This window comes from Apteryx rowi, unplaced genomic scaffold, assembly GCF_003343035.1.
Source record: "Apteryx rowi isolate R43461 unplaced genomic scaffold, aptRow1 scaffold_160, whole genome shotgun sequence".
NCBI lineage: Eukaryota > Metazoa > Chordata > Aves > Apterygiformes > Apterygidae > Apteryx > Apteryx rowi.
Window position 1 is genome coordinate 1,258,998 of NW_020447864.1, and position 72,089 is coordinate 1,331,086.

General features: G+C 36.9%; 1 protein-coding gene across 1 annotated transcript; it reads right to left on the bottom strand.

Annotated features, from left to right (window-relative positions):
- Positions 1 to 3,604: 3,604 nt before the first annotated feature.
- ZFAND3 (zinc finger AN1-type containing 3) lies at positions 3,605 to 53,711 on the bottom strand. The gene is made up of 4 exons (XM_026059834.1): positions 53,504 to 53,711; positions 42,115 to 42,180; positions 27,436 to 27,606; positions 3,605 to 6,262 (listed from the first exon to the last, which is right to left on the bottom strand). Exons 1-4 carry the CDS (start codon positions 53,709 to 53,711, stop codon positions 6,108 to 6,110), a joined length of 600 nt encoding a protein of 199 aa, XP_025915619.1. The 3' UTR covers positions 3,605 to 6,107.
- Between the last annotated feature and the right edge of the window lie 18,378 nt (positions 53,712 to 72,089).

Genomic DNA, 72,089 nt, shown 5'->3' on the forward strand with positions numbered 1-72,089 from the left:
AAGTGCTGATCATGCAGGCCTTCCTTTCAAAAGATGATACAATGCTTTCTTTTTTTAAAAAAAAGGATTGCCACTTTTACTTCAAAGAGAGCCTGAACAACTTAAGAGGAGAAAAAAAGCAACATTCTCAAGTGTTCTGAGAACCTGGATGAGCTCTCCTTGTGGTGTTGCAGCTCAGTTACAGAGGATGACTTCACTTCAGCACTTTGCTTTCAGCAATGTCAACTGCCTTTTAAAAATCTGGAAGTGTTCAGAACTTTACTAGAATGTGGCCTCCCATCTTCCCGAGCATACTTGCTATGGGGTAGGAAAGAGTCCTGCGTAACTCAGGAAAGAATTAAAGGGACTAAACCCCAGGAAATAATGGGTGCCATTTTTTGTCCTTTCGAGTGACGGGAAAGCCGACAGACATATGTAGGTCTCTAACTTTATTCTTAATACTTACAGTCACTGCACTGTGATAAATGCTATTAGCTCACAGCATCTCACTGCGTGTTACTAGCTTTGCACAAACCTAGCAGAAAGGAACCTTCTGCTTATGGTTAAATCATTACCTTCAACACTTGCTACTATCTGAAGAAAAAAAGCTTGCATTAGAGGATGCAGTTATCATCTTAAAAGCTACATATAATTTCAGTAATCTTTCCCTAATGCTTCAGTTGCATGTATTGAATTTGAAATTGTTAGAGCTAGTCATATAAAGTTCTGCTTATTTTTCTTCCAAAGAATATAGCAGTATATGCCAAAATAGAAAGGTCCTGTAGCAAAATATGTAGTTATTAAATAATCCATCAAAAATGTTTTCTAATTAAGATGGCAATCTTATTTATTTCTTTGCATATAATGTGTTGCAGAATTGACTCAGACAAACTCTATAAGTGTATGCACAAAGATAAGGCAAAACAGTTTTCTGTAGTACCAAGTCAAGAAAGTTGGCGTTGTTTGGCAAGTAATCATTTGCCTCTTTCTTTACCTTTTCATGACCTGAGCTGACTTGAAGAAGGTGCATGTGAGCAGTATACTTGTCAATTTGCATCCTCTGTCTTTTGCTTTTACCTCTTCTCTCCTCCTGACTCAACTTCAGATTGGAAGATGAGGTATGTAGGGTTTATGGCAAGGCGTATGTGAGCAATCTCAAAGAAAAACCCATAGCCTAACATCTAGAACAAATAAATCAGGTCTCCATTAGGTTTCAGTTACTTGAAAAAATAGCCCATCACTGTAGAAAAATACACAAGGAGGTTATCACTTTTACAGACCAACATCTATATTTCAACTTGCTCGAACTACTGTGCAGAGGCTTGCAAAGGGAGGAAAGTTGATTTTTTTTCTGTGATGAGTACTGAAGAACCACAAAGAATAACGGTTAAGCAAAACTGCTTTCAGATGCCCAGCTCCACACGCTGACCACTTCAACAAAAAGGAACAAAGAATAAAGAGCAGAAAAAGACAGAAAAATATATCTTTGCAAGTGATGTATGTGTCTTTCTAAAATTGCTCTTTCAAGACTTTTATCCCATACAGGCCAGACACAGACACACAGTCTTACCAGTGGTCTGTGCTTCAAGTTTGTTGAAGAGATCTCTTCAGGCTGCATCTTGGAAGAAGAGAACTGGTATTGAAGAGGGTTTTTTTCCAGTAGCATTAAATTAAGGTTTGTTTTCCTGGAAAAGCAGTTAGTGAGCGAGATGCTAATTTAAAGCCCATTGTTCCATAAGTTCACCATGCAAAACCCACACTATGAATATTTTTAATCAGTTTAGTCTTATGCACTGTTTTTTCCATATTGGTTCTTTCAACACCAAGTGCATACAGACACACTGTCCGCTAAGCACAAGTTTAAGAACCGGCTTATCTAGAACTGTATTCTTAAACAGCAACTCCTGCCACTTCAGCTTTTGGGTTGAACAACAACTTATTTTTTTGTTACATTATTTTTGTTTTGTAAGCAGATTTATGATCATRTATTTGAGAGACAAAATAAACATTTGGTGCCAGTAAAATAATAATAGTAATAATAATCAATTTAAGTAGTGTTTTCTTAAATGTTTCTGTTTGTTTTCTAGATGTAAAACTGCCAAGGTACATACAAAATTGTTTCCATCGCCCATTGTTTGCAATCTCATTGTGACATTAAGGAAATACTACAGTTAGACCCTCTCTCTGCTGTTCTGCTGATTGACAATTTCAGTATCTACACTATGACAAGAGAATGTTAATTCATTTGTCTCAGCACTTAACTGTGTATCCATCAGCATGAGCACTGGCGTTGTCAATTATTCCATTGATGCATTTCTTAGAATCCATTATAAAAAAACCCCTATTTTTATGACACCATTAGTACAGTTTCCTTCCTTAGGGAGTCTTTGTACTGAAATAATCATTGTAAGATTTTAAAAAAAAAAGTGCTTTTATCCCTTAGAGATTTATACATAAATTGTAGCATAGTCACAGAAGGAACTGCAATGATTTGTAGCATGAACTGAATGACACAGTGGGAACAAAGTCAAATATAAACAGGACATTATATTCAAGAGGCCAGGGGATTACAATTTGTCCAAAAAAAAGAAAGTTCAAGTTTTGAACCTATTTAACACCTTCCATGGAGTAGATAAAAGCAGTTAATACTACTTTTGGACTGCTACAATTGCACCAGGATTCCTTCAGGGGATTGATTGCCTGTGCACTACTGATGAGTAGCTGCTGTTCTCAGGTACCTTGTTTCACAGTTATAATCCTTCTCATTCAACACACTAAACTTCTTTGAAACAGAAAACAAGTACAATTTAGAAAAGGCTCTGGGATGCCAACCTTGATGGGCAATTCTTATTTTTCCTAGAAGTCTTGGCTCACTCCTAGTTATACATTCAAAACTTGACAAAAAGGCAGTGCTGTTTTATGTGACTTACCTTCGCTACAACACAGCCATGTTGTTCAAGAATCACACACACAGTCTTAATGATTGAAAGTACCATATTCATTTGGGGGGAGGGGGGGAAATGGGGGTACATGTCCCATGAATCGGACTCAATTTCAATTCCAAACTGAATTTTAAGAATTGATTTAGAGAATTGTCTTGATATTCTTGCTCTGTTTTAATCCATTCCATAGTTTTTTAATTAGTTGTGTGTTTCTAGCATCTAAACGATTAAGAAACAAAATAGTTATTCCTTTAATTATCCATTACAAATACAGCCCATTATGATTTGGAACAGAGCTACTGTAGGTGTAGCAGTTGTCAAAAAGCATGAAAGAACATTTAGGACATTTTAAAACTTACTTTCATGCCAGTGATATAGTCCACAGTATGCATTTGACTTAAGAGCAAGAACAACTTGTTCATTTGATTGCTGTATCTGACCTCAAAATTATCAGTATTCAGACAACAGCAGATTTAGCTAGATGTGCTTAGAAAAGAAATCACTAAACTGAAACACAGCAGAAATACTATCTTCCCCTTCCAAAGTCACAGAGAATACTTTCCACCTTCCACCAATTGTAAATTCAGCTTGAAGTTACTGGCCTAACATAGGTATTTTCCCCATTCATATTTCTGATATGAACTTGCAGCAGAAATGGTGCAAAATAGCAAAACCTGTTGGAATAGGCAGAAAGGAATTCAAACTTTAATCTGATTGTTTTAATTTCTTTTTTAGCAGGAGGAAAAAGAATAAAGTTACAAGATTCTTTTAATATTTTCACAATGTTAAACTAAAACTGAGCTCTAGGCTACATGTGTAAGTAAATCTAGAACACAAAAGGGTTAAATAAGATTTTCTTTAAAGATACAAGAACTTAAGCTTTCTTTACGTTTAACAAACTTCACAGAACAGATACTGCAAAGGAACAACCCCCTCCCCAACTTTTTTTTTTTTGTTTAAAGTGAACATTGTCCATAATTCACATGAACTTTAAGTAGTGTTCTCTCAAGAGCCGCCTTGAAACCATCTGTGCACTTGTAACCAGATTAAAGGGCATATTAAGGAGGAACAAAATAGCATCTTCAGTATTAATGCGGAAAAGTCTTGTGTATTAATCAGAATGCCCATCAAATGCTATGATAGGATTTTGGAGGAAAAAAAAGTGCGTATCACAGCAGCAGTTGAAATCCATATTTTTAAAAACGTTTTATAGCAAATGTAAATAATATCTTTGGACAGTTCCTCTCACCAGGACCATTTCCTGAAAATGCAGTACATACATTGCAGAAGATTTTGCTGCTGATTTCATAGTCTTGAATAATAATGATAAAAAAAAACAGCTTGCCTTTTAAATAGCTTGCATTTTATAATGATGGGACATTTCTGATTTTCTTCATGGTTAATTTATGCTAATACAGTCAGATGGTGAGTGTGTGTGTGTATGTGTGTGTGTGTGTATATATATATATATATATTTTTAATTAGTTGTCTCCTTGTTAAATGCTTCTAGCTGGCTACCAAAGTAACAATATAGTTTGGCCTATAAGGAATTATTTACCTGTAACAAATAGAATGGAGGATGACTCATACAAGCTTACTCCCAAACAGTAGGGTTTCCTCAAGTGACACAATACTGCACCCCTCTGATGTTTTATATCTGCCCAATATCTGAAGATGAGATTAAATCTTTCCCTCTCTCAGATTTCCTACTAGTTTACCTGATTGTTAATCCCTTACTAATGGGCTGAAAAGCTAAATTCACTCAGGACTGTGCTGGGCCATTTCTGTATAAATTGTCCTGACTTGCATAAACCCTGTGCGCAGCAGGAGACATGCCAATTATTACTTTTGCTTGTTTGTTTATAAACTGACAAGATCAGTGCGATTCAGTTCAGTTCAGCTCAGCATGACATACCGTAATACAGAACCATAGGTCTAAACAGATCCAAAACATTCCACTCCATGTAATGCTTTTCACATTCACTTGCTGTACTTGCTTTGCAATAGATGTGGGCAGAGATTTTCGTGAGAGCGTTCAGCTGCATAGAAACAGGGCTGATATAGCCCATTTGATTATCTCATTGACACTCTGGAAGTGAGGAATACAAACTCAATCTGATAAAGGGTGTTTTCCTGGTTGTTCCCCGATACTGTTACTGAATTCTGTTTGCTACAAAATGTCCTTTTTTTCCCCAATATATAAGTCTAGCTACAGAAAGTCAGTCTGTAGAATCCAGCCATGGCTACTGTGCTGTGAATTAGCCTTATTTGATCAATTATCAGATACCTGCACTTAGCAAAAGGCAAACAAGAGCCAATCAGGTTTCGGCTGGTGGGAATGGCTGCACTGGTCAGTGTATACAATGTATGTGGAGTCTGTTCACACAACTCATAGGAACTCTATGGATGCCATGTAAAAAGTACGCACCACTAACTGCTCTGGGATGAAGTTGGCTTTAAAGTGAGATCATAATTTAACTGAAAAAAAACCCAGATAGGTTCTTTATAGCAAGATAGATATAAAAATTTTTCATAAGAATCTCTGTCCCCCTTTCTTTTTGGCTTCCTGGGGAGAACCAGAAAGATGTTCCTACCCCAACAGAATCCCTGATGCTGGTGACACTGCCTAACCTCAAAAGCCACACGCGATGAAGGCACGAGTGACCAGTCAGGTCTTCTGGGCTTAAGCAGCTGCAGTTGCTGCTCTTAGTAGTGTTTCACCTCCTCAGGATTAACTAGAGGTGAAGAGGTGAAAGGCTGCACATTAAACAGTTTGTCTGAAAGCCATGTGCATAGCAAACTTTTACACCAGCTTCTATACAACTATTTGTTTTAACTCTGCAGCTGGAATGTTTCCAGCGTAAGGCTTTTAGAGTGACTCCAGCAATAACAGAAGCCTTTGGATTTTTCTTGTTTTGTTTAAATCCACTAGCCATGCTCAAAAATAATATTTCTTCATGTTTTAATTTCATACAGTGGCTAGCAGGCACCTTAGTAACCAGCCAGAAATCAATTTCAACCACCATCAATCCCTAAACTACAGTACCAGGACGGTTGGCTAAAGAAAGGAAACTGATTGGCTGTAGTCTGAAACTTGCCTAGTACAAGGTGTCTGGCTGACTTTGTCCTAAATAAGGCTAACATTAGTGAACTAAGAGAACAGCATTTGGTTGCAGAGTCTTGCACTCAGGAACATCCTTCGCCAATGCGCTGGCAAGATCTCCCTACTTTCCGATCCAGTTTCACCATTTTCATAATGGCTTCCTCACGCCCACGTCCCATGTGGTCAAACGTGCAGTCATGTTGTTCAGGCAGGCGATGTAACATACAGAACACATAACCTACCATGGAGAGGGAGAAAAAAAAGCAATTGTAAGGACTCAATTCAAATGGCAGAATCTTACCTGACTCAGAAGTGGAGTATCACTTACTGAGGCATTACTCAGGTTTCAGTAATCAATGCCAGCTTTAAGTTTTTACTTATTTTCCATATGTGGTATTAATATTTTACTGCATTTTCTTGAATACTTGGCAGCACAATATCAAAGCTCAAGTCATACTAGTAATTTTTTTTTGCCATCCTCTCATTTTACAAGGGAGGGCCAGCCTTTTCCAAAATAGCCTATATATTAGGCATGCCCAGATGGTAACATCAAAGCTAATTTTTTAAAAAAGCACTGGCCACCTTTACTGAACCCCCTTCAACTTTACGTGCATTCAGTTGTCATTGCTGAAATTCATGCTTCATACCCCAGGTTTAGCTCCTAAACAGGCATTTGAGTCAGAACGATTAAATTTAAGTGCTTTGCTTTCTCCTTACTACCAACATCCGAAGTTGGCTGTGACTGAGGGAGAGCTCACTGCTTCGCTACTATTCCAGTTTTCAGAAGCTTGTTTTTATGGACTGCTTAGACACTTTGAGCATGGGGGATGAACAGGCATTTGACGCAGGGACATGTCATGTCATGTCATCTTGCTCTCTGGCTGAAGAGATAGAGGTCATCATCTCTTTGTCTAAAGCTAGTTATGTTACTCAGTTACCTTCAGGGAACAAGTGATTCAGAAATACAGGGCAATACTTTTTTCTACAGGTGAGGAGGGCTTCTTCAGTAGCCACCTCTTTACATTGTATAAAGAAAAACAGCTTTTTGACATATTTGGCTCTGACACTTTGTAACAATAAAGAAATTGCCTCAAATTTCCTGCCTCGAAAATGTGTTATATAGTGCTATTAGGATGATATAATAAGGAAAAGAGTTGCCCAGTGTTCATGTAGTACACCATATTTGAAAAGGAGTATGATACTGCCTATGCTGCAATAGCTTTCCTCTGTGAAGGTGCAAAGAACATCACTCTGCCCCCTCCACTGAACTTTATTATTGCTGCTCCTTGAATGCTCAAGAGACTACAACCACAAAGTGATGACATTTGAGAAATAGTAAAGGATAAAAGTGAGCGTGTGTGTGTGTGTGTGTGTGTGTGTGTGTATAAAGTATTTTCAGCTCCTGAAATAGAAAACATCAATTGTAGGAGAGAACAACAGGCTACCTTTATATTACTGCAATTGTTAAGAAAACAGAGAGGTAAAAAATATCACATGAAGAATTATGTAAAAAATAATTTGAAGAAAAAAATTGATATATCCTTACTCTTCATTTCAAAGGCATCTGCTATGAACATACATGTCCCTGTATGAGTGCCTGGCTTCATAACCCAATTCTAAGAATAAGGCAAAAAAGACAAGCTTTTCTTTATTGATATATGTGATTCAAAAAAATGGATGGAATGATCCAAATTGAACTGAGATATAAAACCTCTCCCCTTGTGATCATTGCTTCCACTTCAATCTCAGTCTTGGTCGTACTACACTCAAATGTGAAAAATACCTTAAGTTGCCAAAAACATTTAAGGTCACATTGTTAAAATAAAATCCTCCTTCAGTTCACTTGAGAGCATCCATTTTCATATAGGATAAGCAGTACTGTTTATTGTATTCATTCTAGATGAAACATTGTATTTATTTTTTCTATTCTCGAATTATTTTCTGGAACAGAATTTCACTGGACTGTTCACAAAGAATGGCAAGTACATTTTCATTGTCAGTCCTGTAAATTTAGAGTCTATGGGAAAAGTATTTCCAATTTCAGGGGTTAAATGATCTAATTTTTTTATTCATACATCTATTTAAATACAAACTGCTAACTAGAACTGATAATACCTAATAAATGAAAGAATACCTAAGCACATTTTGAACATTACTCAAGATAGGTTTCTGTATAGTAGCTGTTCTTATACATGTATTATTTTTTAAATTGGCAATGGGGATCCAGATAGTATCTTCAGAAGTCTCATTTCCAAAACAGACTTCAGATCTTCAGTACCATTGTTCTCAAATTCCTAAGTCAATTTTAAGAGTGGAGCTTGTATTTTTGGAAGTTTTATTCAGAATTTAAAGAACTTGGATATCTTTATAATGTTAGCTAGTTGAGTAACTCTTTTCTGAACAGTTTTTAATTATTTTAGACTGAGTTTATTCAGTTAAGTTATTACTGCCATATTCACTCCTTGCTTCAATAGTCCGGAAATCAGAGTGGGCACTCTATGGTCTGCATGGGAGCAGGTGCCTGATCTAGTCTCAGGGCCATCAGCTTTTACAACAATTACATTATTAACTTATATACTCTGGGACTGATGGCCAATATATTTACTTCCATTTTGATCCTTAAAACTAATCCAGATTTAGAGATGAAACTTTGTCTCCTGAGAATTCTGCTTTCATGGTTATAAAGCAGAGTTAGATTAAAAAGCACTTGTCATGTATTATTGTTAAGCTCATGACAGGAAGATTTCTAATACAGGTTGCTTCTCCTAAAGGATTTTACTCCAGAAATGTTTCTTTTAGCACACTATAACTAAAAGGCAAAATAAATAACTTTCTGCTGGGGGAAGAGAATCCATCTTTCAACTAAAGTTAGTTCACCATAGTCATCAAACAAAAATAAGCAAAGGCGAGAATTCCACTCCATGCATAGAAGATTTCAGTCTAGTAAATGGAATAATACATCTCACAGCATTGCAATTGTCATTTTCTGATGTTAGAAGTAATCTACAAACCACCTACTTCTCAGGCCTCTAATGCAAGCATCTTGGAAAAATATACTGTAGTGCATCAAAACCTTTGAGCTCCTCTAAGCACCCCAGAAACTATTTTGCAATTATCAAAAATTCACTTCCATTTCATCACCAGAGCACAAATGGCTAAAACCATGAGCAGTGTACCATCTCTGCCTTACTGGTACTCTTCTAGGTGAACCTTTACATGCAAAAAACCTTTCATCCAACAGAAATCTAAGACCACACACAAGCAACTACGAAATTGCTCTTTCCCTTTCATTAATCCTGAGGAATCTGCTGGGAAAAGGGAATTTGAGAGGAAAGACAACAAAATAATCTTACATATCCAAGACCAGAGCGTACAGCAGATTTGCAGCTTACTGTGTGAAAGTGATAATAGAAAATAACTGCATCTTACTCATTGCTATACTCAAGAGCATTGACTAGATGGGAATATGGAATCCTCGATAAGCAAATATTTACACTAAAACCTACGCTTAATTCTTAACATTCTGTCTTCAAGTTCTGAAAACAGTAAACTGCTAAAAAACAGCAAAATGATACGTTAAGTATCAGAAACAATTCAACTAAATGGCATAATAATACACAACACAAAAGCCAAATTGAAATTTTGGAGGGTCCCCAATTTTGTTTAATTCCTTTTCTCTTTTTAATAACTGAATGGAAAGTAGTCACATCCTGGAACAGGACAAAAATGCCCATTAAGTGGATTACTGCGAACCATCAATAGAAAAGTACAGCACACTCATGGGACAACTCTCCTGCACGTACCTTACCAGGCAAGGAGTCTCTGACTCTTCTAATTTACAGCTGGAGAACTTCAGACTGTTCCATAAGATGTATATAATGATCTCTGTCACTCAAATAGCACCTTAGTAGAAAGAAAACTCCTTTCTCCCCTCCCCCTCAAGATTCTGGTCCCAAAAACGAGGCATTCAAAAGCTGTAAAAGGAAGACAGCTTTTTGGGGTTGTGAGCATGTTTTGAAAAGTGATAGAAGTGGAAAACAAAATTATTAAATATTTATGCAGCTTTATACATTTATAAAGTGGCTTAAAAACATCTAACAGTTCCCCTGTTTCAAAGATCTTGATGTATAGTACCTAAAAAGTAACTGCATACTGCCACAATTATACTTTAATAACTCCTGATATTCAGTATATTAATGCTTTATTTGGTAAGAACTGAGAGCATATTTGAACTCTACAATACAGCAAATATACCATATGGTTAATATGATAGATTCATCTAAAGAAAACTGAGCTCCACTTATGTAGAGATACATTTTTGCCTTTCTAAAGCTTTGAAGCCATATAACTACAAAAATTTCATTGCTGGCATGAAAGGACAAAATACCTGATTACAAAGTGCTATCAAGTTAAAGCTCACTCTTCTTAATTTTTCAAGCTAGACATATATGTTTTGATTGCATCCAGTAATTGCTCTGAAAGTCTACCCTTACGTTACACTGACTTCTGCATCTGTTAAAGCAGCTCCCCTTTATTCCTGAGTCAAAAGGTAAAAGTTCAAAACTGCCAGAATCTGCATCTCGTGCCATTTCCAAATTTTATTTAATAAACAGTTTGCATCTGTAGAGATCCCCTATACAAAGCCTCTTCAAAAGCAGCCTTAATAAATGCACAGTCTTATTCCTGTGCAGAATTGTGTGCTGTATGCTTTGGCTTCTTCACCCGTTTTGCAAGAAATGTTACCTTTCTTACTGATTTGAAATTCTAATTGACAGAGGTCCAGAGAAGACTTAAAAATATCTTGTGGCCTTAAGAGATGAAGGTGCTGCAAAAATTGTCTACCAACAGTGTATTATTTAACAAGGCATATTTGAGTGTTTATGCAGATTTCTACATAAAGTCTGTGTACCACACAAAACGCAAGAACAGATTTTAATATATCTTCAAAAGGTAAATGTATTTGTCCTTCAGAGCGTAAAGCTACACTTCTGCTTATGCATACAGACAGTGAATCTAAAGATATGCAACTTATAAGGATGAATTCTTGTGGGGTTTTTCCTACTTCTTACCAGAAGAAAATTGATGACATATAAAGTGGCCTTCCCCTTCTCCCCCTAAACCATTTCTCTCCTAAGGAATTTTCTCTTGTCCACACCCAATGTCAAATATCCCTCTCCTGACCTCCTTTTATCACCCTCACTCCCTCTTGCCTTCCTCCCCTCTGACTCCTGCTTCTCAGTAAAGCACATTAGTCTCATCTCAGAAACAAAACACTCAACCTTACATAGCSTTACAAGCTTTTCAAACTACCACTCTTCCCTTTGCATTTCTAAAATTTGCAAGCACTAAGTACTCCACCAGCAGCCTAGTATCCTTCCCTTGCGCTTCCCTAGAACTGATCTTAGCGGTGACAGCCAACATTCACAGCAGTAGAAACCAAGGGCTGAGCGTCAGCACCTTGTTCAGACAGCACAGCCCATGAATTCCTGCCTTCCCACCTTGCTCTCATGTGAAGACTGAAGGACATGAGAGTTAACAAGGATCTCTGCAGTGGCTCACACGTAGGGCTCTAAGTATTCTTCTGGAGGAGTGGCTGGAGCCATAAATATAAGCGAATGTGTCCAAGCCCACAGACAGGATTCATTTGCTAGAAACCCAGTCCAAATGGATCATCTAAGCTTGCATTCTCTCCTCTACATTGAGCCACTGAGGACTCATAAGGCAACACAGACTGAAATTATACCTATAATGTTTATGCATCTCCCCAACCCTTCCAACTGGAATGATGACTTATTTTGCTTTAAATGACACTAACAATAAAGCTATTTAAAAAGTGTGGGAGAGAAATCTTTTTTTTTTCTTTTTTTTCCAAGACATGGCATAGGTAAGAGTAGAACAACTAGATACTGAGAAAAAAAGTCAAGATCCTAGAGATTTGCGCAAAGAGTGCCTGAGAAACTCTTGCTCTCTGAATTCCACTGTAGTCCAGCTTGTTGTGCTAGTACTTTGCAGGCTGTTCTAAAAGAGCATCCAGCAACAACAGGAAACAAAATTGTGTTATAGTCCAGGCTGGCAAAGCTTCCAATGCAGTTTGTGCGCACTGTATAATAATATTCTAGTCTGCTGATATCTTTTATTGTCCTTGTGGACAGCTACATCCTTGCATATACTATAGTCGTCTCTTTTCTCTCTTCTGTGGGGAAATGCTCTGCATTTGCAATGTCAGCTTTCATCACATAACTCAAGGAACATTCAGTTTTAGTGTCATTTTATACAAAACCAAACCAAACCAACTCCCAACAAGCTAAACCACAGGCTTCTGGAAATAAGTGAGCTGAATTATTCTCCTGTTTCCCCCAACTTGGAAAAATGTCATGGACTTTGATTAAGTGCTAAGTAGTTTAGAATAACTTGGCTAGGAATCTTGTCATTCCTTCCCAAGTGAGAAGGGGAGTAAGTCACATTATGGTGAAACTTTTTAACCAAATAGATGCATTTATTAAAACTCTCAAAAAAGAAGCTTGAGGTAGTCCTTTCTATCATTTCCACTTCAAGAGCTGATGGAGAATGTTAACCCCTTAGTGCTCAATGACAGACATCTCCAAATACTAATGCAAAGTATCTTAAATTGCCCTCTCAAGGCATTTCAGTTCACATTCCTTCACAAAAAGCACACCTGCAAAAGATCCAGAAAACACAGAGCCAAAAAGTATACACAATTTTTCTGATGAACTTGCTTTTCTAACCATCTCCTATGGTCACTGCAACTTGCTTTTCAGCATTTTCTTGTATAGATGGTATGAACTTATGACTACCAAAATGATCATGACTTAAKCAAAAACAGGAAAAGAAAAGAGGTGGTATAAGCTGCCTTAGAATGTTTCTTTCCACCTGCCAGTCTGGCTTTAGGACTGGAACAGCGCTATACTGCAGTCAGGTCAGTCATAATCTCAAGTTTCATGCATCAAGCACACTGCTCCATGACATCTATGATGCAACATTAAAGATTATGTGTGAGACTCAGGATGCTTAGGAGATGCTTCAGATTCATTTTGTATTTCTAATACTGGAATAAAAATACACTGAGCTTATGCTTAGGAGAAAAGAGGGGAACGGAAAGATTTTGTTCTTGCTTGCTTCATTTTGCTGTCTACCACAAATAGGATAAACCAACATGTACAAGCATACATAAAAGACAAAAAAGCCATTAGTGGCAGAAACTGCTGCTGTCATCTTAATCCTACAACAGCCACTGGACAGGTTGGTTAAAGATTCTGCAAGAATTCTTTAGACTCCAAGGCAAAAACTTTGCATTTCCAAGTTCAGTCACATGTAACCTGTATTTCAAAGTGTCTTCTATTTTCTTGAAGATTGTAAGCCTAGGAAGCAGCTTTAGAGAGCATGCAAGAGAGACAGATTTGCACTGCAGAGATTCTGCAAACTACTTTTTATCCCAATTTGTGCTAATTTCAAGTTCACTTTCCTATTTATCTTACTACTTTACTTCCACAGAAAGCTGCCAAACTATTTTTTCCTACATTAAATGTGACACAGATTTTGAACAGAAATATATCACTTGAGGACAGAGACATGCTGTTTTTTTTAGGTTTTTTTTTTTTTGGATTAACAATTCTTAAAGACGTTCTTTTTAAGATTCCATTCTACTCCTTGACTTTAGAACTAAGAAGAGGATCTCAAATAGACAGTCTCCTCCTGCTTTTTTGAAGACAGTGTATTTAGAGGGGAAAAAAATTAAGATACAGTGCTCTCCTACATTCCAATGCTGTTTTTGCACTAGTAGACACCAGCTCCACAGAACTAGGAAGCATCTTCAGAAACAGCACTGAGGTTTTCAGAAAATGATTTCTGAATTTCAAAGAATCCTCAACTAATGAACTAAAGCGATAAATTAAGTGTACCTGCTTTGTAATAGTAAACTGCAATTAATAGATTTTGCTGTAAGTCAAGGCTTATTAAATACTGAAGATCTTAGTCAGGATCATATCTCCATTCCACTACATACCAGGTTGTGGTGGCTAAACTTTTTGTTTTAGACCAGTTACATTTCTCTTGCTGCACAGAGCACATGCACCTAACAGGAATTATGTCAACATCACAACAGCTTCACCCCTCTATGGCTCTGTGAAAATTAAAGCCAACATCTACCAGAGCCAGACTAACTGAGAATACACCCTGGGCATCTTATATCACTGGGAATAATCACATACCTAGCACACAGCACTCATATTTCTGAACTGCTTTATATCTCAATAGTCACTGACCTATACATTTCATCTTTAGGCCCTCCTCTAACCTTATTCTCTATCCTCATTTTTTTTGCCCAAAGTCAACCTCTATTGTAATCCACAGCGGTCAGGCACAAGCAGTAGCTATGACCCCACTAGGTGGTTTACCAGCTAGCACAAATGGCAGGTTACTACAGCTGTAAAACATCTGTAAGAATTGGGAATACAGAATCTCAGCTCATCTGATGATGATAGATACAGCTGGATAAAATTACGCATTTTGTTACACATTTTTTCGATATAACAAAAAGAAACATTTTTCTCCAAGTGATTTAGCAACTGTTGAATCATATAGGCTAAAAACTGCTTAAAATTTATTTTAAAATTCTCTTGTTAAATTAAAAGCATCGACATTTTGCTCTCAACAGCTCCCAGCATCAACAGCAGTACCAGGCAATTAATCAACACCAGTACACATTTAACTTAATGGAGGGGAGAAGCTATGTTCAAAATTAAAAGGTCAGACCTTATGTATGCGAAAAAAGTTTGCCTCTTTGAGTAATCATGTGATCTTGCACTGATACATTCAGGACAACTCAGCATCATCCCTGTACTGGTAAAAGGAATAGTCACTGCTGTGTTTACAGGCCCAGACCATGTTGAAACAACACTGTGCACCTCCTACCTCATTCCTAACTTCACAGAGTTATATCCTGTAGGATGTGGGAGAATCAATCCAAAGAAAGGGATAGTGGTTGGGGAATGTGCAGTACAAAGGCAGAATTGTGCAAAAAAAGATATCTTTGTTTTCAAGAGTAGACACTTAATAAAGTTGGGGTAAACCTTAAAAACAGGTAACCCTATTGCAAATGGTAGTACTCTTATAAACTAATATTTTTTCATGGGCTGTACCAGCATATAGAGAAGTATCTATTATATATCCAGAACACAGATTTGAGAGTACTCTGAAGTCTTTACAACTCTCTCTTGAGGAAGGGCAGGTGGATGATACAGCTATGCTAGTATCAATACAAGGCCTTATGCGTACAGTGTTTGACACTTTCAAAAGAGCTAGATTTAGTATTAGTACTTCGAAAAGTCTCTGTACACCACCAAGTCAACCAGAGCTAATACAGTCCTCCCAGAAGCTAAGGATTTAATTAAAAGCCAAAGTGTATCCAGTAATTTAATTAGAACAGCAAGCAACACTAGAGTGATTTAATAATGTGTGAGTATATTTTTTCTTTTCAGCCGAATGAAAATGCACATAAGATAATGCTACTAATAAAGAACTAGAATAAATAATGACAAGTTTCTATACTAAGGTATTGCATATGTTGCATTAATTCCAACATGTTGTCCTGGATCCTTCATGTATTTTGACTGCAAATCTTCACATTCCGAACATGATTCCAGTGCTTTAACTTTCAGTACACTTGTTCAAGTATATTATTTATGTCTTGGGTTTAAATAGCTTTCCAGAGGTTGCACTGTATTGATCCACAATCTGACAACAGCCAGACCTGCTGGACAAATCACTGGAGAGAAGCAGCTCTATTTCGTTTAAACCTAAATTAAATCTATTTTATGTTTTTATCCCCTACTTACACCCCATATCTCCCAGTGTCTCTTAGATTACACCTTCTGCTACATTAAAAACCTTCTATTCCTGTACCCTCTTGCAATCTATATTGAGAGTAAATCTTCTTCTAACCAGAGGGGAAATAGAGCTCCATTCAGAAGACCTATTTATACCATAAAGGAAACCAAGGGCTTAGAGTGATGCACGCTTCTACCCTTATTTTTTGGGGGGTGTGGGGGTGAGCTTTATACAAAACACACTGTTCCTGCTTATTCAGAATATGGCAGAACCCCCTGTCCCCCCACTTATTCACATATTTGGACAATTCTTCAGCAAGTCAGGAACATTTTTACTTTTAGTTCAACACCTTCAAAGGTGAACATTTTCATTCCTCCAAGGCCAGGAATATTTAATATCAAAGGACCTGACACAGACTTTTATTGTTCTTTTTACTCTTGAGAAAACTGATATGCAAAATCTTTACATCATTTCCTTAGAAGTCTCACAACAACCTCACTGAAAACTCTAGCAGAGAACCAGAGAGTCTCAAGTCCCAGTACCTTTGCACAGTATCTGCAAAAAAACCTTTACACTTTCTTACACATCAGAAATGAAATTTAAGTGGTATTTTCCCTTAGGTAATATTTTTTTTTTAGTTTGTAGGGACAAAAATGCGCTAGTTCCTGGAAAGAATCCTATTTTTCAAGGCAAATTTTGACAACTGCTTCCGCTCCCTCTTTTCTCCTCCTAGTTATAATGCAGGAACTGGTGGGATGCTTTTGCCCCACTGCTTTCTATGAAGAATTCAGAATTTCACCAATAAAAACCCACCGGGCATCATTCCTCTCTACCTAAGCCTTACTTCATGGTCAGTTAAATTAACTGGTAATGTTGCTCCAGAATTTGTCAAATGATTACAGTATATTCTTGGGCCTGCTGTATTTACTTTAAATATCAATCACATCAGTAAAATCAGTACTTAAACATGCACTTATCGTTAGCATACAGAAAGAGCACATTTGATCCACTTTGCAGAAGACGCTTTCTGGGCAGTATTTGTTCTTTTGAGAACAGGCTGCTGCAGGCTTCTGTGCAGCTAACAGGTTTCTCAGTGCCCGGCCCTGGCAAAGCTGTAACATGTGCCTGTGAGACTCTGGATAACTGAAACACTGTAAAGAAGGAATTTTGATTAGAAAAGGTAGGTTAGAGTGCTTTAACCTTCAAAAATGCTTCCTTTAACATCTGTCAGGTAGGTGGCTATTCATCTTTCTGATAAAAAAAATGACTCGACTGAGTGAATTACTTGCCTAAAGCTATGGAAGGAGACAGAATTAGAAATAAAGTAGTCTCAGCTAGATTTCTGGGTTCAAGTCCGCTAGGCCATGCATCTCTTGTATATAAAAGACAATTAAAATGCATCATCTTTTACTTTATGCATATACTTTTTTTTTTTTTTTTGGTAGCCACAGTACAGGCACCGACAGAAGAAGAGACTTAATGCCACATCAACAAAATACTTATTTTTTCTTTTTTGTATTGTAGTATCCACACAAAAACTGCCTAAGGGTTACATACTGAAGGACTTACTATATCAGCAATGTTAAAAAAACAAAAACAAAACAAAAAAAACCCCTTTCTTATTTTTTTTAAAGGAGCATGCTGTTTTATTTAAAAAGGACATAAGAGATCAACTGACTCATTTCAATTACATTTACTGATTGGGGCTATAGGAAAATAACTAGCAGGCACAGTATGCATTCCTGAATCAAAGGAGTGGCCTGTTGCAGAGCTTTGGGTAGTATGGTGGAAGAGACCAAAATCAGTACATGCTGTAATAAAATCCCTATTGGTTGAACATGTTGGGGGAATATGCTAGGACCTCTTCAAACTGTATATATTTTATGAATCCTAATTATAAGCAGACCATGAACTTCATTTGCACTTCTAAAGCTATGGTCAGCTTTTACTGAAGCCTAGACACTAAAGCCTTTTGTTGAGTCCTATCCTTGGAACCCGTGATACACCAGTTAGTAAATTGGTTTTAACTGTTCAATTTCTAGTCAATTTTCAAAATACAAAGTACTTGGAGAGACCAAGGTTAGTTAACAGTTCTTATTCCCTGTGATTTCGATTACAGTCTTGGGAAGACGCCTTTCTGAAAAAAACAAAACAAAACCAACACAAAACTCCCCCTGAGTCTGAATTTAAATTCCAAGAGGTTTTTCTATTTTTAAAAAATTTTCTTTTAAAATTACTTGTAGCAACGTAAGCTAAACTGCTAGGCATTAATGGAATGGCTGCAGCAAAAGTACTATACTGGGAGCAGCTATCTCAGGTGAACAGGCGAGAGAAGACAGCTGAAAATGATACATATTAAGCCATGGCAGCAAGACTTGCTAGAGCTCACTTGTCAGAATTACTCTAAATTACAGTATTTAACCAGTTATTAATAAGATCTATTTTTCTGTTAACACTTCTTATTGAACTGGGTGACTCCTGACCTCCAGAAGCAGTGTGCATATTTAATTTTAATCATTGGAAGTACATCTGTTACACCAATACATAATTATATGTCCTGGAGCCATTTTTGCTTGTACCAGATAAACCTTATCCATCTAGAAAGTGATTTTACCACTACCATTACAAATGCAACTGTGATTGAATATTTTAATGAGGTTTAAGAGAAGCATTATGTTTAATACGTGTTGAACTATTTTGTACAATGATCAAGAAGTTGTCATAGCATTCTTGTTTGCTTACCTATACAACTTTGTTTCTTTCTTCCAGTCCTTTTGAAGAGAATTTCTAAATTAACTCAGTAAATCAAATCCTTCCACATTTATTCTGGCACAAGCCAAACAAGTGCCTCATCCCCTTGTTTATGAACAAGCAGCTCAGTTACACAAGTTAAGAATCTGCAGCTGTTTTTCTCCCACCTGTTTCATTACTGGATCACACTGAGACTTGCTTCCACAGTACCTGCAAAAAAAGGCACAGGCTCTCCTGTGTGGACATATTTTGTTTCTGAGGGCTAACAGAAATGCTCAGTGCATGCATATGGGTATGTCTGGTCTTTTCTTCCTCTGACCCCTTGGCTTACCAGAAGAGCAAACAGATGTGAAGCAAAACACCTTAAAATAATCCCAAGGAAAGAATTTTGCCAGGCTATTACAGATTTATATAAAACTAAATTCAATGTAGGACTACGGAAAAATAACTTAACATACTATGTCTATTAACATACCAGAACTCTCTTTTTTATACGTAATTTTTTTTTTAATCATCATCATTAAACAGCAAGCAAGCTTTTGAGGTAGTTTAGAAAGCATGTTTGCCAAATATTTTTGAAAACAAATCAAGGTAGGATCACTGTTTAGATACAAAAGGAGGTGGTACACTGATATCTGTGTAGAAATTAAAATGAAAATCTGATATGCATTTTTTTGGACATTTATTTTTTAGAAAGGTATTTTAAGCAAGTCTTTTTCTTTTTTTTTTCTTCTCCCCTCTTTTTTTTTTTATATTAATCTACCAGAGTACCTCTGCTTCTGTCAATGACTCCTTTCATCTATTTAATACACATTTAAAATTTTCTGCTCTATTGCCTGTTTTTTCTGTTTTCTAATTTAGTTAAACATCTGTTGACACATACTGAAGTGCTCAGTCTGTTGCTTTACCTCCCTCTTTTGTACTCTTTTACAGTCCAGCTTCCACAGTTCAGCTCCTTCACCTCTTTCTTTCATTTTTCTGTATGAATGAATTTGTTATTCTGGTCAGCCATACTATGCAATATGCACACCTTGTACTGCTATGGCCTCTATTTTCCTTTCTTCCTGTCTTCTCCTTTAATCTAAGCAAAGAATGCACAGACTCTTCAGTACTCATCAGCATTAGCTGTATGGGAAACAAACCACACGGTAGTCAGGTTCAAAGTGAATTATAAACTATTCAAGCATCTCTTGATTTTCTCTCTTGCTAAGCCATAGCTGTGCCAAGCCCCTTGCTATTAAACACGTTAGAACTAAAACCATTTTAGCGAGGCAGTTTTGTCCACTTTGATCACACCTTGATGAGGCTTTTCACCAACTTTTAATAAAAATTTAACATGGAAYGTCTCCAATTTTCATTGGAGTCACATTCCGCACCATCTCTCACAGGCCCAGCATGTTGCTTGCTGACAGAGACTACAGTTTGGATCCTCTTTCTACAGACGTGCTTTTATAGATGTCATCAAGATCTCAACCACATGAGTAGTGGACAGTGATTTCCCATGTGGATCAACAAGCTGTTCTTTTTGAGAAACATTCAGGGTCCAAACTACATTGTTTGGCCTATGTAGTTCATAACTAATTAGCAAGGGAAGTTGTACTTGACCGTTATAAAGGAGCAGTCTGTGGTGTGCTACAACAATGTGCTCTTACCCTCATCCTATTCCACACGCTTAGTACAGAGGAGCAAAACATTGGCTACCTGGTAGCGTTGTACTCTAGTTTCCTGACTCAAAGTCTTACCACTCTTCAGGCCACTTGTAAATATGCATCCCCTCAATCAAGAAGCAGCCAAATGTCATAATTTGTCAACATCTCACGAACACAGTTGTACTTCAACATCAAAACACATTTTGCATTCAGCCTTGTTTGAGGCTGGTAGTTATTGCAGAGTCTCTATCAAGAATAGCAAAGAGTACATAACTGTTCAAGTCTGTTTATATTCTGGAAAGTTATAACCTTGTTATGACACAATCTGGGCCAATAAAATTCCAAGCAAATCTTTTCTGTCCACACAGGCAAGAAATACCACTAACAATTCTTCTAGGAGACTGCCTCACAACTGCACTTAGCCACAGTTATATTTAATAGTCAGACCTTACTGGAAGGTTTTGAACATCCTCCCTTCTCATTAAGCACCTGCTCCAGACAGACAATACAAAAAACCCTAGAGATTCCCATCTGAGAAGCGCACAAACATAAGCAAAGCATCTCTAAGGCACTGCTACCGGAAGCAAAAGATATGCTTAGCCCCCAGGGCCCATTATCTCGGCCACTCCATTGATTGCTAAGAGGATATGACAAATCAATCCTGGGTAGGTGGAAGCTGTGCTACAGGCGTGTCCCCATTAGGATGTGGCCTACAGACAGCAATTTTTTCTACACAAAGCCACTGAAGAGCTGACACGCTGCACTGATTTTTTTCCTCTAATTGATAACTAGGACTGGGTCTGACATGACAGATGTGAAATTCCATTACTGATGTCCTAGAACATCCTTGTATGTCTCATGTAAAAGATTTCAATACAAGAGGTTCATACTTTGCATACCACTTCCAGGAATTAATATATTTCCAACACTGTTAAAGACCACTACAGACTTATGTCATGGCTTTACAAATGAAGTGATATCAGAATTATTTTTTTGCTGTAAAATACTAAGCTTCTGCCATAAAATTAAGCAATGCTTTCTATGCAAATAATTTCTATGGCTTAGAAATTTACAGCTCAGTATCTTTAAAAAATGTGTAGAACTTCCTTTAAGAATGATGTACATCCATGTCAAATAATTAAGGCCCATAAACTGATATTACAAATTTCAAATAATCAACCTGCCTTTCCTAACAAACATTTCCAGAAATCTCTGAATTATATTGCTACTTTTACTGACAAATTCCCTGTCTCTAGTTTTAAAGCAAGTTTGTGGTAGCCACCTGCTTATCACATTACTGACCTGACAATTTTCAGATCAAGGATGAACTAAGTGCTTGACTCCCTCATGATATAATTGCTTACTAAATCTAGTATTAAATAAATATATTATTTCAATGTAATCATTATCCATCATAAGACACTAAACTATTGAAAGGTCCACCCGGAATTAGAGAATGTAGCTGTCTGAAACCATGCCTAGTGTAATTGGCATCTGAAAATGTTTCATAGGAAGCGGGGATTGTTCCAGCACTGTTGATTTAAAGGTTATCCAGTCAGAGAGGCACCAAATGGAAATGTGTTTTAAAATTTCTCTTCCTCACCGAGGCTTGCAAAGTGCATCAGCAATTAAGTATTCCTATCACTTCTCCCAGCACAATGTGTGAAAAGGCTCAGAACTTATCTTACAAATTGCTCTTTTGAAGATCAAAGGGAAGCTGAATTTGTCGGTGTGTGCTCCAGATGAGATTGCAATTTAATGGATTTTCCAGAGAAGGCTCGGCAGCACGCTCATTTGACAGCCCCAGGGCACAGGATTCAGGGGAGCTCTGCGACTCTTCCCCTCTGAGTTCCTTCCTTGCCCTTAATTGGCACCTCATTAGAAATTAATGAAAATGACATCCTCTGTTCTTCCTGCTCTAGGCACAGAACGCTACAAAAAGGCCCATCACAATTCATAACACATTCAATTTATATAGCAATGGCTCTTAAGCACTATTTATGAGATGTGAATTTCTTGTCAGCAGTTAATAACTTGTACAGAGTGGAAGCAGAATGAAAAAAGATCTTGAGAGTGTCTATGTATGTGTGTATAAAAATAAACAAATCTTTCTGCAGCTGAAAAACGTGTTAGAGTTTAAAGAACCCTTACTGGAAGTCCCTTCTCAGTAGTAAATTTTCTTCGCCCCAAAGCCCTACAGCACTAGATAATCTGTCTAAGTTTCCCACGAGTGTCAAGGGACCAGTGCCACAGCAGCACCTCCCCTGGACAGCTCTTACCAGAGGCAGCAGAACCAACACAGCACTTTCCCAAAGACATCAGGGCTCTTGTTCTCGGTGAAAAGAGTAAGACACCCCCCCCCCCACACACACACACTTTTTAAAATGTTGTGCCCTGTGGAACAAGATACAAGGAAATACAGAATCTGGACATATACCTTATTCATACCTGGAATAACTGTATAACAAGCGTAAGAAGCCCTAGATACCAGTTTCAGTTCATGCTGGGAGCGCAAGGCCATAGAATGCAAACTAATACATTAACTGGCTTTTACAAGCCTATGAAAATGACCATTAACTACTGGTATTCATTGTTCTAAATACTAGCATCTCAAAACAGTATTATTTTGAGAGATTGTCTTCCTGAGTACCACATACAGAATGATAAAGAATATGTGGATTTAACAAATGTGTGATGAGTTGTTCAGGTATTTTCATAGTAGCCAAGCTACTAGCATATGCTGCTAGACAGTTTTTTGATGTCTGAAAAAGCTGGGAGTAATACAGTGTTCACCTCAGTGCGGGCTCAGAAAGGGCACTGGATACCAAGCTCATTCGAATGCTTACTGCATGCCTGATAATAAGAGGAGGTACTGCACTGGATAAGCCTGCTGGAGGCTGAATACCCAAATTTACAAACTGGAACTAATTAAATATTGCAAATCCTACCTCTAACATGAATTTAAGATCACTCTTCCCTTCTCATCTTGGTGGAGGTGACGTAGATGCCAAAGAAAAAGCAAAGAAAAATCTGGGGTTCATTATTTAATCACATTCTAATAAGGAACAATGTTCATATTGAAAAATTTTCTTTCAAAAGAATTGGCAATCAAAATATAGATGCCAAATTCAGAGCAAAGGACACACACATTTAATTGCAGTAAGCAGCAAATGACTTTGTGAGACAAAGAAAGCAGGCTTTTTTTTTTTTTTTTTATAAAGAAAGATTAAGCTGCTTTTAGAGAGTGTACCCCTCATGTCAGTCATGAATATTGCAATTCTGGAGTGGGGGCCAACAATTCTGTTAATAAACTTGCTTTCTTTTGGAGGACCTAATTTTTACATCAATTACAAAACCTAGATATTGTTTATTTTTTTGTGGTACTGGAGTTTTGTGGTGAATTGTGTTTTAAAGGCTGCTAATCTGATAACCAAAATTCTTCCTTTCTTTCAGGCTTTTTTTTTAATGTATACTTTACAAGTGTAATGATGAAAGACACACCCAGGAAAGCATGAAAAAAAAAATACTGTGGGAATGGATTTGCTAAAGGAAAGAAGCGTCCTCTTGGACTGATAGCTGACTTTCCAGTGAACCACAAGTCGTAGCTTGGGATGACTCTTTAGTAGATGCATCTCAACTTTCTTAATTTGAATGGACAAAAGCAACATGCACAAGCTTATCTGGAAATAAAATCAAAGTGAAAAATTATTTGGTATGAATTAACGGAGTTTCTTGCATATTCAACATGGAGAAAGGATTCACCTCAAAATAACCTTCCATTCAGCCCATTTTAATTCCCCGATCATGATGATGAATAGAAGATTTGGATGTAATTTGTTGGCTGTTAGGTACACAGGTGACGCATCCCAGTTACAATGGAATAATATACATAGGTACATCTACTTTAAAACAGTGTCCAATGTGTACAGATTTTCTCTTCCACTGACTGTCTCACTAAAAATCTCACTAAGAGAGTCTCCAGGACACATCAGAGAAGCAGATGATTTCCAGTACTTTTAAGGCTGGGACAGGAAAACGTGTATTAGCAAACAGTGCAGTAATTCTTCTGTGGAGTCTTATAAAGTTAATGTGGATTTTATCACCAGTGTTTCAGACAGGGCTTTGCGACATCATCCTATTTATGCGATTAAGCCTTTTTCCTTGTATCCATGCAAACAACATATTTCTCCTTCTGAATATTGTGTCTGCCTTTTATCAAGTACTGTTGTCAAAATTTCCTTTAATGTTTAAAACTGAACTTCTTCCACATTTTCCCTTTGCTTCAGTTAAGGATTAAGATGCCAAGAATTCAATATAATAGTTGTTCGAAGTCCAGATTCAACAGCATTCCACCTTAACCATTACTTTATAAGAATCTGCATGTTTATTTTATACCAGTTGATATGTCATATTTAAAATTCTTCTAGTTAAAAATACATCACCTGTGTTTTTGTTTATTACAAAAAGATAACCTGATCAGAATCAGATTTAGAAAGCATTTTAAACAAATGAGAATTTTTAACATATTTATTCTGTCCCATTCTTTCCCCAACCTCCCCCAGTGCTTTTGATCTGGCTTGTCAGTCATGACCTAAAGGAACCTAATTTCTCAGATAGACAGGCAAAGTTAGCGAGAATGTTTTTTTAAGGCATCTTCTGTAAAAATGACAAAAGCTACATGCTGATGAGTAATAGTAAAGCAATTCAGATGATGTAAATCTGAGATGACCTATGTTGCTCAGTGGTAGGGTTCTGTTTGCTTACTTTTTATAATAATATTAATAAGTACTGTAGGGTATGCTTAGTTTCACATCACACAAGAGTATTTTATTACAAATAACACATACATATTGAATATTGTATTAATGAAACATTATAGCTGCATGGATAAACCAAAGATCTACACCCTTTTTGGCCATGTTGTAAACATGGGAATAGACTCCAGCCTCCCACTTCTCTCATTAAACGTGTAGAATAAAAATGTTTATTATAAATCCTTTAAGCTATATAGAATGTAATAGGTAATGCACAAATGCAAATTTTCATTCCCTCACTTATTTCTGAGGAAGAGAGTATATTTTGCTTCAACTTCATGTTTTATTAACACATTTTATGAACTTTAAATCTAACAGAACATTTCCATAATGTTGCATATATCCAGTGGAAACAATTTAAGGAATAATTTCTACAGCATTTGTATTGGAAAAATGTTGAGTTATGTAACTACTTCAAGGAAACCTGAGAGGAACCAACTAGCTGTATTTGTTATCCAGCTGAGGAAAAAAAGGCATTTCTTATTTTATAAATTTTAAAAACATTACTAATTAATGGAATGAGTTTTTAAAAGTTACTTTTAACTTCATTGTTCTTACATTGCAATTTTATTGTCCTATTTTGGCATTTAATCTTTTTATTTAAAGTAAAAAAATCCTTACTTCATCGAGAGCTACAGAATGAAGAAGGAAGGAGATGTGCTTTTTTGTAAACTGCAGTTGCTATTGTCTGAATAGAAAATTTGTTTGCCAACATAGGAATATGAAGCTAATAATCAACATGTTTTTACCATGTTTGCTAACATTAAGAAGAAATCATTTAAAAGATAGCTCAGACTTAGCAGAGTGCAGAAAAGATTAATGACATAATATAATCAAGTCATTTTTCTCTCCTGTTCTCCCCAAACTTCTAATACTCTTGCTCCCAATATTAGGGAGGATTTTTCTATCTAGTTCAGTAAGATACCTGTAAGCATCCTCATTCATCTGGTATGTGACAAAAGCAGTCCAGGAGCAGGAACACCTACCTCTACCATTTTGGTAAAAATCTTACTTGATATTCCAAAGTATCCAGACACATGATTTCCATAACAAGACTTGCAATATTATAGCTTTTGATTTCATAACTTTTGGTGGCTTGATGGTTGATATACGTTAGATCTACGGCAATGCTCCAGCATTTGAAACTAAGCCTGTCTCATGACCAAAGAGCACACGACCAACAGTACTGTCTGGTGGTTGAAGTAAGAAAGACAGGGAAGAAAAGAACAAAGGATAACATGAAATCTTTGTGGCTTTCTATCACTTCTCTTTACTTGACATTACATATTCAATATAGAATCCCTTAACTACATGTTCATAACTAGTTTAGCCAGTCCTTTCTCTCCCCATCACTGCACAGAAGGACATGCCTTCTATAGAGAAAAGATTTTAATACAAAGTTCTGCATGTCACAGGTGCAATGTGAATTGCACCTACTGTCCAAGCAAAACCTTTGGAAATTATCTCCCTGCTGGAAATAACGGAGTAGCTAAACAGACTTTTCCAAATGTATCAATACAAACATGGTCAAAGAGTGCATGTGCAAGCTTTCAATACGTGATTACATGAAAAAAAAAGATTAGTATATAAAACTATGTGCATTATCACTGTGTCTAATGAGCATATTATACACCAGTTTTGAACGCAACTGTCCCATGAAGGAGAGAGTATCTCCTCTTGAATGATGATAATGAGCCACATTAACTGTTATTCCAGAAAGCCTATCTGCATGTAATACGAAACCCCAAATTAGCTGTCTGCATGAGGTTACCACCCTCAATTCAAATATCTGAACAAAGTCATCAATTTTGGAAAAGTCAGGTTGGATAATTTTAAGCATACAGTGAAGAACTGTTTGTTTTTTTTCCCCGTTTAGGTGACTGTAAGAAGGAAAATATTTTCAGATTTTTTTTTTTAAACAATGTCATATAAGATGCAGAATGGAAATGCTGACCTATGTTTCTGTAAAGACTTATGTCTTCTGTTAAAAAAAAAAAAAAAAAAACTTGTCATCTTTGCATATTTACTGATGTGCTTTGTGTTTCTTCTCCTGTCAAGCGGGCATGACATTCTCCCACCTTACAGGGATTTCTGAAACTACATTCATTAACATTTGAGTAATATTTAAGATCTCTTTAGACAAGGCACCACATCAGGGCCAAAGTTTTAAAGTGGAAATTAGACGGACAGGAATTAATTAGGACTTTTTGCCACCAGTGGAGAAGATACAGCTTCTGTTTAAAATATCTTTGAAAGATGCAAAATGCAAGTGGTTTCCGTACTTCCATCTCTGATATGGATCCAGACACTGCTGCATTAGAAGCCAGATGTTCCTGACAAACAGTACTCACCACAGCGACATGATCCCAGTTCCTGCTGTACTAGCTCCAGTTTTGTTTGGCACTGGAAGCACCGGCGTCTACTCTTCTGTTTGGATCGACTGGTTTCTTCAGGCCTGTCATTACTGTCATCCAGTAGCCGTGGCCRTTTCACAGGAGAAGCCTCACTCTCCGACTGTGAATCTGTTGTATTCACAACAAACATTTTAGGAAAAATATTAGAACTTCCTTGCAGAGACATCCCTTTGTGTAGTTTAAAGGTATATTGCTTTCAGCTAGGGTCACCTCCAGGCAGCATGATACTTCCAATTCTATTGCATATATACTTTTTTTTTTTTTTAAACAATTAAAACTGACATCAAGTAAGGGATCAATTATTTTTGTTCCCTATAGGAACCTCTCACAGCTCGCAATACTGAACAGAAAATGAACTGTTTAACTTCCCTCCAGCCATGGCAAGGTTGTATACAGAAACACATAGAGCACACACCATCCTAAAAAATAGCAGGCTTCATTTGTCATCTTATTTAGGTTCTCCTACAAGACTTCATTCTCCCCACACAAAATAACTGAACTAGGCTTTCTGATGAAAAGCAACTGAAAGCAGGTTCGACCTATTTCCTCCCTGGGCTGAATGGAGATTTTTAAGGCACAGTGTGTGAGCTACATCTGTGATGGCTGACGGCAGTACATGAAGGCACCATACCGTGTTTCGCTCTTTCCACATGGATAACAATTTAAATGTAAATTATTATACAGCAAAATATAAAATAAGCCCAACCTGTATGTGCATGCTATAAATTCAAAGTATTCAGCCATTTTTTGCAAAAATTAATCACAACACTCTTTACATTAATAGTTTCATTTATATAAATTTCCGCTTAAAAGAAAATAGCATGTGGAAAGCATATTCTCAGAAGATACAAACCGACAGGGTGCTGCCTTAAGAAAAAGCAAGCAAATTGGTGATCCACTTTGGATTTTTCATTGTGGTTACGTGGTGCCATGCAGGTGCTACAGAAAAGTTCAAGATAAGGTAACTCAGACTCCTTTAACCTGAGGAATGCCCTTTCAAAACAAGCTTCCTTCCTTTAGAAGTTAAAATTAGGGAAAGTGTTTACTTCAGGCAATGTGGTGCTTTTACAATGAAGCATATTTTGACTGCGTCTCTAAAATAGTGCTTGAAACATGCGCCACCTATTAGAAACTGGTAAGCCTTATGTTTGTGGGCACATCGGAGGCAGCGGATTTCAGCAGATCTACTTGCTCCGCAGTCTGAGTCAACTTGGTTAGGTTAAATAGGCATTTTCCTTCCCAAGTCTGTGCACAGCTGAATCAAATCTGTATTTCTTTTTAATATAAACTGAGAATGATTTTAATCCCAGCTGTACTAGAAATTAAATTGTTCACAGTAGTGCTGCAAGGAGGCCAAGTGCTGAAAGCCATTACTGCAATGAGTCAGCACTCCAGTGTAAAATGGAGACCAAGGAAAAAAGCAAATATTACTTCAGTTATACCCATTTTAAAAGGACATGAATCCAACAAATAACAAGATAACCAGGGCTTTTAGCATGATTTTAGATTTCCCATGCATGGTGTCCTGTGCTTATGGAAAACATTGTCTACTTTGTGTTAGCTAACCTGTTTTTTTAAAGGAGAAGTTTTAAATATTATAGGAAGTTTTAGTATTAAAGTTATAAATATTTTTCTTAAAGCTAACAAGTATCTTGAGTGATTAGGTTGTAATGCTGGAGCTCAAGAACAGAATGATCTTCCAGGTAGCACTCCGCAAATTAGCTGCTGTAGCTAAAACAGTTACCCCTATCTTTGTTATTTCAGTGAACTCATCTGATCCACTGCTTATCCATATCAGGCCTTACCATCTACCAAATATCTCATTTGGTTAGGCTAGGAACAACTGCTAGCCTCCCCTGTTCCTGGGTATCCTCCATTAGCTTTCGCTGGTTCCTTGCATTCAATTTAAACTAACCCAGGCTTCTTACCTGTGTTTCAGATCTTGTCTCAATGTTTTTCCAGTTGCTGGACTCCACTATTGGAGCCATTATCAATACACAACTTGCCTCACTTGGGTCTTCTTTCTTTCTTTCATAGTGCTAAGATACACCGAAAATGTACCTGGCTCTTCAACATGTACGAAGCCCCCACATCTCACATTTTACAGCAAATTGAACTGCTTTCCTCACAGTATACAGATGATAGAACTACTGCAGCATAATAAAAAAAATTCTGATGTGTGTCTCGGTACAGCCTTCTTTATGATCCATGTCATGGATTACAACTTACACCTTACAAAATACATGTATCAGGGCTACAGTAACATTCAGCATGTAATGTACTCCACCTGGACATGCCTGGTTGTTACAGTAAAGACCATGGGAGAACCTTGACAAGGAAGAGAAAGAAGTGCCTAATGAATTAATGCAGTTACTGACCCACTAGTCCTGTCTTAAATTAAATCTCTGCAGAAGATGATCTAATAGAAAGATCCTTTGAATAAACTGCAGAGATCCCAAGTCCTACTCCAAGGCAACAATCCTGCCACGCATACACCGATTTCAGAGTGCCTAGAATGCGCTACAGTGCACCCTTCCACGTGCAACCTGCATACTGCAGCCCAGCAGACTCCAGGTTCAGGAAAAATCTATTGCGGTCSACCTCATTGACAAAGATGGGGAAATGCATGACTTTCATATATTATTTATTTATTCATTACTCAGAAAAATAGTTACACTGCTATTTCTATCTACCTCCTACACATCTTTGAAGCCATTCTGGTACTTCTCAGAAGCAAATTTGGCATTCTAAATTAAGCCGATGGAAAACACAGTAGTCTGTTTATTATAAAGTCCAAGTAAGGAATTCATGTTTATGAGTCAACCATTGCCTGATCAGTTAATGAAGCCATGTGCCATTGAAAGCTCTCCTTAATGAGAAAAATTAGCTACCCCAGGTCAGGCTAGTAGTCATCTAATTAAAATATTTAATTATACATTTCCTGTTAAGTAGTAATGACTAGCTGAATATTAACATAAGTTAGCTAATATGATAGAAATGATAGATTAGACACCTAATTTTTAAATGCATATTCTTGCCATAAATTAAACAGTGCTAACACAGAAGTAACTTAGCCTAACTGTCAGGGTCAGTATCAGTTATCCGATTGCACAATGCCTTGAACATGCAAGTGCAAGCTCATATTCATCACAAAATGCACGTTTACATTTTCTCATGGATAAGTAAAAGAAGTTAAGAGAAAAATACAAATCAGAAATCAGAACTTCTAGATTCAATCCTGTGTGCATTTCTTCCAGATCATCTCGCCTTCTGAAATACTGACACAAAATAAATCTTTCAACATCTGGAATCTAGCAATGTTAAACTTCAGAGGTCTGATAGCAAATAGAAATTGTTCATTCTTTACTACCTGGAGAGCAGAAGAAAACCAGACACAGACATATTCATTAGTACAAGGAAAAGTCACAGGAACAGGGTAAAGTGGTTTGACTAGAGCCAAGAGTGAGTTCTGAGTATGAGCTATTAAGCAATCAGGAACAGCTACAGCAAAGAGGATTCTTTCAGCCAACGACAGGCTTTTCCTTGGAAGGATGATTCGTGCAACAGGAATTACTTTTTGCTTTTACAAAACATTTTCACTCTCAAAATGCATTTTAGCATTGTTCCTAAACCAAAAAAATACTGTGAGAGAGAAAAAGAGAAGAACGCTTTCCTTCTACTTGCAGGTGTCAAAATCACAAAACTTTTCTGGAAAAACAAAGGAAAACAGCAACAGAGATAAGTCATCCCCAAAATTTCACACAGAAATTGCTCAGCCAGAGTAACTCTGCCATCATCACTCTCCAACTGCAATTTTAATTCAGAGTTAAGAAAGAAGTATACTTCTAATCTGTATCTGAGGACGCAGATTCTTTTAAGTGCAACATCTCTGTCAAGCTCCCATTTGAAATGAGTGAAGGTAGTAATTTAGCAGAGCAAGATTTAAACTGGAGGCTTGACTGGAAACAGAGCAGCGTTCTTAAAAATTGTTACGTTTCAGACAAACTCACATTTGTTCCTTACTGCCACTGTTCTTGTCTTCATTACTCATGTTCTCCCCTCGTAATTTCCGAATGAATTGCGTTAGGGCTGTCAGAGCCAAATCCCAGTCTCTCTGAGTCTCCTGTCATGGTGGAGTTGGCAGGCTGCACGCACATGGCTTCACTAACAACGACCCTGGCTCTTTCATGACATTTTGGAGAGGGGGTGAGGGAGCCGTAAGCCTAGCAGTGAGAAAAGTGCTGAGAAAATGTAACAGGGATGAAGGAAGCGATGGGAAAGTAGCAGGAGACAAGGAAGCCTCCTCTGCTGCTGCTTGCTTCCAAGAATGAGACGAGTCTGTTTAATCTCTATTTTGATGACAGCTTTTGAGGCACTCAATCAGTTGGGGTTTTTTTTCCCCTCCTTTTCCATAAGGAACCCATCACATTGACGGATTGACACATATTTATGACCTCGACTGCCTGTGCAAACATCAGGCAGAGCAATAATTAATGAATCCTCACACATCACTGCCATCTTTTCCTCAAACCATTTTAAAGGGAGCTTGAGCTGTTAAAACCTCTGCCCGTGAAGAAACTCAGAGTCACAGACGATAACTACATAACAGTGAATAACTTGTTTGAGAAATACCTTGTCGCTTTCTGGATGCTTTTTCCATTATTCCATCTTTAGATGAGGGATTACTTAATTCCCCGGCATGGTGACTATGCATTAGAAATTTCATCTGAGAGGAAACTGCCTCATTAACCGATCTTTACTATCGCATTTACCAGAATCACTATTTAAAATCATCTCCTCTATTTCAAATGAACCTAAAATTAACACAGTTGTTTCAAAATGCATTTGCTTATTGACTATTAATGAAGGAACAGAAATTTAAGATTAGCATCTTATGAATTGAGTCTGACAACAGCTGTGGCCATTCCTGTTCCTCCCTGATGCTTATACAATACTGTGGAAACAGTTATTTTGAAACTGGTATTTACTCTGAGGTGAACATCTCACCCCCTCATGCAATCAAGACTGCATCTGTGCCATAAATGTCAATGCACACCTCTTCGGAAGCACTCATGTTCATAAGAAGTTCCTTTGCTTTGTGAATTTGCCTCGATTTTTCTTAAAACACTACAGATGGATGTGTCTCAAAAATTCTTACGTAAACCCCTTACTAACTAAGATTACTAGCAAAATGAAACAGATTAACCTAGTGCCATTATCATTAGATGAATGAATTGTAAATTGAAAATACTATTAGACAAATGGTAAACTACACAGGATACTTCATGCATTTTAGTTAAGTTATAATTAGAAAAAGTGTCTTACCATAATATTCCTTTCTTGTCAATAAGTTTCATAATTGCTAAATTAATTGTAAAGTGAATTAGTTTGTCATCTCATATTTAGGCTCCTGTACTAGAACTGTTTGATAGTTAAATTCTTGCATTACTCCCTTCCCCATAGGCTCTGACATCAGTGTTTCCATTAACTAGAACTAATGGAAATGTTAAGTTTATTTCTTAAACATTTTTACTTGTACACCCAATTGATTCAATCAAGTGCACATTTAAATGTATTCAGGCACTGGCACACACTGCAATTCTTTTGATGGATTAACAGACTGCATTTCAACTAGCTTAGACATTTTATAAGGCAACTGCCACCTGTAACTTTGCTGATTGAAATAATGACCTTGTTTATTTAAAAAACTCCTCCAGGGGGGCTCATTTCCGGAATCGCACCCATGTGAGCAGCCCGTAAACCTCTGGAAGCCGCAGGGGCAGATATGCTGGTGATGACAGAAAAGGCTGGTGCTAAAGCACTCAGCCTAGTTCTTGTTATCCCTTGCGCGTTACAAGTGTAAACTGCTGAAGAGCTTGTTTAGAAACAGCTGCCGACAGCAAAATCATGCACAGAGAGCAACCATTTGACTTGGCAGGCACAAGACTGACTTCACGTGGCAACTTGATTGCTGGGGGCACTTCATGTAGAGCAGAAGCTCAATAATACCCTAAGGATGTTAAGGCAAATTTTTATAGTTGACAAACAGCATCTCAAGCCCCTCATATTCAAGCTATTATGAAGAACGAACCTTGAAAAGGGCAGAAGACAAAACTAAAGTTACTAGCTTTCCGAAAATATTTTATTGGTGTTAATTTGAATTTATTTTCTCATTATTAAATTATGTATTTTAGCAACTTGTTATTTAGATAGTTAAAAGATGCAGTTACTAAAATACGAGATCATAAACCCGTTTGGAGGAAAAAAAMCCCTAGGATTAGGATTAAGTTTGGAAGAGGGACAAAGGCAGATTTTAGTGACAGTTAAAGACTGAGAATAAGTAATATTATAGAAAGTGGCCTAAATAATCAGAACAGGATTATTAAGTGAAGGAATAATGCAAAAAATATAGAGCTAAATGGAAAAGCAGAAACACAAGGAAGAAGAAAAAAACTACAACACAGGAATATATATGATGAAAAGAGGAGAATAGTGAAGAACTTTGAAAAAACTGCGAAGGCAAATCATGAACATCCCAGCCATTCAACAGTATCTGAATACTAGTCACTAGTATACAAATATGTATATTTACATATACAAATATGTTCATACAAACACATACAAACAAGCTTATACTGGTCCTGATAAAATGGAAAATTCAGTGTAAACACAACTAGGATATTACTAACTGCTTTTGACTTTAATGAGAGCCCTCTTGTGCTTTCTGAAATTCTCTAATATTGAAATAATAAATAGATAATGTTATAAACATTACATATTTGCTAGTGAACTCAAAAGGGCATAAATAAGCAATGTTGCTCTGCTTTGAGTTTCTAATAGTATACTCCAGCTATGTTCTCATCAATCAGATGGTGTACAGTATTCAGGAAGGTAATTCTTCAAACTAATAGCCTAAAACTAGCTCTATACAGAAGCTACTTGCTCTGTTATTTTTCATTCACACACTGAGTTTTTCTTAGTCCTCCCCTCCCCACATTGGAATAATGAGGGTTTTCCAAGGCTAAGCCACAGATTCAGGAGAGGAATTGTAAAGTACTCTTGACTTACTAGTAAAAAATATATATTTTCAATATTTATCTTTCAAAAAACTGATCTGTCATTAACTACAAAACCTGAGTGATGCTACTAGCAACAGAAATCTTGCAATGAGAGACTGCCATTCCAAGGACTACCTGATTAATGTCAAGGAAAAAAAAAAAAAGCAAGAGTTCCTGTATTTTGATAAAACTTTTACTGAACTCACTAACAGTAGATTATAAAACCTACAGCTGAGCTATGTTCAAACTTCTTGTTTTCAATTCAGATATTTTAAATGAAGCTTAAAAATCAGTTCGTACTTTGCTCGTGTTACTTTTTTCTAGCAATTTTCTTGGGGAAAAAGCAGTCTCCCTTTTCACAGCATATAATTTCTGTATACCTTATTGCTGTCTACAGTAAATCAGAAATCAAGCTCTTTTCCTGAGAAATTGTTACTGTTTTGAAAGGAGATATTTGGGAAGCATCTACACTAATTTAAACTGAAGGTCAGACGAACAGAACAATGAAGCTCAGAGGATGCAATAGCACCTGCACTGTGTTTTGTCTTATATTAGGTTTCTATCAGCCTGCCCCAAGATCTCGGTCTCAATAGTTATTCCCTAAAGTTTATGTTCAAGATAATAATTTGGAACTATGGTAGGAAAAAGAGGTAACTTGTTTGCACAACAATCATTCAACAAACAAATTTTTAATAAATCCCTCATTTTGTAGTAAGATGCACACCTTCCCCTGTGTACACACACACCCAGAGACACATACAACATCAAGCTTTGGGAATCACGTATTTCACATAATCTTACTAAAGAAATGCATCATTAGAGGGATCTTCTTATTAAGGCTCAACAGACAAACAGATTTCCAAGAGACTCTAAAATCACATCCATATATTTTAAGGCCTTCTTGAAAATTAATTTCTAAATGGAAAATAGTGAAAACTTGTACTTAAAGCTCTCTGATGCTCACTGAAATCATTAGTATGAAAAAAGGCCTTAACCAAGAATAGAATAAAACCTTTGGGGCACTGCTCCAGCATCAGAAAGTGCAGCAGTAACAGAATTGTGGAGTGGTTCCTACATTACATACATTTTAATTAAAGACAGTGCTAAAAAAAAGCACAAAAATAAGTGGCAGTACATTTTTAAGTATGTTTCAGGACAGTTATTTAATGCTGAACTGGTTAAAAAAACCCTTCAGTGCGATAAAATACCTAATTTAAAATGATAAAAAGTAGTATGTCTCATTTGCTGAAGCTCACTAGTAAGACTGTTACCATCCTGATCTGGATGGATAATCAAGGTACTGCTTAATAACTGCAACACTCTGAGGTAAAATCAGCTCAACTCTTCAGGCCGGCAACAGCAGAGTTCCTGACAGATTTTGTTCAGTTGGATATTGGCCATGTCGAAGTTAATGACCTCAAGTATTCTTTGCTACATTCTCCATATTGTCTTGCTAAGGAAGGCAAGACAAATTAACCCAAACAGAAGTAAAGCGAAACCTAAGCTATCCCGCTCCTCTTCCAATATATTTCTAATATATATCTTTATTAAGTTTTAGAAAGAGGGTGTAGGTGGGAAATGCAAGACATGCAACCCTAATTTCCTTGTCCCTGAAATTAATGGAGACGTGGTCTATTTAAAGTTTTGAGTTGTTACTTGAGAATTGTTACTCAAAAGTTGCCAAGCTGGTTGCTCAGGAGTGGCTTTCTGGTTGTGTGGGCACACACAGCCCAGTAATCTAATACCAAATAATATACCACTAATAATAGTGGTATATTGAATATTTGCTAATAACAACTATGTATCTGTTGTCAAAGGTCAGTTAACTGATCCCAGAGAGATCTTGATAGCTAAGAGAACTAATCATGGCATGAAACCCCTAAAGATGAATATTTAAGATTAAATTGTTTCATTTTACTCAAAAATATACGGACAGAATAAAATATCTACTCTACTACTTCAACAGATCCAAGGACAAATACTTTGTCACAATTCGGCCATACTTTAATACAAAGAAGTGATCAGACCTGAATTGTAAAACATAATGGTCTTAAAAATGTACACTTCATATTTGAAAGGAATTTCATGAAGCAGACTGAAGATCACCTATCACACCATAAATAAAAGGTGGTGGGGAAGTGATATGGGCAGTGGCACAGACTGTTTAATAGGATGCCTAGAACATTTAACGTAGGGCAGAGGAGTGTCTTATGTATTCGAACATCCTTAGCTTTTCCTGGTCGTGCTCACCGAAACCCTGCGGCAAAGACTATTCTCCCAGCTCAGTACTTTGACCATCCCACCCTTCCGTGAGTCTGCACTGGCTCCTCTCTCCTTCAGTATTTCAGGCACTAGCTGCTTGCCTGTACTTCTAGGACTTACCAGTCCCCCAGCCTCATTCAGAGCTGTGAGCACTACTGAAGTGAGACTAAATACCTTTAATCACTCAGATCATACTTGTTCTCTGCTAGTGACATTGAAAAAATTAGGGCGGAAGGGACTTCTGGAGGTCACCTAGTCCAGAAGTAAACTGCACAAGTGATTAATATATGAACTATCAGGATGCTTGCAAAACTGCTCTTTAAAATAAAGCAAGTAAAAGTTAAATTTCAAGGCTTTTTTTTCCTCTATGGTTTTCTAAAGAGATGGCTTTTCACTCCCACAGAAATGTGCTAGAGTCTCTATGATACATGAAAGATCAGGAAAGACTTTTTTGCAAACATCACCAATTACTGCATGCTAACAAGCTCTTAAAAACCTTCCCAAGAACAACTGAAGCTTTTATAACTCATAGGCAAGGATCATCACAACATCACAATCACAGCTGATTTTTAATGATTTTTTTCGATACGTTGACCCCAAACCCATCTCTTTGGATTCTTCAGCCTTACTAGTTATAACACATTTAGTATAAAAATAAAGGGAATGTATTTAGTGAAAAAAATAGTTCAGATGACCATATCCACTATTCTTAATGAATGACAGTGATTCTGTAAAGTTAACAAGATGATACTGAGAATAAATCCTACAATTGCAGCAAGTTTTTAAAATTGTTTACAGATATGACTATTATGATCCTTAGCATTAGAAGGATTTTAATCTACAATAATTTTAACACTTTGAGAAGGCTCTTAGATAACCAACACTGGAAACTAATGCAAAGTATACGTGCAACAAATACCAAGCTCCTCTGAGCAGRAGAGGAAACCGAGCTGTCTATCCAGATAAATCTGGGAGTACAGAACAGATTATACAACACACCTCAGAAACAGGCGGCAAGATGGGGTAGTAAAAGCCCATCAACATACATCACCTGATCATGGTACAGTGTCATGTCCCAGCCCCTATTAGCCTTTGCTGCATCAGTGCAAGTCCCGACACTTTATCCTGTTAATAATTGCTGATGAGCAGTAATAAGGCCTCCATGCCTCAGTTCCTGTCCATTCCACTTCAGTGCCCACCTATTAGGTAATAACTTTTATTTACAACCTTGCTTGATGTGCTGTTCTATTAGTACAGCTGGGAACTGAGCAGGGAAAAGAGAGAAAAAGAAGTCTCTAATGGGCACTATTATTGCCAGGGCTGGGTGATTTATAATGCTGCTCGAAGGCTGTTCTATCATTACTTTGCTTTTGGTGAGAGAGCTCCAAGAAGGTTGGCTTTCTAACACATTGCCCTCCAAAAGTCGAACACTGCAAAACACCTTAAAAAGCACCTTAAAGGTCCCATGGAATAATAACAAAAAAATACTCAAAATTGTTGTAATGTTATAAAACTCCCTCACTAACCTTTTGTATAGTCTTTGCTCTGCCACTTACCACACCAGAGCAATAAAATATCCAATTAATGGAGGACCAGATCTTTTTGTCCTTACTCGACACATAGGAACTGATTAAAAAAAAAAAATCATATGAAGGAACGGTTTCTTGTATTTGGCTCTGGCTGATGATTCATATGATTCCTATTACCATAGCCTGCCCTTTCTAGAAAAGGCTGTCCTCTTGACAGCATATGTTCAACCTCATGGTGTTTAGATTTCTAGCATGGCTACAATCACACACACACCTTAATATCTATAAAGACCAACTAAACAAACAAACAAAAAAAACCAAAACATAAACCTTAAACTTCAAAAAGGACTCTATACCTGCCTAGCTGCTTTGCTGAAGCAGTGGAAGAATTCTCTGCATCTTTTAGACTCAAGCTTTAAACTATAAAAGCATACAGCATATGACAGATACTGTAATCTTGTACACTATAAAACCCACTACACCCATCCAGGACAGACAGCCTCATAAAATGCAAGCTATTTGCACATATATCTATATAGAATACTAAGGTTCTCATGAACCACTACTGAGAAATAAAATAAGTAACTTAAAAATTCACCAACTTTATGGATCTTATCTATGGAYTGATTGTATTATTACTGCTTTTTATCTGCCTGTTTCTATTACACACTCCGAAGCACAATTAAAAACTATCTGAGGGCACTTGAACAGTTCCACTGAATTTTTTTCCAGGATTTTTTAAGCAGCAACGAAAATGTTTAAAATCTGGCTGTTTTGAATTGCATATTTAATCATCTTAAGTTGTACAGCAGAGAAAGACGACTAATACACTATTTAGCACTGTGCTTTCACAACACAGGCACCCATATAAATGGGATAGGGATGCATATCCCATTGTATCTACTGAATAGAATAAGCCTCACAGTAATAGCATCTGCGATTCATCATAACATTACTTCTTAACCATTAAGAAACAAATCAAAATACATAAAAAAACCCTCCACCCCAGGCCATAGTCCCATCTTTCTTCCTACAAAATCTTCAGACCACTGGCTCTCCAAAACCTTTGAGGCATCATCCAAACTAATGGTTCCAAGGCTTTAACTCATCTGTGCATCACTACCCTTGTCCTGTGGGCACACTTTGGAATATAAATACTTTTTCAACCACAGCAATGATCCTGGAAAAGAGGACAAAACTACTTGGTGTCACAATAAGTTTTTTTGTCTGAAGAACTCCTCCAGCATGCAAGTTGACAAGCGCATGAGGTAAAAAACTTTTTTTCTAAAAGAACTTCTTTTCCTCTGTCTTGATAGATAGATTGTTTTGATCTTTCTTCAATGGTTACCTTAAATGCTAATATAATAAAAGTTTATGCCTTCCTTAATACTCTTCTGAAAGGAACCTGCATGCAACATAAATAGGTCAAATTTCTGATTTTCTGTCTCAAATACTGGTATACTGCAGACTTTAGGGGGAAAAAACTATGCTTGAAGGGGAAACAAAAATTTATACAGCTGAGCTCACACCAAAACATTCTTCCTTCAAAGCTCTTCAGAGCAGATGAAATGTAAAATTCRTATAGGAAAGAGGCTTATACACAATGTGTAGTATTGACCAACGTTGCTTGTATTCACTTAAATAACTTCCTAGGCATGTGAGTCTAAGCTGAAGTGAATGTAATGTGAAATATTCAGCCACACAGTCTGCTGCTTCAGCCTGAAGATGTCATTCCTAAATACTATTTCTGGCTAATATTTTGTAACCAGTGTTTTCTTTTCAGCTCCCATATTTATCTAGATTCCCAAATGCAGTCTTTGAAAACTTTCTTTTTAAAATAGCACTGAAAGTTTGCATTTGAAAACACAAGTTTGCAAGTTTGAAAAAAAAAGGTTTATCTCCTGGTAGCAGGCTTATTTTAAGGGACTTAAGTGTAAGGGACTACAGACAAAATATGCAGAATCACTGAGCAAATGATGTAAAAAAGAAAAAAAGAAGGGGGGCAATAAAGCAATATGAAACCAGTTGATTTAGTTGACTGAAGGGGAAACTTGTGGCACCAGATTAATATCTCTATTTTCTTGTTAAACACACCAAATGATGAACATATTAAGCATGCAGAGATCAAACAGTATAAACTGGAAATAAGAGAACTACTGAGGAAAGTTACCCAACCATTTAATGGATCATTTTCAACATGTATAGTAGTTTCATCTGCTTTAACCTAAGTAGTTTTTGCTGTTCCCATATGGCACTGCAAATGGTGAACTTACTTGCTTTTTTGCTAATCACAAGCCCGTTTAAAAAATATTCATATACTAATCTTAGTTTTCAGTATTTTTAACATCATAAAAAACTTTTTAATAACCCTCCAATGAAATTTGAGTTAAACATTACAACAGAAAACATATAAAGAAAATACAATTTGGTAATATCATGAGTAAAGCACCTTAGTTTGCAAGGGATACAGTGGCAAACCTTCCTTCTTGTGTAGGTACGCCTCCATGTCTACAGAAAAAAGAAAATCTACAGTCCTCAAATTCTGGAGAAGTTGGACCCAGTACCTTACAGTACCAAACCTAGAAGTTCTTTGACAAACAATATTCATGGCACTGTCACAGATTATTATGCATCTCTGGAAAGATCTGCTCCTGCAGCAAGGACAAGGAAATGTAGCTTCTCTTACTTAACCTTCCTTTGTTGTGAGCCAAGCCAAATTCTCATCATCACATATTTGTCTCAAGCTAATAAATACATACAGGGAATAACCACAGTTCAGCTAAAAATACAATAACTAAAACCATCATAAACTGGCAGTATTCTGAAAACATGAGAAATACTTTTTGAAAGAATGACTTCAGAGGTAGTTTGCCTTAAACTCCTGAAAGAATAGAAGACCTTAACTAAACAGGAATACCCTTCCTTTCTGCACTCAGTACAGCTAAATTACATTACATAAATGCAAATATAGGCAAAAATTACTTTGGAAACAGTTACAGATGGTTAGAAGTTATCACTCCCTAGCTGCCTGCTACTGTCTCTCTACTTGAGGTTATGGCTTCCCCCAGCAGTGCTGGTGGAAAGGATTGTATGAGCTTGCCTTAACCAACTGCAAAACTGAAGTGTGAAAAAGGTTTGAGCCAACCTGGATTTGGCTGCTTGCCTGCATCAGTGCTCATATGATTCTTTAAGACAGATCTGCTGCAGAAGCAATAACCTCAGTCTGGCAACGACCTAATGTGTTACCACTATCATTTAGCTCTGTGAGAAACCATCCACCTACACCCTCCAAGGAGAAATAAGGATCTAAATCAGGTTTAATTTAGTCTCAATTAATGCAAACATCAGTTGTCTATACTGTGTCTTCAATCGAGGAAAGTCAGTCGTACTCCAAACAGTTTTCTACTTCATACTTTGCCCTTCAACAGAGGCTTTCCAAAGTAGCATAGCAATCATTAGACTTAAATCAAACTGATTACTTCTGTATTTCTTATGTTTACAAACATTACCTGAAAATGTGGTATGTTTAGAGAATTATGTTTAACAGAACTGAGATGAGTTTATCTGCCCTTCTCCTCCCATATGCACCCTCTATATATGCACATATATGTGTGTATATATGTATGTATTTCTGACAGCAAATGAACAATGTTTATTTTCAGTTGGCATTCTGCAGGTATAGTTACTACCCTTGACTATTAAACTATAATCATACAGCTATATATTATACAAAATCTAATTCCCCAGCCTCCACAAAATGCACATACCTGAGTCACAAGATCTTTTGGTTGGTGTGGTTAATGAGGCATGAGCTGTACCTGTGCATGGCCCACCTGGAAACAGAGATCATCGTAAGTCTCACAATATCAACTAATATTTAACATTTACAACCACATCAAGTTTATACTTAGGAATACAGAAACACTGAGGATCACTCATGTCTTGGGAAAGAACGTACGGTAGCAGTCTACTAGTTTCAGTGTTTCCTTCCCAGTCAAATCTGAACATGTCTTGCGCTCACAAACTAGAGAAGTTGGAGTGAAGAGACAGGTTATGTTATACTTCATAAACATTTTAAGAGACACTTTTAGGAAAATACACGTTGTAACTGTAATTTTTCCAGTGTTAACAAAGGTGTGATTCATGTTGGAACAAAGCTAGAAGCTTATTTCATTAATCCACAACTAACACGTAGGAGGAAATGATGGCTTCCCCGATTTCAACAGAAACCTTGTCACTGACCCCAGTGACGTAATGATTTTGCCTCTTTTGCAATCTTATCTTGTTCTGTGTTTTTAAAATGTAGCAAAAGCATATTCAGATAAACTGTTCTCATAGTTAAGTTTTGTTGTTGAATTCTGGACTCCTTCCCACTGATCTGGTATCTGCTTGGTAGTAAACTGCGTTCTGGCTTTGTAGCATCTCCACATGCATCATCATTGAAGAGTTCTCCAGAGATCTTGTTAAACTAACAACCCAATTCAGTGTACTCAGCGACTTGCAGTAAAAAACAAACAAACAAACAAAAAACAACCATGTATTGAAGCCAAGACAAATTGACAGTAGCACTACCAGCAGTAATAATACATCATAGCTTTGATAATTGGATATTATAAAACGGATAAAGCTAGAGAGCCTGAAATTAGGTTAGAGCTAGTAGAATTTGGCTATCAGAATATCAATAATTAAGTTTGCACTAGACTGCTGGTAATGTAGTAGTATTATGTTGGCAATACAGCAGAGCTTAGTATAATGACAGGATGAGCTTAACATAAGCCTACCCTCCTCCCCCCAACAAACCCCTGAAAAATCCTGTTTCTCATTATCCAGTATTAGCATAGCTGGAAAAACAGCACTGTGGCTATGGCAATCTATTTTCCTGCTTTTCAAAGATTTTTCAAATCTGGATTGGTAGTAAGCTGTTTATTTCCCTTTACTTCTCTCTCAAAGTTGTTCTCACCCTCAAGTTTTTCTTTCGTTTCTACTTTTCTGTAAGGAGCAGGTCTTGGGTAACTTTGTCTACACTGTAAAACTCATAGCATTGTGACACTATAAAAAAGAAGAACTCACGCAACTGGGAGGGGAAGATGCGAGGAAATTATCTCAATGCACTCAATTTAAATGAAACGTACTTGGGAGCAAAGAACTCACAAGTTTCACGCTTGCAGTTTTTCAGAAAAGGATTGAAAAACTTTGAGTTTTCTGTTCTCCCAAAGAGTCCCACTGGCAACATGCACCACTTCAAAGACGCCCTGTTGCAGGGTTATAAAGTGCTGATTCTCAAGGCAAATGCATGAGTGTTGAGGCTGCAGGCAAAGGACTCGGCCACTCACCAGGCCCTGGCCTGAGGTTCAGCTAACTGAACAGGACATGGGGAGCTACTGAACATGACATGCCAAGTTGCAGGATGTGACAGCTAACAGCATAAGAAGCTGACACAAGTGACAGATAGCATCCTGAGGGATGGCTGGGTTTTGCATATGCCTAAGGAGAGAGTTATGCGAGAAACGGCTGAACTTCACAGATGGAGGCAAGTGTTGGGGAGCTTTTGCACAGCAGCGTCTTGCAAGGCCAACATTCCCTCGGTAACTATTAAAATTACCAAATTATGGTTTGGTATGGATGTAGCAGAAGTGAGACCAGTCAGGAAAAAGTAATTATGGGCAAGGCTGTTTATTTGGGAGAAGACAGGGATGAAGAAAGGGAGGTACAAGGGCAGCAAAAAAAGAGGGTTAAGAAACAGGGAAAGGAGTAATAAGGCTGACTGGGGGCTCAATCACCACAGCTGGAGCAGAAAATAAACCAAACCTGTTGTTCTGAGCATATGACAAAATTCAAACCTGCTTTTGCAGTCAGGAGGAGCGGGAGGCATGGGGGAGCGGACTGGATGCCTTCCCTGGCTAACAGGGGAACATCCAGGATGGACCAATCAAGAATCCAGGCCTGACGGCACTGGCAACTACCCACCGCTTTGTAACAGTGAAAAATTAAGTTCAAATAATTTTTCATATCTTTACTTTTACTAGGCTAGAATATAAAAAAATGGGAATATCAGATTGATTTACACTAGTAATACTATTGTAGAAGGCTTAGAAAATTGGTGCATTTGGGAAGAAAAGATGCTGCCCTGTTTTCTGTAACAGTACTGCAACAGAACCTTTACCAAATTTTCTACAGAAACCTTTAGGATATTTATTAAACTTACACTGTAGGTCTGTTAGGGCAGTTTCAACTTCTAAATAAGAAAAATACTCTAGTTGTTTATATGCAAAACATACAACAGGATATGGAATTGCAACACTGATTTTAGATCACAGCTGCCTCCTAAGATGCAGCATATCTTCTTCAAATAATTTTAGTTACATTCCAGTTTTCTTTGAAAGTATCACTGACAAGCATCATCACTGTGGACTATCAAATAAGACTAATCCTTGCAATCATACTACAGTAAATATTTACACCAGTTTATGATCTCAGCATTCAATTAAATAGAAGACCTTTACTTGTCACTTTAGAATACTACAGATTGGCATGTATTCTTCACTTCACTGTGTTACATAAGTTTCTTTTGTTAATCTTCCCTTATTATGTATTACCTTTACACAGCTGCAATTTGCACAGCACAGTACTGGAGTTTCAGCAATGAATAGCTTGGGATTTGCATGCAAGTACACCACAGTGCCTAATAACCAGGGAAGGCTGCGTGTCCTTTGCAGCACTTTCTTCTGCTATTGTTTTTTGTTCCTGCATCAGAAAAAGTCATGCATAACACAATACTGTGTAATAAGGGCTCGACGGTGCAATTTTACATGGCAGTCATTATGTTGAATCTTTTGGTATAATTAGCAGCCAATACAGAAATCTTTATGTTATCTGAAACAGGGCTACAGCTTTGATAAAAAGTTTTGCATGAAAGAAAAGTCAGATACAGTAGATCACTGTTCTTTCTTGGCTATACACAAAGGTAGACTTATTACTAACATGTTATTCTGAACATGTTTCAGGATATAGCTGTACTTCTGTTCCGAAAATCAGTTTCACAGGAATTTAACTGGTTCACAAAACACTTTATTGCACAGTGAAAGGCCACAAATGTCTAACTTCTAACATAACCCACAGAATTGAGGACTGCTAATTTTTCCTCAGCACAAGCAATAGATTTAAAACTCAATAAAGCTATCTTTCTACTCTATATCCAGTTAACAGAATAAAACATAGCTCCTCCTCTCCCCCCTTCCCACCTGGTGTACACTTTCTAGTGTTTGCTACTGCTTTTCCAAACAGCAGTTGCTGTACAGCAATAACATAATTCCAAGAGGAGGGGATTGAAAGTGCAAAAATACTAAAAGCTACTGTAGAAATCAGGAGAATTGAAAAAAAAATTACAGAGTTTGCAATTTCAAACACTAAGAATTAAGAAAGGACAAACAAGATCCTTCAATTTTAATTTGAACATTGTAGTATAAGAAAAGATTGGAAGGTGTTGGTCATGTAGCTGCCATTTAGTGATTTTTGCTTTCTGGTATTACTAGCTTTCTGTGACTTGCCACTAACAGCGCACTAAGGACATCAATTTGGAAAAGCAGGTTGTCAAGTTACTAAAAACTGTGTAGCTCAAAAAGCAAGCAAAGACTTCATGACCAGCTTTACTGGTAACTCTCTAAAGCAGTACAATTTTATATATTATTTATATTTGTATACATAAGTTAACATTATTATAATAATAACTATATCTTTCTTTAAATTGACTTTTAGCATGCCTTTCTGCATTGCCTGCCTCCTTTCCTGAAAGGCAGTAACAACTACCAGTTAGCACCTGTCCTGGCAGACATACCCTGAGTAAGGACAGCTTGTTATTTCCCCCTTCCTAAAGTTTTTGTAGTGAATTGACTCCATTCAGTCAGAACTTACTGTACAGGAAAAAGTGAAATACTAGAGTAACCTCTCTTTTTGCTGTTGCAGAAAGTGCTGCATTTGAACACAAAATATTCGTGTCCGGTGGATTTGAAGAGCACTGGGAAGTATTCACTGATCAGAAGAGGAGATGCAGACTGGATCAAAACCCACCTTGTACAAGAGTACAATGCTTAAGAGCGTGATAATACATAAAAATAATTATAGATAGCACAGAAACTGTAAGCCAGATAGTGAACAAACAAGAATATGATGAAAAATGAGCTAAAGAAGCCCGATGCTCACTAATCTTTGTTGATAGTGATACAAGCACATTTGAACACCGCTTTCAGCTTTCAGTACTATGACAGTTCCTCCCCCAAGAAAAGCACACAAACTCCCCATATATAACAGCTGTAAGAAGGTAGTCAAGTAAAAGCTGAATTCCTTAGATAGAAGTATCATAGTCAGGACAGGGAGAATTTTATGGCTATTTGCCATACAGGAAAGGACACTTTTTTGGAAACCTATCCAAACCATTAATCTAGTTGTGCGTTTGCTGAATTGGTAGAGACATACTCTAATTAATCTACCCAGCTGAGTTTGAAAACAGTCATTGATTACAAGCACAAATACATAAACAAAAGGGAATCTAAATCTCTAATTTCTGTTTACGCAGACAGAATACACTTTCTTTATGGAAAAAAAAACCTTTCTAATACTTAAGAACTACTTATTTGCTGCAGAATGCATAAACTGCAAGATAATTTCAGTTACATCCCTGCTAAACAGATAAGAGGATTATATCACATACAAACATATTCTTTTTAAACTCTAGTTTTACAAGTCTGCCAGTATTTACTTTTGTGGATTTTTATCCCCATGCAGTTTTTAAAGAAGGAAATGAAAACTGGACAGCTTTGCTGCTGCTGAGTGGTAAAGCACACTTAACTCCAATGAAGTAAACCGAGACAACAGACTGCATGCTTTTTCCTGCTGTCGTCTCACTCCACTACCTCAGCTAACGTGCTTTTCCTCAGCTTCCCCATTTGTCCCCATACTTTCCTACTTTATAGGTGTAATTTGAAGTGTAAAATTGTGCTTTTGAAACCTGCAGTTAAGTTATATTATTATAAATAATTTCCATATAACCTTAAGAGTTGTGCAGCTCTCACCCACGTTTTTCTTAAACGACAGTGTTTCTGCTTCATGTTCCTGGGGGTCCTTTCACTTTAATAAATGGGATCCCAGAATACACTGCCTACTCTGCACTGCGAAGTGACTATAAACCAGAGGGAACAGTTAACAGTGGTACTGTGTTGCTGGTCATCATTAGACTTCAGAATTATCATGCAACAGATGTGAAAAGAGTGCTCACTTCACAAATCTACATGCCAAGTCTTTCCAGTTTACATGTGTAATATGTAAGCAGAGCCAGGATTGTTCTTTAAATGAAGTTGGGACTGCATGGATTAGACTGAAACATACAGAAAGATCCTCGTGCCATTATACATTGACAAAGGCGACACTTTTACTAGAAATTTGAATTCAAAAAATCTAACTTCCTATATGTGCTACACTGGCACCTAATACTAGTGGCATTTCCTAAAAGATAACTGAAATATCCCACAACTCAATACAGTTTTATACTTGAAACTATTCATGCAATCTTCCAGACAAAAAGTACTTGCACCAGTATTAAAAGATATGTATTTTGTGATAAAAGATTTAAGAAAATCCAAGTTTGATGATAATCAAAGTGAAAATTTGAATTACTGTTATCTTTAACATTAAATAGTACCAAAAAGCTATTTGTGCATAATATCTTTAAAAAAAGACAAGGCTAGAAAAATTATCCCTTAAGATGTAAAATATCTTTTGCTGTTATCTACCTTAACAAAAAAAAAAAAAAAAAAAAAAAAAAAAAGAGCTAGTTCTCGTTTTGTGGCATGGAGATTCAAGGATGACTGCGTATCAGACAACAGCCAGATGCATATTCTACACTAGTGTGTTCTCTTCAGCTCTCATACAAGATACACAAAACTGGGTAAAAGAAGAAAGAGCATGCGTCAGTCTTGGGAGTTTATGAAGAAACTTAAAATTATTGTTTGTTACCATCATCTAGTCTGAACTTTTGTCACCTATATATGGGTGCAAGTTTAATTGCAAGATTAAATCATGTGGTCAGGTAACAGGCTAGTTTTGCAGCTCAGCACAATTTTAATAGTTACTGCATTCTTTTGCTTCAGAGAAAAACCTACAAATCAGTATCAGAAGAAAACAGGTTAACAACAATGTAAATTATTTTCTACAACCATCTATGACAAGTGAGACAAAAATAGATGGCTAGCTTGGTTTGTTTACACAATTAATTATAAAAAATGCATGCACATAAATTTCTCTTTTCTCCCTTACCTTTGAATGAAAGTTCCCCATGGCAAGAATTAAAGAAAAGACAGGAAAAAACTGGCTCATATTGCAAGAAGCAAGTGCATTCTCAAAGCCAGGCCATTAAAAAAAGGTATACAATAGATAGCATCCAAGATCAATTTTCATTTTAAAAATCACTGTCCTCATTTAAAAGGCACAAAACACAACTAAGCATACCACAGTAATAATGCAAAATATTTTCACAGCACACATGGGAAAGCTGTCAATCAATCTCTGATTCTGCTGAACAAACCCAGGCAAAACTCAAAAAACGTGAAGCAGTTATAAATCACTAGAAACCCTGTGCATGGTGTCAGAGACAAGGCCCTTCAACCAAAAACTGCACATTTATGCATTCTTCACAAGGGTGTGTTTACACAACTGACGTATGATTTTTTTACTCACAGAACACAGGAAAAAAATAAATTATTACTTTTTTAGCACAATAGCCTTAGTGGCTTTTTACACAGTCATGCTTCAGCAAGTCCCTAGCCATGAAATTCAGAGTTTAAACATCCAATAGGTGCGGTAGAAAAAGAATCATCTCTCACCTTTTTGCCAGAGCTCTTTTACGGAAGCCTGGTACCTCTCTGTCTCAGGTGTAGTACACTGTATGTACATAATTTAACTTCACCAAAATAAGTTCATAATTAAGGAATTTTAGTGCTTGCAGCACATCCAAATGCTTAATAAAATAATCAATATTTTAAAGCATTCTGTAAAGTTGTCTTGAAAATTGTGCATTTAAGTGTTCAAGATTAGATTATTATTATTATTATTATTATTTTTTAATGCCTAGCTTGACACACAATGGTCTCAGCTTTGGGGGGCCGTACAAAACCTACACAGAATTTGCCAACATTCAGCCCTGAAAATCATATTTGGGCATCTAAAATTCAGTGCAGGCAGAGGTAAGGTGTGGTCAGTTATCACCACCTCCTCTCTGGACTGAAATCTCCCAAGCATTTTCTGACTTTTACAACACCTCCTCAGATCTTTGTGTATCTCCTTATAAAGTCTTCGGTGTTGAGACGTGGAGCATTTCACTGTTCTAGAAACATCGGACATCCCTTTTGTCCTTTTTCAGTTGTGACTCTTGTTAAGTCAAGGAAGCCAGGGAGATTTAAGCACATAATTAAAATAAAATCATGTTAGCTGAAGCTAAGAACTACTGAAATACCAAGTCTGATCCAGCTGCCAGAGTCGGAGTTGTTCACACTGACATTTCTTCTGTCATGTAACACCACAGAGTTAGCGCTAAACCCGCACAGTGTCAGTTTTAAGTCTACTCATACAGTGACAGAAAAATAATGTGACAGCCCTAAAGAAAGCAATGAAGCCATGAAACCAAGCAAAATTATTTCATATGCGGTGTGACCTTTTCTTTACCAAAACACAGAAAACTCTACTTAATAAGCAGATTTTTAAGGAGTGCTGGGGGTTGGAGGTGGCGGAGGAGAGAAGCAGGGAGCCCTTGTCAAATCCCTGTCTTCTCCCTGCTAAGAAAAACAAAAACAAACAAAGCAACCCCCCAAGCCCACTGCCCAGGGAGGAAAGGAAACCTTGCCCGAGCAGCAGCCTCATATGGGGACTGCTACTGAAGGAATTACTGTTGGGATGAAGGGAAGACCCAGAAGAGAAAAAAAAAAATTAAAAAAATCATATAGAACTTGAATACAGATAAATTTATCTGCACATAAAGAAGCAGAGCAACAAAAGTTAGTCCGATTTAACTACTATATCAATATTAATATACTCTTCATCTCCAAAAGCTTATTTCAGAAAAAACACTTAAACTGACACTACACAGACTAAACATTTTAGATAGAAAAAGACAGCTCAAGTAGCATATATTAAAACAAGTGAAAAAAAACACCTTAGAATGTTTTCTTTTCCAAAAAAGAAAAAATGCTGTTGCAATTTATCAGTGATGTATAGTACTTCCAAAAAAATCAAAGCAAAACAAAAGGAAATAAAAAGGAAATAAATCTCAAAGCTTTTGTTGCTGTCTTTGGGCATAATTCTTTTTTTAATGGATTTTTATATAATATAACTGCAACACTGAGAACTACTTTCCATCTGCAGACAAAAAGAGCGAGTAATCAGCAAAACAGACATGTGAGCAGGAGACTGCTCAGCACTGAGTGTGGCAGGAGATGAAAAGTTGCTACAGTTTGGTGGTGTATACAAGACACTCAAATTTAAATGCACCTCTCATGGAAAAGCAAATCAGTCACAAAAAAGCAGAGATCATACTTGCATATTGTCAAACCAAACTCCTGCAAAATCCAAGGAACTTTTCTCCTAGCTCATTCATTAAATGTTAACAGAAGAAATGACTACTTTAAAAAGAAAAGAAAAAAAAAACACCCCCTCACCTTCTCTAATATAGAATATGAATCTTACCATACTAGATTTCTATGGTTCTCTTCGGTTTTCAAAATATGATGAAGGGAATTTTTTAATTATGTAAATCACTTGTTGCAATTCTATCCAATCTGTTTATCCTATGGGCTAAACTATTATGGCAGATGTCTTGATATGAGACTCCTCTCAAAAGCACAAAAAAGAAGAAAAGCACCAGCAGTTCCTGTAACAGGATCCTTCTCAGTACTCCCATCTTTCCACACTTTGATGAGGATTGACTTAATGATCCCATACATGGATTCCTGGTGAATTACTGCAGTTGTATTCAGTACTGCACATAGCTGTGCGTCATCATACTGCACTGCAAAATATCAGTCTTTGAAGAACTTGGCTGTAATGAGAGCAGCATACACTTTATAGAACTTGTAACAAAATAAATAAATATTACACAGAAAAAGACACCTTTAAATTAAAATCAAAGATGACATTTAAAGTATGGGTGTTCTTCATTATGGGAAAGAACCTTCCACTTTGAGGCCATTATCCATCAGAAATGCTCCATCTGTGTATAATTATGTCTGATAAATGATACTAAGCTTCATTAAAGAAGTAGTGGGGATGTGAGAGAAGATAGGGATAGCTCAAATTGTAAATAAATCTCTCCATTGTATTTCACTTAAAATAACCCCAGCAGGAAGTCATAAAGAATTTTTTTTTAAAAGGTAGTATTTTCAAATGCTCTGCAGGCTGTGCTGCCTAATATTGACCACCCTGAGTGTACATTCATGAGCACACAGCAATCCAGAATGAAGGACACTTAATTTAATTTCCTTCCATCCTTTTCATCTGTGTAATCACCTTCTCACTTACTCCCCAGTCCTTCTCGGACACAACAGAAACACTTTGTTTTAACAGAATTTAATTCTTCATTGAAAACATTTTCATAAAACCTGACCCAGTAACATGGGAGAAGCACCCTGTAACATCAGATGGTAGATCTCAGCTACTAAGCGAGCAGAGGGGACTGGGGCCTCCTGCCCTGTGAAGGCCCAAATGTGTTGTTAAAGCCCAACACATTGCTGAATGCTCTAGGAAGGATGTTTTAAAGCCCTGCTTTTACAGCACATTACATGTATTCCCATGAAGAAGTGCTGGACAGAAGGAAGAGATGGGTGGTCAGCAGCAACTGTGTATGTGAAGGAGAGACAAGAGTTACATAACAAGTTAACTGTTATTACAAGAAATGATATCAGATGGTCATGCTTAAATAACAGGAAGTGCAGATTAGTTCCTGCTGTACTTCTGGCACTATTCATATGTGTGTATATATATGCATATATACACACACACAGACATATATAAAGATTTAATTCAAAATTTAAGTTTTTATTCTAGTTACTCTAGTAAACTGCCACAATCCTGAAGTGACACTTATGGCTTTGTTTACAGCAATTCTGCATAAATAAAGAGAATATACATGCAAATCTACCTACCTGTAAACAGAATAAATACTTCAGCAACACCTCAAAACCATCCTATGTTAATTGCTAGCACAACTGAAACCAAATGTGGCAATATATCAAAGATCTTTCTTTGTCTGCATTATTTAAAGCAGTCGCCTCAGCGCTCAAGAACCTCAGCAGCTCTACCAGATTCCCTATTAAAAGCATGAATATGTTTTTCTTGCAATATGTATGTCTATCTGCCAGCCATTAATTACAAGTGAACTCAGCTCAAGGGGTATTCTCTCAATAAACCACCTTCTATATTAAGCAAAGCTATAGTTTTACACAAAATTACACATTTGAGCTTAGGCTGTAGAATGCAAATTTTAAAACTCATATTACATGCAGCATGAACTCGTATCGAGATTTAGAATAATTTAAAATAGGACTGTTTCTCACTACACGTTTGCTAAATTTTCACATCTTAGTTTGCCTTTAGGGAGAATTTTAGCCTTATAGAGTTCAATAAATAGTCATGAAAGACAAGGTGGGTCACCAAATGAAACTTAGTTTTATGCAAGTGACCTAGCAGCAGTCTAGACAAACATGCATTACAGTCAATGCTATGTACAATTGCAATAATTWAAAACCAAAAGATTTTAAAGTCAAAATTTAAAAGATACTGATGTTTATCCCAGAACGCACACGCACATATACACACATATATATGTATATAAATTTACAAGTAATATGAGAATTTCATCAAATGAGAAAAACTGCTTCAAAATAGTAACTAAATTGTATACTGAGCTCAAAAAGCTGTAAAGTTGGTTAGAAACTCCTGTGACCTCCTTTAATTTGCTCTTTGGTTAAAACCATCAGTTTCTATTTTGTGAAAAACTTCCAACTCCCCCCCCCCAGCAGGCCATCTACTTCCAAGAGGAGTCAGTGAAACATAAGCCTGAGAAAAAAGCAAAACGCTTACACCTCCTTTGCTCTCACTCAGGACTTGCACACTTACATTCCTCTTTGCTGGGTGAAGTTACATTCAGTTCTGTCAAAAGTTGCTGGTTGGGGTTAGCGGCCTGTGTGGTTAGAGAGGTATTGCTGTTGTCACTGTTCGTTTCTCCAGAGAACAAATCTGACTGGCTGTTGCTTGTGCTGGGAGTAGAGTCATCCTCTGGCTGCTTCTTCTGGAAATCTATCAAAACCAAGATTTCATATGTCATCCCACTTGCTCAATCTAATTGTTTAACTTTATGCATGAAACAGCACAACCAAAATCCCCCCAAAACACAGGCCGAGTTAACACCATGCTGATCATCTGTATACGTCGTACAACACAAAGTTAGAGTAGCCTTCAATTTTTTTATTTCAGATTTAAAGTATTTGAAAACTTACTGGTTGCTAAATAGCAATGACTGATTTCAGTCTTGTTCCTATAGCCATCATTGAAGAGCATCCAAAGCTTACCACTGTGTATATCAGCATGTAGCACGTAGCACCAGTTTAAAAATAGTTCACAGAAACATGTACAAAAGCATAAAAGTGCAAACATCTGATGAGGCAAGAACTAAGGTATGTCATGCAACTCCAGGGAAATCTAATGCTTCTCACTGCTATTATATAAAATCCTACCAGAGTAACAGTGATGGCAAAGCTAGTGCAGACAGACGTGGTTCAAGGTTAGTATGGTTACACATACTATATGGCCTGGTCACGTTTAAGTAGGTGTATATGGAATAAAGAGACAAATGCCTGCAAGGAACAAGTTGAAGGTCTGTCTACCCTAGTACCTCCCATTATGCCTGACCTAGTAGTAACCACACTGGGAAATTTTAAGAGATATAAGTACCAATCAAGGCAGCCTTCTGAAAGGAAAATGATTCGTCTCTACAATATTTCCTTTAATATATAACCAATCTGCTGTTTGACATTTCTGATGCCCTTAGATGTTCACTCAAAGACCCAAGCATCAGCTGGAGATGTGCATTTAATACCTAAATCTATGATTTTTCTTTGAAACTGTGGCTTTTAGTAGTTTCAAAGTCTGTTTAAAACTCTTTCTAGATAGTCCACAAAGATTTGAGAAGCTGAACCACTGCAGTATGTCTGCTTTTTGTCAAATTGCCCATTAAGTTCTTCAAAACAGACAATTCTTTACTTATATTTACAGTTTTCCATTAGAAATTTTTAAAAAAAAGTAGAAACTTTTTGGTGTGTTTGAAAAATGTTGTAACTTTTAATCTTCCATTTTTTGTCGTATTTGCCTTATTATTAAAAGCAAGGAGTTACTTGTAGAAAGTGGCGCTCTCCTACATACTTCCTACCTTCAAACTGGAGCTTAAAGTAAAATAATAATGCTTCACAGTTCAGTGTAAACAACAAAGTACTATAAAATATATTATCACAAAATAACAATTTAAAGAGGATTCAATAGAAAAAGAGCAGAGTACTGTGAGCACAAAAATCAATCCCAAAATATTGTAGGAGCAAATTCAGAAAAATATAGTGATCCATATCAACCACAGGACAAAGCTTTTTCCCATGTTCCTGCTCAAACCACAGCTTAGCTTCTCCACATTGGGAATCCATTCTATTTTCATCTCACTTGCCCATGTCTTGCCTCTGTATAATCTCGTTCTTACAGTGCTGCCCATGGTATGCTTCTCCTTCTGCACCCACACTATCTTATGTTTTTTTTCCCACGCCCACACAGAATTGAGTCCTAGAAATATTTAAGCAATCCTATCCTTTTGCAGTTCCTCTTTTCCTGTACTATATCTCTCAATATGCAGCCTGGTCTACACTGAAAAAAAGAGACAGGTATTTTGCAACATATAAGCCAATGCACCTTGGCAATGATGTTTTGTTGCATCGCTTAGTGTCTATTTGCAGATAAAAGGCTTTCTGGATTAGGAAAACTAATGTATTTTTATTAGTTTTCAAATGCTAGTTTTAACACAGTTTAAAATGCATTCCAAATGCACTGACTGCTAAGTTTCTCTCTGGATAAGTCAAATCAGACAACAGGTTTTTCTAGAAATCCTACCACGGTGGGGCCAAGACATTTATTTTACTAAAATGGAAAGATTAACGGAACAGTTACTGTATTCAGACTGTTGTTTGACATTTGCAGCAGGACTTCTCAGGCTGGCTGAGGCAGTTTCCTCTCCCCTTCCCAACCTCCAGCCACCTACAGTGCACAGGAGAGAAGGCAGAGCTGAGCTGGGGGGGGTTGTGCAGCTGCATGTTGAATCCCACCAGGAAACAGATCCACCTGAGAAACCACCACCACCCCCACGCCATTTATATGCCGGGCTATTTTTCAGTCAGATTAGTTGCCTCTTCTGATTGACCACACACCTAAACATCAATGCTTCCACAGCACAGGATCTGCTGGGAAGGTGAATACAACTGCCTACTCCAATGCTGGTGTTAAAAGTTGCTTATCCGTCCATGACCTCAGAGTTAGATATGGGAAGTAAATCACTACAATACATTAAAGCTGTGTGCAACTAATTTGGCTTCAAAATTCCCCTTTTGTTCTCCTTTTGGTCAGGAAGTCTCAGAATTGCCCCCATAGTCCAAATTCCACTACTTTGACAGATCCTGTCCTCAGGCTCACCTTGCCTCCAAACCAGACTCCAACTAGAGCTGAAATATTCTTTTCTATTTCCTTTTCAAGTTTAAATCCTTCCTTCAGAGCCTTCCCAAACTCACAGTCCTGATATTTCATTAATTAGAGCATTAGTCTCAATTCCTACCAGCTATGCTTCTGGATTTCAGTCTGACACAGCTCTGCCATTGCCAGCTGGACACCCTCTGGGAACACTCCTCCCAGCTACGTGGATTGCAGTTAGCTTAACATCCAGTTATTTTCACAACGCAATGGTACCTCTTTCTAGTAAGAAGACAGGTGAAGATGAACTGCATCACTTCCTGGTATTCCTAAATACCAGTCAGATTTTATTCATTATGCAAATATACATAAATCGAGAAGAGTTGTTCATTATGTCTTGACAGATAGAAAAACACATGGCAGCCCACAAATATTTGCAGATGATGGCATGTTAGAAACCCAGGTTGCCAACATAACTCACTGGGATTGGAAAGCACTAGATAAAATCATCAAATGACCCTAAACACTGCCTTTGATAGGGTTTAAAAATGAACTGCCAGGGAAATTCAACTGGAACTTCTGCTGTGGAAGACTCGCCCAGAAGCCCAGCTTGGGCAAGAAGGAGCTCAAAGCCAGGGACAGGGAGGGACGAGGAAGCAGGGAGGAAAGATCTGTCCCCACAACACAGTCCAAAACGCTTTTGGGGCGCTGCTGTCATCAGGGATGGGTAATGGACCAGTGAGTGTCCAGCTCACACCACACTAGTTACCAAACTTTCACGCACTTTTAAATTTTGTTGTTGGGCTGCTGGCTATTATCAGTGCGTTTGTGCATGCAAGAGGGCTTCAAGCACTTGTGATGATGTACACCTGCAACAATCAGGCTGTCGCAGCAATTTCAACTGGAACCATCAGTTCAAAAAATACTGAGTTCTTTATGCCTACACTGAGGCCACAATCCTGACAGAAGTGGAGCTCACAACTGGAGACATTTTGGGAACCACCAGTCTATAAATAACCAGTATAGCAAATAAATGAAAATCACACACATTGCTTGCAAATGTGGGGCTACAGAGATTAGATGGGAAGTGAGAGATGAGATTTGCATTCAAGGCATGCACAGAAGTGCAGCTTTACTGTGTATTAGAAACGAGAGCATCTCTATCCTTGAGGAGCAGAGCAAAATAATGGTTACACTCTTTATTATACACCATGAGCAATCTACAAAATCCGTTTAAAAAGCCAGTATAAAGTTACAGAACAGTAATATAGACTATGAAATGTATTAAAATTCAGCAAGTTAAAAATTCTCAGCCAGTGTATTTTTTCCTAGATATAAAAAATACTTTACTCAGGCTGCATGAGCTGCTAAAGTATCATCCACAAAAAGAGGGACTTACAAATGAATTTCAAACATATTTAAGAAACAGTCTATATAACACAAGTCCCAACAGTCCTTAAAATTACAGTACAGTAAACACTAGTGCTACACTATCTCCCAAAGCTATTTGCTTAACATGAACATTGACCAAGTTTTTTTCTGAAAAACTATTCACTTTTACCCTATTGATAAATTTTCCAACTTAGAGCACAAAAGGCTGTCAAAAATCATCATTCAGTAACAGCATTTCCCCAAAAGCTTGCTAATGAAATAGTCTAGAGCTGCCACACAGCAGCAAAACCCTTCTTCGCAGTTAAATACTATTAGCCTTCATGTCTCCAGATTGTCATGTATTCAGAACTAATTTTTATTCAGTTGGTGAATCAATTAACTTCCAAAAAAGTCTTAAACTGCTCAGTTATGTGGAGCCTAAGAACATCTGCTGTCCCCCCTCTTCAAACACTTTTTCACTGCAGACAAGAGTAGTTAAGTAAAATGCTGAAACTGCTCTTCTCCAGTGTGTGAAATAGTTTTCAGGATTTTCCCCCAAAACTCTGCTTTCGAAAGCCACATCCACTAAAAATGGCAGCTGTTACCACCTGAGGACAAACTGGAACAACTAGAAATTGCCACCACAACATAAAGAGTCCCAAGTATGCAACTGGTTACAAAGAGAAACTGGGATTTCCACAGGCTTTGAAGTCTTCTCTTACTGTCCTAACTCTCAATCTAACTGTATCAGTCAGACATCTGTATCTAACAGATTTTTTCAGAGGGCTTTTTAACAAACGCAACAATCCTTCCACCACCCAGAAGCTTCTTTAGAAACTTTTAAATTTATTACTTTGCTAGTAAGTCAATTTGTGTTTATATGAAAAAATGGCTTTTTTGTTTCCTGAAGCATTCCTAAACGCCCTGCAGTCCAAGAATTTGATTCCCTTTAAAACAGAACTCAGTATCTACCAGTCAAATTTGATGTTTCACCATTGCTACAACTGGTTAACACATTGCAATGGCATAGCCCAGAAAACTGAAGATTGACACAGAAACAAGGGTTCCACGCTTTCGGTAAGATCTAGCTAGTTCACTAAGTCATTGTATTACCATAGGCAAATTGCCTACATATGTGAAATATTAAATACAGAGAACCACCTAAATTTTTCTGCTTTGAGGGTCTTTGTTTCTCCTGGGGGGGGGGGTGGAGAGAAAAGGGGATGGGGAGGAGAGAGAAAACTGCATTGAAAATTAGATCTGTGAGAACACACTTAAACTCTGCCTTCTAAATGCACTTTCACAATTCATGTGCAGTGCTAAATACAAAGGATTGACAACTCAAAATCCATCTTTCAAATGTAAAACAACATCAAAAAAGGCTACATTTGGAACTAAGTTTACATAGCATTAGAAAATAATTACCATCTCTGAAAAACTATATATTAGCACTGATCCAGTGACAAAAAGAAATTAAGTTAGTTCAGCTGAACATCTGTAGTGGAGCAGGATACATCACATACCAAATGAAACTGAGGTTGTACACCTTACAAACACTGCAGCAAACTACTGAAAGTTGCCTTAGTAATGCTATTTCAACAGCAATACAGGACTTATTCTGTAATATAACTTATACCATAAATTTAACCTAAATTATCAACATATTTGAGTCACTGCTTTATAATTTGTGGTCCAGTATTTTACTGGTGCAAATACATATAATTAATGACACACCTGATTAGCTATATTGTATTCCATCTGTATATGAGTGGACTGCATTTGGCTTCCTTTAATCAACTCTTAACCGACTCCCATTAACACAAATAACTTGCAGACAACCTTGCTCTCCCTCAAACGCAATAGAAGTTGGCAGTAATTGCAGGAGTGTTGTGCCTAAAATAATCCAGTTAAGCCTAAATTGCTTAACAAATAAAACAAACAAACCAAAAATACATACACAACACAGGCAAGATCTTGGCAAGTTTTTAAAGGGGAGATTTTATTCTGATTAAAATCAGAATTTAATTTCACTGACAGAACAACGACATCTGTTAATAGCCTCAACCAGAAAAAACAGAAAGAGCTGGCAAGAAATTTATCATTTCCATAATTTTACTTAACTAGAGATGTGTGCAGAATGCCTTTATTTAAATATTTTTTTTCCTCCACTGTTACTGTGGCTTTCACTATGCTAACAAAATCAGTGACACAGTGCTACAATAACTGCCCCCAAATCCATCAAATTAACCAGCATTTTCTTCTCCTAGTTAATACAGTGCAGTATTTCAATGTTTTGCAGAAAGCTTCAATTGGTACACAGATTTAGTGAAAAAGGATTACGATCTTTCTCCTGTTGTCAAAAAGTATGTTTTCTTTCCCTGCTCAACTCTGTCTCCCTTCCACTGTACCCTTCAGGTCCTTTTTCAAGTGCAAGATATGTTGTTCCAAGGTGGAGCCATCACCAAATTAAGACATGAAAATTAGCTGCTTCCTGCATAGGGGAATAACAGAAGAAAAGATCTAATAGTAAAACACCTAAAATACATCCAGTAAAATTTTACCATACAGTGGAGATGCTGCTAGCATCAAGCAGCAACGCTGTCAGCTTTCTAGTTCTAAAATCCTTTCGCTTTGTGGTGTTTAAGGGTTGTGCTCAGCATCTTGACTAGTTAAGCAGGGACAGAAAATCTCAGACAGAGCTCTCATGCACTGGATATTAACAATGAGAAGAGCGTTATGTTGTTATATTACTCCAGATTTATTTGCAAACAATCCAATGTACAGACATGATATAAATATGAAATATTTTCTATATACAATGAATTCATATAGTTTAGATTAAAAGAAAAACAAGAAACTTTGTGACTAGTAGATATGTTTCTAGACTTCAGAAGTCAATTTTTTTTTTAATAAGACAATCTTTTGTCCTTTTGTACTTATAAAATAATGCTGATAATGAAAGCCATTACCTTTACAGCTTCTGATTCTAACCCATAAAATCAGAAGTGCCACACGGCTCTGAAACGGTGTCTTCTGCATAGGACTAATGAACTCCCTCACTACATCTGTTGTGCTCCAGTCACCAAGCTAGGGTGAACAGACAGAAAGAACCCATGTCCCAAAATATCTTCAGTCCATCCCCAAGATTAAATTAAAAAAAATATCTAGAACATCCACCCCTTCCATCACCTAAGGGACTCCTGAATCTGTAACACAAAAATCAGTCAGTCCCACTTCCAGTACTTAGTTTAGCCATCAATCTCAGGTAAGCTACATAACAGAATACTGAGTCCTCAGCTTTGTATTAACTGCAGGAGGTCTATAGCTATAAACAGGGAAGAACCCTTCAGCTTCTGGTAAGTGACTTTTGTGATTACAGTCAGTGAAAATTTACAGCGGAAAAAGACAGGTAGGTCAAAATATTAAGGGATTTTATACTAAGCCAGAGCTTTTTTCTTGTTTGCCCTTATGCTATGGTATAATAAATAATAAAATTTATGAGACTCCCAAGGGGGCCTAAATTTAAGCTCTCCATTTTGCTTGTTTTAAGAGTCAAGGTTACATATGCTTCCTATTCTCTGATCTATAACAGATGTTATCATTAATAAGCAATGGGTGCATTCAAATAAATTACATGTCAGAGAAAACATCAGCATACTAAGAAGAGAAAATTACAGAGTCCTTAAAGTAATTATTTTGGTTGATATGTGATATTACACCATTTCTTTATTCTTCAGTCCCACAGCTCCCATAACTTAACAGCGTGAACTAGCAAAAAAGTTATTTGGAGGGTGTTTGATTCTTACACAGCATTAAATGTGCAGGCTGCACATTTTTCCTTACAAGAGCATCTTGTTCTTTTACAGAGCATAAATTAATGTGTTAGTGTTACAGCAAATGTCTACTAGTCCATTAGTACCACAACAGTGCACACAAAGGACTTTTACCTTATTCTTGTCTAATCAGAAAATAATTTCTGCCTAAAAGAAACTGCACTTTGAAAATACTCGGTGGAAAGTAATATGAATATCATGACACAAACTACTACAGTGAAATGTTTATTTTAAGTTACAGAATCTTTTTTTTCCCCTCCAAGTGCCTGGAAAACACTCTTCATACATGGCCATGGTATGTTAGTACAAGTTTTAAAGGTTTTAGAACTGTTCACTGGACTTCTCTGGTTCACAGCCTATTGAAGACATTTCAAGTACCACTCATATGTGACTACAGTTTGCATAATGAATGAAGCCAAACTGGAGAAAAACTTTCTTTTAAATAGGTATCTGAATATAATCTACAGCTCCAATAATGGAACACCAATAAAACTCTACTAGGCAGCAGAAGGTAATTTTTTTTTTTTTAAATAACATACAGACAGAAAGATGCACTAGCCCCCTTGCAGAACAAACAGATAGAGGTCCTGCCCTAAAGGGAACGCGCTGCAGAATTTAGACAAGAATTTGTATTAGAGAAGACCACCAAAGTCACAAAACAGAATCAAAGGCTATAGGTACTGTACAAATATTTCATATATACACACTCACAAAAGGTAGTTGTCAATAAGTACACAATAACAGCAGCAAGACTAGGTGGATGAATTGAAAAATAGACTGGAGAGGATAAAATAACTATCATAGCAGTGTATTTTTGCATGGACTAGCAGAAGAGCTCATCACTTTCACAGTTAAACATAAAGTATAGGGAGAACTAACAACACTATCAAAATATTAGAAAGATGTTTTCCTGTACTACTGAACTTTATGTAGAGTTGTGAGCACATCTGGTAGAGGAGCACCATTCAGCTCTTAGGTTTCTTTCATCATAAATATAAACAAAACCTGAAATGAGTGCTTTACTCTCAGTTATCCTTCATGGTTGTTACACTTCTAAAAATAGCAACACATTATTAATAGGTCTTTCAGATACTATTGTGATTTGCCTGTTACATATGCTTAGTTTTTTCACACACATTTCATTTTTTTTTTTCAAACAAAGCTGAAATGATAGAAAAGGGGCAAAATAAAAAAAAAAGAAGAAAGAGATGGATCTACAAAGGTGGTAAGCAGGCAGTGAGAATGTATCAGGCCACAGAGTATTGTACAATTGTAAGCGATAGCTGCATTCCTGGAATTATATGTATTCATCATTCAGGCACCAGGATCAAGGTGTACAATAAGATTGCCACATTTATAAAACTATTAGGACATTTAACATGATCAAATTTGCTTGTATTAAATCTGATGATTTTGAGGTGAGTCCTACCTTAGCTCTCAAAAAAGAAACCCTTTGCTTAAAAACAACATTCCAAAATGTGTGTTCCTTCTCCTGTCTACGTAAAATTGTTCTACCTCAAAGCTACGCAGGAAGTTCCAGATTTGACTACCAGATTTTCTATCGTTTAGGGGAACAACAAGAACATTTAAGAGTAACTACGAAACAAAGGCTAGCAAGATAACAGGCTTACCATTATTAAAGATGATCTTCGCAATCAAGATCCAAGTTGCCACTAAATACACATATACATGCTTTTTTTTTTTTTTTTTTTTTTTAAAAAAGGAAGAGTAATGCAGTTTGGAATAAAAGTGAGCAGAAGAATCTACAGGAACTCTATTAACCAGGCTTGTAACATCTTACAATGTGGCTACCATGAATAAAACTGTCATTTCCACAGCACATAATCCCATTATCTCCAAAGTAATTGTGAAATACTAATTGAACTGATTCTTTGATGAAAAAGGAGTTTTACTATAACCTACAAAGTAACCCCTGAGAACAGCTACCCCACAGAACACACACTCCTTGCTCTGCCTCATAACAATTTGCTTACTGTAGCTCTTTCAGTACTAACCAGTAACAAGGTCACTGAAAACCCTTGTGAATAAAGTTTAAAACACCCTTGTGTCACATTTCCTATTCTTTTAAAGTAGCATGCTTACCTTACTTTGTTTTAAATTTTATTATTCCATAAAACTCAAAGGTAAAAAAAATAAGTATTATTGCCTTTCATCACAGGATTCAAAGTACTGAAGCTATGAAAAATAAACTACTATTTTAGCAAGTCACAGTTTAAGTTTCCTGTTAAAGAACCCCTTACGTACACAGTTAGCATTCACTGACTCCATGACAAAGCATGTACAGTAACATGTACAGTAAAGCAAGTACTATGAAAAGGTACTACTGCATTGCAAAATATGAAAACCAAAGAGGGGTCAGCTATAGCACTGCATCTAACAGTGGAACTAGAAAATGAAGGCCATTTATTACCCAAGTAATTGTGGCTACAGGGATTCTTGAATACCCTTGAATCAAAGGGCATCAGCAATAACCCAACCCAAGGTGAAGGGAAGGATTTCCAATGAACTGTGGAAAGCAAAGTGACTGCTCCTTGATTTTCAGTGGTCTGTGGAGAGTTTGCACTCATCAAGAAGAACTTTCTACCAGAATGGACTATTAGCAAAACACCCAGCCCAGTGGGCAGATTGCCACGGAGGCTTCTGTGCTGCCACAGCAAAATATGGCAGTAATGACAGTTCGACCACCTCCCGAGAGAAACAAAAACTGTGGGACCCAGCAGAAAGGAGAAATGTAGAAGAACTGATGTAAGGTTACAGAATTAGTCTTTAAAGCTAAATGGCTGCAGGTATTTTTAAGGGTACGTGTGCCACATACAGAGATTAATCGTTTAACATGATCTGAGGGAAATACAACGGTGGGGATAAAACAGAATTAAATATAGGAGAGTTAAAGTAACTGGGGAAAACATCTAAGAAGCTATGATCTACAGAGCTTATTCTCAACGCAAAAATTGGGAAGCCTGTAACATGAGCATTTCAAAGTATGAGACAAAATTCTGGAAAATACACAAAGGTGTAATTTTCTGAATTGACTAAGAAAGCACACAACTGATAAAGCTACTGCAGCTGTGACATTCTCCCTAAATTTCTCTATTTTCACCTCTACAATTCTTGAGGCACTTGTATTCCTTTATGAAACAAAACAAATAGGAAACATCCTGTTTCAAATCAAATTCACAAAGTGATGATACATCAACATCGATGCTCATAAAGGGGAGAAACATTCACTTAGAAGAATCTGATGAGCAAATCCACAAAACAAGCATGTGGCAACAGCAGCGTGTATATGAAGTAGACTAACGAAGTGAACTTCTAGAAGTGCTTTTATAAAAACTGAGAGATCTTGAAAACAGGACTGTTAACTGATGGAAACAGAATTTAATTACCATGCATATTTACTTTGGACGCTTCATTCACAAGGCACGTAGGAGCTAATACTGTTTTAATAAAAGAAACATTTCAATTAACTTTTCCTGTACTGGTGCTATCTTTGTAGGTCGCCTTGTCATGACCTTTCCAATGTCTAGAGAACACTCTCCAATTTCAAAACATATGTCCATTATTTTTTAATTAATTCCTTCAGTCCAATTTATGTGATTCCAATTAAAGCGAACATTTGCCTCATTTTATGTCTATAGTCACATTTATAGTTCAAGCATTCTCAAATATCTGCCTGTACTATGAATCACCAAGATGTTCACAAGGGATAAAAGGCCTCTAGAGTACATTAAACATTTCTAGCTCCAGGCCACAAACTTGTCGTCATTTCCTTCTCCCTCATCTCTAGTTAAGGCACCTTAATAACTACTGTTACCAAAACTCTCAAAACAACCCTCAGAATTACTCCTTTATCAGACTCTTTCCCTGATATACTTTGTATAACCAAGAAGCAGATCTAAAAATCTTTCTGGAATATGAAGGAGAGCAGGCACAGGTCCACAAAACAAGAAAACAGTATTTCTCTTCACCCTATTTGTTCCAAGGCAGCACATCTTTCTTCCCTTCTCTGGTTACATTGACCATTTATAACTTCTCAAATTAAAAAATTTTTCTCTATCCTACTCACAACCCTCAGCATTTCACTGCCTCATTTCCACACAGCTAACACAACCATTTTGAGGACAGGAGAGCTAACCGGCTTCAAAATGCAATCGCACAGTCACCTTGGGATGGAAAAGTGGGCAAATCTTATCCTGTATTTACTTTACTCATTTTTTCCTGCTTTACAAATGTGTGTGTGGGAGGAAAATTTAATGTTTTAATCACCATTTAGTTTTACCACCACACCTATGAAAGGCAGGGTGAAGCATAAGGGGTGGGCTTCTTTCCACTCTTCTCAAACTTACATATTACAGCAAGGAAACCTTGGATTCTGGTATCTGCCTTTAATATAAAATAACCAGAGAAAAGTTTGGAGAGACAGAACTCAAAAATTGACAGTCCTCAGTTGTGGGGACAAAACCTTTGCGAGGGTTGCAGTTTATGCGAGCAACTTGTGATTGCAATAAGCTACAGTAATATCAAATAACTGGTCACGTTCATCAGCCAAATTTTAATCATACAAGCGAGAAAGCTGGCTGGAAACTAATCTGACGTCTTTGTGCCTTAGTGTCAAACTCCCCATTTTGCCATCTTCTCAAAGGAGTCAGGGAACTTCAGGGAGTAGCTGCAGGTTCCCCAGTTATCTTCCCCTCCATCTCATGCTGTGATGACACAGAAACGCATGAGAACACAGTGTCAACCTGCCCACAAAAAAGTGTGGGAGCAGGACAGTTTATGGACAGAAAGCTAACCTACACATCACCTTTCCCCACCCCAAATGTTGGAAGTTGCTCACCTGGCTAACACAAAAGGTCACAACCAACCTTGAAAGTCACCTTTGATTCAATCGATCATATTCCAAATATATATTTCCATAACAAGTTTTATAACTAGAAAGTGGTCAGGTTTCAAAAAAAAAATTTTTTTTTTTGGTATCACCTGCTTCATTTTATTGTTGTTTTCATTGTTCAGGTTAAGGAGGGAACGGGCAAAATAGTCAACTGTGGGACTTCTGAAAAATTAAAACAAATAAAACCAAATCTTCCTTCCATCAAAATCAACATCTAAATAGATTGACAATAATATCAAAGCTGACTGCTTACACTAAAAAACTAAGGCTGTCATTAACTCAAAAGAGTAACCAGTTTAAAAAAAAAAAAAGAAAAACTGCTTTAAAAAAAATCTGAATGTTTACAAGTAAATTATGTGAACAGCTAAATACTATAGGCATACATGGCACTATAGTCTTGGGTATCTAGAAAGCATTAAATATTACATGAACAAATGAACAGAAGCAAGCTATGTCAGATGGAAAACAACACAATTATGGATTTTTTTTCAAACCAATGAATTTGGCTAAATAACTGAAAAGAAACAAATGTAAAAAATTGGATTACCATATGTCTGAAGCCACCTTAGCACCTGACAAGATGCATTTAATTCCTTGGAATCATCCCTCAAATTCAGCTCTTTGCTCCACAAGAAAAAGGCCAAGGATCTGACCCATTCTAAAAGGTCAAACACAGCAGACTTTCTACTAGATGCAGCTGGAGGAAACTACTACATTATCACTAAATTCTCAATATGGGACACTATGGCTCAGAAATACTACATCAATTTACGCAGCCCTTGCTTATTTTCTGTGTACTTGAAGCATATATATTTCCTTTGCAGTCTTTCAGGAAAAAGTATGAGTATGTGCATATATCTGAACCGCTCACATAAAATAAACATTACCTAGACCTTTCTGTGAGCAACAAAACATAACAAAGTTTTGAATTAATGAATAACAAAGTATTTTCATTCCAACTTATTAAAATTGTCTTCTAGAAGAAGAAAGTAGAAATGCTGAATTAAAGCCAATGACAACATGCATTTTCATTATTAGACAATTAATGCCAGAATATCTACCTGGAATGCATCTCAAAATACAAAATTAGTTTCAAATGTCTGCAGAAAGAGTAATCTAGTGAGTTCATATCTAAAGTCTAGGGATTCTTTTAATGCTTTTTCTGACAAATGCTGCCTGTTTCCATATTTAGATGCTTCTTTGGTTTCTTAACATTAAAGAAAGAGAAGGAGGAATGGAAAGACTAATCTCAAAATAATATATTCCTGTCCCCCTGGTGGAAAAGACAGATACTACACTTCTTTTCACTTATTTTTATATAGCAAATATACGTGGGCTTAAAGTATCTCTTGTCATGATGAAGTGACTCTTCTATCTCAGCACTGGAAAAATCACAACTTAAATTGGCTAAAACATATAACTTTGTCTACATTCTAACAAGAAGATAAAGTACAACAGACAAAAAAAATTGGAAGAAAACGATCCTTTTGTTTCAAAAATCCATTATCTGACTCTTTGTGTTATTGCTTGCAAGTTACTGAAGATGAGAGCAGTAGCCTTTTGGCTGTACCTATTTCCAGAGCTCTGGGTTGCAAGTCACTGTTATTAAGCATAGCAGATTTGCAATCCATTAAAAAGGAGCCTTCATCAGCAAAGTGTAAATCCAAATCAAAGCAGCAATTTGTAGATCTTAAACAAGCCACTAATTAAATGCTGGCAATGTTGGGATCCTGCACATGAATACAGATTCTGAGGCCAGTCCTCTGCAATCCAAGTCTTGTTTCTATGAGCTTAACAGTGTCATAGCCATGGAATTAAGACTCCTTATTTACAAAAGGACCCCAGCTGTTTTGCTTTTCTTCTACAGTCTTCAAGAAAATGTACAAGGTTACAGAGATTCTTCTGTTAATAACACACAAAACAAGGAAAAACTGTTTTAAGTGTCAAATGGGGGTGTGTGGGGGTGAAGACTGAGTTTTCATTATGCTCAGAAAGAACAAGAAAAATCATCCCCAAATGCTTACTAAACAGAAAGGAAAACAAGAATGAAAAATGCTACTGTCAGGGATTCAGCTAGTTTTTTTACACTTTCTGAAGTGCAATATCCCTGAAAAACAATGAACTAAAAAATACTTTCAAGAAGTGTTTGAAAACATTCTTTCAAACATCCTTTTTAACTCTATTATACCTAAACAGAGTTAGGAATTACAATTATATAGCCTCTTCAGAGGAACACTACACATTCCATGGAAATGGCATATGATTGATTGAACCATGCCAGGAAAGCTTATAGGGAAAATCTTAGAAATCATCTGCTTTAATAAACTAAAAGATAAACAGTTAACCTTTCTACTCAAGTTAAGGTGACTGCCTTTCAAGTCTAAGTAATTACAGGCTTTACTTTGGAAATCAACTGAGGATTGAAACATAAAATTCAGTTCAAATAACTAAATATAAATAAACTAACGAATGGGTAATTTTCAGACAAGGATGAATGACTGCTAGAAGCTATTAGCTCTTTCGTGAATGCTGTACTAACTACCTGGCTAAAGCACAAGCATCACAGAGCTGATTCTTACAGCCCAGCAGAAATGGCAACATGCAACTGATTCCAACAGAAAGAAGGGAGAGTTACAGAGAAATATATCTCGATTGACAATCTCAGAATAAACTGGTACAACCAGCCCAACTGTCTCCCACCATACCCAAAGAACTACAGTTGCAGATTCTAGAGCAATCTAAAAGTCATTCCCACCCCACCCACATTAAATTTCTAGTTAAGAATGCACGATAAAGCAGATTAAAAAGCAGATTAAAGCAGATGTAGGGTCTGCCACCAGAGGGAGTTGTTCTATTAGAATGAATCTTCCAAAGACTTCCCTACACAAGGATTTCAATTCTATTTAATTATCATCAGTAGGGAACGAAGCTTCTGCCGTTCAGTAAAGATGCTTTGAAGAGCTTCTTATTATGCATACCCACTTTAGACTAATTAGCGTTACAGCAAATTTGATTTTCTATTTAAGAGTGGCAACTTGGTAACTAACCCAACATTTCCATCTCAAATTACCCACAAAAATAATAACTGCCCTCTATCCTCTCTTTCTGACCCACAAGGCAAACACAAGAGAAATTCTTTACTTCCCTATGGCAAGGGAGTATTAGACACTTTTTTTTTTCCCCAAAGAGAAATAACTTTTCCTTTCTGTCAGCTAATAGGGAGAAAAAATTGAAGTGGCATCACCCTCCTATCTTGCGTGAATCAGTTTAGTAAACCATGAAACTTGAAAGATATATAAATTAAAGTCAGAGAGAATGAGCGCCAGAATGAACATGAGTGGTAAAGCTGATTTCATTTCATTGTTGCAAAATTCTGCTGTATAAATTTCTGGGAATAACCAGTATTATAGTTTCCTAAAAGACAAGGAATTGGTGCTGACAATACCTTGGAGAAGCAAAATATACCTACTGAAAAAGGAGTAAAATTTTCCCTATTAAATGGGCTTTGCTTGGAAACAGCAACAGTTTATCTGACAGGGAATATTCTGTGCCTGACTTTCTCCCCTCTGTTCTTCCTCATCTAAAATGGTGTAAGATAAACATTTTAATGTTGCCTTATCTGCACAGTTAAAGTATCTTGGAGATGAACAACTTCAAAAATTGTTCTCCAAAACTCTGTTCCATTTTCGCCATCAAACTTCACTGTCTAAACTGACTAAAATATAGTGGCAGGTGTGACACCATACGTGCTACATTGTTTTTATATATATGTTATTATACTTAAGTATAAAATGAACGTCAACAGAAGAAGTATATTCAGCACAGGCCAAAAATGAAAAAAAAAAAAAAAAAAAAAAAAAAAGAGACGACGATGACGAGACCATTAATTTATTCAAGCTTTAATTATCTCTAGAAACAATTTTTCACACTAAGACGTTCTGTGTGTTTATTTAAATAAAAAGTGGGCTGCATTAGATATATAAAAAGTCAGCTTTATAGAACACTTCTCTTTCTTTTATTTGCCCAATGTTTATGTAAACTTTAATATATTAAGAATCTAAGCAAATAATAGCAGCAGCTCAACTGAAAACAGGAATAAAACAAAGATACTTCAGGTTATTACACCAATCCACAGCCTAATGGGTTTTTCCTAGAACAAAACTCCAAGCTGATGCATGTTTGCTCCAAGATTTTAACCAAGAAATTCATTTGTAGACTTGCACATTAATTATGCTGATATCCCACTACTCAAGTCTAGCCAAGCATGAAGAATTGAATCTTAAATTCTCATTTCATAGAAGCAAGGCTCCTGTACTCAGTTTCGCAAAGATCCCTCAAGAGTGTTCCTAGGTATATCCCATCTTTACTAAATCTATCTAATCCTATCTTGCTAATTAATTCGTGACCTCTACACCACACTCTGGAACTTCTACCTAGAAGTTCTCCTCTAGTTCCCAGTTCAGAACATAATTCAATCTTGGCTGCAACACTGGTCTGAATTTCTGCTTACTCCTTCATTTCTAAGTTCCCCAGGCTATACTAGAACTCATCATCTGCATCTGGAATAAGTGTGGTTACAGAAGCTCAGCTTTCAATTACAAGATCTCACTATCTCACATTTAATCTTAGGAAGAACACTCACTTGTTTTGCTGAGATCGACGCTAAAGGCTGTGCTACTGTTGCTATGCCTAGTCTGTCCTACGAAGAATTCTGCAATAGTAAATCACCACCATTCTGGCGATAAAGAGGGAAATGTTTCCCCACAGGGATTCCTAAATCTTGCTGGGATGCTGCTCGAGATAGCAGATTTAAATTTGCACTTTAAAAAGAACTTCTGATAAAAAAGACAAATCAGTGACCCAAAAGAGGCCACGATGGCAGCGGTGACAGATGAAATTCAACCTTCTGTACTATATTCCACTGGAATATTTCAAGCTGCTCTATACCGAACCGTATACCATCTAACGTGAAAAATGTCCTACCCGTTACACGTCTGAAGGAAACGTTTATGTTTGTTGTAGAGTGATCTTTCTCCTATTTGCAAATATACTTTGAATGCTGCTAGTGACATTTTCATAACTATTTTGTAAAGGTATCCAACTGCCTTTAAAAATATGGAAAAGCTGGGTATGAAGAATACTAAGCCATTTGTCCAGTTACGTGCTGGAGATACATAAGAAAGTCAGGAAGACTGATTCATTTCAAGTTCAGGAAGTTTCTTTGAGAGTATTTTCAGGAAGTCTCATCATATGGTGCCCTGTTTTTTGTAGGTCTTTCCCTCTTGGCCACTGTTGTCAACAGGGTGCTGGGCTACTTAGAGCTTTGGTTGGCCCTGTAATGCTATTCTCTTACTTGATTTCTGGAATTATTTAGGAAGTGTTCACTTACACAAGCGTAACAGTTTGAAGATGGCAAGGAATGTTGTCAAGAGAATGGAGCTGAAGAAAGAACAAAAAGGAGTGAAGAATAAATATAGTTGGGAGCACTGTGTTAAGTACTCAGTGCCACAAATCAATGAATACCGGCCATTTAGTTTAGAAATTGTAATATTCCCCATTAATATTTTAATCGATCATAGTGACCTTCTAGTGATAGTGATCAACACCTGTTTTGTTTTGTTTTTAACTTTCTCTGAAAAATAACTCATTGAAATCCTTCTGAAAATAAACAGCATTTATAACACATTTATAAACACTGCGCAAAGTAACAGTAGTCTTCTTAAAGTTTTGCATAATGGTAAAATGACTATCTTAAACTCAAACAGAGTAATGCCATTACTCACATCAAGAGCTTTTCAGTCCTTGACTTTTGCTCTCCTTTCCCAGAATGGAAAGTTGGGTTAGGCCCTCAAAGGCTGAATTTAAACCT